This window comes from Piliocolobus tephrosceles, chromosome 9, assembly GCF_002776525.5.
Source record: "Piliocolobus tephrosceles isolate RC106 chromosome 9, ASM277652v3, whole genome shotgun sequence".
In the NCBI taxonomy this organism is placed as follows: Eukaryota; Metazoa; Chordata; class Mammalia; order Primates; family Cercopithecidae; genus Piliocolobus; species Piliocolobus tephrosceles.
The window spans coordinates 331,662-402,769 of record NC_045442.1 but is presented as its reverse complement, the minus strand read 5'-3'; the positions used below and the strand labels follow the sequence as shown (position 1 = coordinate 402,769).

Here is a 71,108-nt window from a genome sequence, read left to right as displayed (position 1 = left end):
TGAGGCAGAAAATTAACAAAGATATTCAGGACTTGAACTCAGCTCTGGATCAAGTGGACCTGACAGATATCTGTGGAACTCTCCACCTCCAAACAACAGAATATACATTCTTCTCAGCACCACGTGGCACTTATTCTAAAACTGATCACACAATTGGAAGTAAAACACTCTTCAGCAAATGCGAAAGAGCTGAAATCATAACAAACAGTCTCTCAGACCACAGCATAAACTAGAAGTCAAGATTAAGAAACTCACTCAAACCCAAACAACTACATGGAAATTGAACAACCTGCCTCGCAATGACTCCTGGGTAAATAATGAAATTAAGGGAGAAATCAAGAAGTTCTTTGAAACTAATGAGCACAAAGAGACAATGTACCAGAATCTCTGGGATGCAGCTAAAGCAGTGTTAAGAGGATAATTTATAGCACTAAATGACCACACTGAAAAGCCAGAAAGATCTCAAATTGACATCCTAACATCACAACTGAAAGAACTGGAGAACCAACAGAAAATGGATGAATTCCTGGACACATACACCCTTCCAATACTGAAACAGGAAGAAGCTGAATCCCTGAATATATCAGTAATGAGCTCTGAAATTAAGGCAGTAATAGCATACCAACCTAAAAAAAAAAAAAAAAAAAAAAAAAAGGCCAGGACCACATGAATTTACAGCTGAATTCTAACAGAGGTACAAAGAGGAACTGATACCATTTCTTCTGAAGCTATTCCAAACAATTGAAAAGGAGGGGCTCCTCCCTAATTCACTCTATGAGGCCAGCATCATCCTGATACCAAAACCTGGCAGAGATACAACAAAAAAGAATACTTCAGGCCAATATTCCTGATGAACATCAATGCAAAACTCCTCAATAGAATAATGGCAAACTGAACCCAGCAGCGTGTCAAAAAGCTTATCCACCACAATCCAGTCGGCTTCATCCCAGAGATGCAGGGCTGGTTCAATATATGCAAATCAATAAACACAATTCATCACAAAACAGAACTAAAGACAATAACCACATGATTATCTCAATAGATGCAGAAAAGTCCTTCCATAACATTCAACATCCCTTCATGTTAAAAACTCTCAAAAACCTAGGTATTTAAGGGACATACCTCAAAATAATAAGAGCCATTTATAACAAACCCACAGCCAATATCATACTGAATGGGCAAAAGCTGGAAGCATTCCCCTTAAAAACCAGCATAAGACAAGGACGCACTCTCTCACCACTCCTATTCAATATAGTATTGGAGTTTATGGCCAGGGCAATCAGGTAAGAGAAAAAAATAAAGTGTATTTAAATAGCAAGAGAGAAAGTAAAATTGTCTCTGTTTTCAGATGACACAGTCCTGTATCTGAAAAACCCCATGGTCTCAGCCCAAAAGCTTCTTAAGCTGATAAGCAACTTCAGTAAAGTCTCAGGATACAAAAATCAATGTGCAAAAATCACAAGCATTCCTGTATACCAACAATATACAAGCAGAGAGCCAAAGCATGAATGAACTCCCATTCACAACTGCTACAAAGAGAATGAAATACCTAGGAATATAGCTAACAAGGGAAGTGAAGGACCTCTTCAAGGAGAACTACAAACCAGCTCAAGGAAATCAGAGAGGACACAAACAAATGGAAAAACATTCCATGCTCATGGATAGGAAGAATCAATATCACAAAAATGGCCATACTGCCCAAAGTAATTTATAGATGTGATGCTATTCCCATCAAACTACCATTGACATTCTTCACAGAATTAGAAAAAACTACTTTAATTTTCATATGGAACCAAAAAAGAGCCTATATAGCCAAGACGATCCTAAGCAAAAAGAACAAAGCTGGCGGCATCAAGCTACCAGACTTCAAACTATACTACAAGGCTACAGTAACCTAAACAGCATGCTACTGGTACAAAGACAGACACACAGATCAGTGGAACAGAATAGACAACTCAGCAACAAGGCCACACACCTACAACCATCTGATCTTCAAGAAACCTGGTAAAAAAAAAAAAAGTAAAGGGGAAAGGACTCCCTATTTAACAAATGGTGCTGGTGGCTGGGCATGGTGGCTCACACCTGTAATCCCAGCACTTTGGGAGGCCAAGGCAGATGTATCACGAGGTCAGGAGATCGAGACCTTCCTGGCCAACATGGTGAAACCCCGTCTCTACTAAAATACAAAAAATTAGCCAGGTGTAGTGGCGCACACCTGCAGTCCCAGCTACTCAGGAGGCTGAGGCAGGGGAATCACTTGAAATTGGGAGGTGGAGGTTGCAGTGAGCTGTGATCGCACCACTGCACTCCAGCCTGGTGACAGAGCAAGATTCCGTCTTAAATAAATAAATAAATAAAATTGTGCTCAGACAACTGGCTAGCCATATGCAGAAAGCTGAAAGTGGAACCCTTCCTTACACCTTATACAAAATTTAACTCAAGATGGATTAAAGACTTGGAAGTAAAACTGAAAACTATAAAAGCCCTAGAAGAAATCCTAGGCAATACCATTCAGGACATAGGCACAGGCAAAGATTTCATCACGAAAATGTCAATAACAATGACAACAAAAGCAAAAATAGACAAATGGGCTCTAATTAAAGAGTTTCTGCACAGCAAAAGAAACTATCATCAGCACAGACAACCTACAGAATGGGAGAAAATTTTTAACAAATTTACAAGAAAAAACAATCCCATTAAAAAGTGGGCAAAGGACATGAACAGACACTTTTTCAAAAAAGACATTTATGCGGCCAACTAACATATGAAAAAAAGATTAACACCAGTGATCATTAGAGAAATGCACATCAAAACCACAATGAGATACCATGTCATGCCAGTCAGAATGGCAATTATTAAAAAGTCAAGAAACAGTAGATGCTGATGAGGCTGCAGAGAGACAGGAAGACTTTTATACTGTTGGTGGGAATGTAAATTAGTTCAACCATTGTGGAAATTCCTCAAAGACCCAGAACCAGAAACATCATTTGACCCAGCAATCCCATTACTGGGTATATACCCAAAGGAATATAAATCATTCTATTATGAAGATACGTGCATGTGTGTGTTCATTGCAACACTATTCACAATACCAAAAACATGGAATCAACCCAGGTGACCATCAAGGACAGTCTGGATAACACCACACAGCCATAAAAAGAAATGAGATCATGTCCTTTGCAGGGACATGGATGGAGCTGGAAGCCGTTATCCTCAGCAAACTAATGCAGGAACAGAAAACTGTATATTCTCACTCATAAATGGGAGCTGAATGATGAGAATACATAGATACATGGAAAGGAGCAACACACTGTGGGGCCTATGGTGGGATATGGTGGGAGGGAGAGCATCAGGAAAAATAGCTAATGCATGCTGGTCTTAATACTTAGGTGATGCATTGATAGGTACAGCAAACCACCATGGCACATGTTTACCTATGTAACAAACCTGCATATCCTGCACATGTTCCCTGGAACTTACCAGAAAAAAAAAAAAAAGGAATATCCTTGATATTTGATCTTAATTGAAAATGCCACATTTCTTTAGTATAAAAAAAATTTTTAAAGAGAAATATTCAGGAAGGACTTAGGGACAGTGAAAGTTAAGCTTACATGGGTCCTATTGCAGATGGGCAGCTACCTGGTCCATGGGACATTGTACGGTTAATGGATCTGGCCTCTAGCCCTTATGGAGTGGGGACAGGAAGAAAATGTCATAAAGCTAGGAGACATTATTAAAGGTCCTCATTTATAAGCAGTCTTTGTATACATAGAGATGAAACATATACCACTTTAAAGATAGGAAAGTGTGATGGGAAGGTTTTTCCAAGTTGGTATAAGGTGTGAGTCCACAAAAAACCCTTCAATTAAGAGAGTAAGGTTTGGGGCAAGACAGATACCTATTTAGAGATCCATTGCTGAACTGGTATTTGAAAAGGGGTTGTTTTAGGAGACCACTATGCTTCTTTGTTAAATCAGCTATCTTGGGCCTAGCAGGGAAATTAAAGTTTTATTCAATGCCTCTTTCAAGAGTCCAGCATTGTGTATCTTGACAAGTGAAATGGTTACTATAGTGCCTTGGTTATTATCAGTAGTGACTCCAACTCCAGAAGGAATAATGAATGATAAGGATATATCTGTATATACATTTGCTTGCAGACAATGCTTCTGCCATTACTACTACTGGTGGACTTACAGAATGCCATTTCCACAACCATGATACTACAACACAGCATTGCTGCTGATCAAGGAACTCTTCACAGCAAAGGAAGCACTTCAATGGGTCCACGCTCATGGAATTAACTTGTCTTACCATGTTCCCCACCACCCTGAAGCAGCTGGTTTGGCAGACTAACGGAGTGGCCTTTTGAAGACCCAAAGTACTAGCTAGGTGGCAATACCTTGCAGGGATGGAACAAGATTCTCTAGAAGACTGTATGTGCTCTGAATCAGTGTCCAATATTGAGTCCTGTTTCTTTTGTAGCCATAATTCACAGGTCCAAAAATCACAGGGTAGAAATGAGAGTGGTATCCCCATTATTACCCCTAGTGACCCATGAGCAAAGGTTTTGTATCCTGTCTCCATGACTGTGCTCTTAGGTCTTAGCTCTGAAGGAAGAAATCCTTCCACTCAGAGACACCCTAGTGATTCCACTGAACTGCAAGGCTGCCACTGGCCACTTCGGGCTACTTATGCCTCTGAATCACCAGCAAAGAGGGAGTTACTGGCTGGGGTGACTGATCCCGACTACTGAGTGGAATCTGGACTACTCTTTCATAAGGAAGAGTATGTCTGGAATACAGGAGATTTCTGCAAAATTTTATTGAAATTACAATGGACTTATATGTCCTTAGGCAGGAAGGACATCTTTACAGTAATGAGTTTCCACTAATGAACATGACCTTTCTCTCCATTTATTCAGATCTTTTAAATTTTCTCTAAAGTTGTTTTGGGGAAATAACATACATCTGTTGCTACATTAATTCCTTGGTACATGGTATTTTTATAATACTGCATTTATTTTTAAGTGTATTTTTGCTTTTTGTAGCTAGCTATTAGTTCTACCAGGTATGCAATGGGCTGAGCTCTGTTGCTGGAATGAGATGTACCTGCATGGCAGTGACCCCTGAGGTGTCAAATATACAAATTAATAGGTGAATCCAAGTTGAGTTTGGGTGTGGTTGGTACCATCTCATCACCACTGCCATTGGTAGTAGTAAAACTGATTATTAAATAGGTTTCCACCTGGTCTTGGTGAAAACACAGGAGGAGATCTTCTGTTGGGAGCTGGTTTACAGTGAGAGTATGTCTATATGATCAGCAGGGTATACAAGAATCCCAGTTTACATTATATTCCTACACTACGGCTCCAAATAGTGTAGAGAACCAGAACAGTTCTCCCATTCTGAGGTATTCTACACATAGAGCTGGTTTCTTACCTGAGGAAGCATATTCTGGCAGAACCCTGCAGAGAGGAAAAAAGTAAGAGCTCGTGCCAGCCTCTCCTGACCCTTCACTGAGGCAGCCTTTGGCTGAGATGCTTATCCTTAGCTGATGCATATCATTATTTTGTTACTGGTTTATTGTATCCTTTTCTATCAACTAACTGTAGATTCCTAAGTGATGTATTTTGTGGGTCTTGTGTCCTAGCATTGAGACACAAAAGTGATTTTAAAATATTGACCTGTATTTAGCAAACTTTTATACTCATTTAGACGTTCTGAAATTTATCTGTAGATTGAGATGCATAAAGCATATAATCATAAATCCATGTCTTAACTATTTCACCATATAGAACTTCTAGTATGACAAACAGTATTTGAATATTGCAGACATCCTTGAGTTATTCCCAACATGAAATTGTTTAGACATCTCACCAATAAATCTAAGGGAAGCTGACTGTTTTTTTAGTAGTCTTTTTTTTTTCACATGAATAAGTGTTGAACTGTGTCAAAGACCTTTTATTCATTAACTGAACAATCATTGGTTGATTTTTTAAAAAATTCTGGTGAACCAATAAAAGCTAAAGTTCTTTCTAATCATGGGCTTAACTGAATTAGTTTTAAAATGTGGTGTCTTCATTGCCATTCAGTTCAATATATTTTCTAACTTCTACTTGATTTAAAATTCATGTTTGATAGTGTATCGCCAGTTTGTTTGAAACAGGTATGATTAACTGCATCTTAGAGAACTCGTCTGTCCTGGACTGACTGAAGAATTTCCGCACTTTGCTATGTTCCATTTTTCCATGAAACAGTGCTCTTCAGTGAGCCTCTCTTTTCAACTCCACCATGTCACTGGTCTACCTGGTCTGGGAGCCTGTCAAGAAAAGGGATCTCTTTGTCATGAATTCAATGTATTCTGACTCAGAAGATGCAGACTTTGACTCCCACCATTGGCCTTGATTGGGTCAATGCATTTCAGTGAATTTGAAGCACGCATCAGATGCACATGACTTACATCCTAGTTGACTGACTCCCCGCACACTGAGGATTTCTATCCTGTTCCTGTCCAAAAGTGCCTGAGTTATAAATTTTGTGTTCTTGAGAGCACAAACTACACAGCTAATACGTGGAGACTACCACATGGAACTGACTGATTTTGAATCCCAGCTCACTGATCCTCATTTTCTATTTTTATTTTTTTAATTTCTGGGAGTCTGTATAGTCCAGATCTGTAATGAAGGAATTGAAGAATAAATCACAAGGTGTGTGTACGTGTGTATGGAGGTGGGTTCCAGACCTCCTGGGCCCACTGTGAGAGTGTCTCAGGCCTGCATCCCTCCGCCTGGGGACCCAGAAGAGCCTGGCAGGTCCCAGAGATGAGCAATCCAGAGACCAGGAGGTTAAGGAAGCATTTATTGAAAACCTGTGATGTATCTCTGGCCCAGACCCAGAGGCAGAGTCAAGCCAAGGCTTCAGTCACAGGAGCCTGGGGGTCTTGGGCCCGACCCCTACTCCTCACCAGTAGACTCAGCTGAGATGGGTTGTATCAAAGTAACTCCTTTGTTTCCTGAAAGCCCCTTGGGCTAAGGTCAGGGGTGGAGTGTGTCCTCCTGGCCTATGAGGACATCAGGCCCTGCTCGGTGTGCAGCTCCAGGTCTTTCTCCTCAGGGGCTTTTAAGGGCTTGGGACTGGCCTGCAGGAGGTTAGTGCCCAGGGTGGGAATCTATATCCGTCCCCATGGCCACACGGTCCCCTCCTGCCCCATCAGTACCTTGGGTGGACCCACTATGGGAAAGCCCCTCGCCACAGACCATCCTCTGAGGAGTCCCAGGGCCCCCTCCCTTGTCCTCCTGTACCTCCCGCCATCCCTTCAGTAGCTGTCTCTGTTCCCTGACACCCAGTTCTGGGGCTTACCACATCTCCTGGGCCAGCCTCTTCCTCTTGTGTGCTCTGGGCTTGGGCAGGGACTTGCATTCCACGCTTTTCCAGCTCTTCCTTTAGCCTGGACAGGAAGAGGTAGGACGGGGGAAGGGAGAAGAGGGAAGGGTGGAGGAGGGACAAGAGGTTTTCAAGAGTCAGAGAGACAGAAGGTGGAGCGAGGAGATACAACATCGGTCACCTTCCTGGTGGGGGTTGCGGGGACAGGGCCTCCACACACACCTCTGCCGCTTCTGCTGCAATTGTTGGCACTTCTGCTGCAGCTGCTGGTGGCTCTGGGCAGCAGCTGCTAGGAGCTCCTCAGCCTTCCTGTGCTCTTCCTGAAACAGCTGCCTGGGGGGTCCAGGAGGGGTGGTGAGCACCAGCCACTCCCCCCTCCCACCCTCTCCACCTCCACATCTTACACTGTGGCTGCAGCCTCCTGGCTGCGGAGAAAGAGTCCCTCATCGAGGGTGGAGGGGCCCGCAGCCCCACACAGGGAGCACAGCTGATGATTCATGTCTTCCAGCGTTGCCTTGACCAGTTTCTCTGCAGCACGAAGGGGCAGGTGAGCACATGAGGGCATGTGAGGTCAGATATGGGCCATCCACCTTCCCTGGCCTCACCTTCCTTGAGCAGCTGCTCCTTGTTGCTGTCCAGAGCACAAATCTCCCTTGCCAGCCGCTCTGGCCTCTGAGGGGGAAGAAAAGAGGCCTGTCCACACCTCTTGGCTTTCCCCCATGCCTCAAAGAAGGCTATCTGAATCTTGTTTCATACTTGCTCACTATGCCTCACTTCGAACAACTCTGTCCCTCTGTGCACACCAGCCACAGTACAGCCTTAGGGCCATGGCACTGGCCATTTCCTCCCTGTGCACTTCTGTCATCCCACATCTCTGCAGTGGGGAGGCTCATGGATTGTTACAACAGATAAACCTGCAAACACTATGAGTCTTGGCTGTTTTCTGGAGGATCAAGCACCAGTTTAGCTCTGCAGCTCCCCCCACTCCCCTCTGTCCTGGCGTGACCTCCTCACTGAGCCCTTCCTTCCTAACACTCACTGTCTATTTTCTTGTTCAGTGCCTGGGGTCCTCCTGAGGGGCAAACACTGATTGCTTATCCTCGTTGTCTCCCTTGTGCCCATGATGGTTCCAGACACATCCACTGACACTGATGGAAAACTTGACCTTGGCTCATCAGAGATGCCCCTGACCACTGAGCAGCAGGGCCACAAGGAGGTGACAAGGGGCTGGATTTGGGCAATGTTGATCTTAGCACCACCAGGGCTTGCTCGAGGACTGGGTGTGGCAGGTGAGAAGAAGTGACCGTTTGGGCCTGGTGCTGCCAGGGTAGATGTGGAAAGGGGAGAAGTGGTTTTGAGGGACTCACATGGAAGTCCCAGAGGTCCTTGTGCTGGTCCATCAGATCCTCCAGCTGTTCCTCGAACGCCAACCTGGGGGCCAACCACAGGCATGAGGGGATATGGGATGACATCACCACCTTCACAGACTGTCCAAGTCTGTGGGTCTTCAGGCACAGACCTTGGGGTGCTTTGCTCATGGTCTCTGCTCCACTGGGAGCATCTTCTCCACCTTGAACCTCTAAGGCTCAGCGTAGCCAGCTTTTCTAATCCCCATCTTTGACATTATGCCCCAACTACCAGCCATCCAAACCCCCTGCCTCAGGTGCTAAGGTTTACCTCAGCTGTCTCTGTTTGTTCTTCTCTTCTTCAATCTGCAAGCTTAGAGCAGAAATTCTCTCCTTGCACTCCTGCAGCACGGTGTGCTTCCTGGGAGAGGTGAGGCAGCCCTCAGCCATGTTTTCTTAAGCCCCAGGAGGGCACTGGGTTGGGGCTTCTGCCTCCCTCTATTGAGGCTATTTTTTCCCCCTCTACATTAAGGTCCTTCTCTGTAACAGGTGATGGGTAGGGGGTGACGTGAGCATTTGCCCCCTGGAAGTAATGTTGTCAGGTTAGGAGAGATTAGTGTGGACATGGTCAAGTAAGCAAATGCACACATATCTTAATATCATCTGGTTTTCCCAAAGAACTGAAATCTCAGTGTGCTAGGGCCTGGGGCCTCTGGTAACAAAATGAGCTAAATCAGGAAGTGGAGAAATGCATGGACAAATCGATGGGTGGATGAAAAGATAATGGATGGAGAGAGAATGGACAAGTGGTTGGCTCAATGCCAACAGACAAGTGAACAGACAGATGAGTGAACAGATATCCAAGGAGTATGACAAAGAGTAAAAGGCAAAGAATAAAAACCAGTTGAAGAAATTTAATTGATAATTTAGCAAATGAACATCTATGCCATTGAGAGAGTTACCCTTAACACTACTGCCTGCTGTTGGAGCCAAAGCGGAAAGACACTCTTTGGACTCTCCATTGTTTAGAGGGAGAGAATGAGAGCTGTGGGTCTCAGACTCACCTTCCTGCTTCTTTCTGCTCTACCAGAATAAAGAGGTAGGACAGAGTTAGGCTCAGCTGGAAGCTCTTACCTCTGTGCCTCACTTTCCTTTTCCTGGCAATGCAGCCGGAGGATCCTCAGGGTCTCTGTAGGAAGAGCAACAGGGCCCTATGAGAACCTGTCAAGGTATGGGGTTTTGGCAAGGGGAACACGGCCAGATCATGTCAGGTCTGTGGACACTTGATTGAGCTTTAACATTTACTACATGTCTGGTGGAAGCCACAGGAGAGAGGCAAGCTGGGACAGGTTTCAAAAGGTTTCAGCTGTCATAGGGGGAGAGTGGGCCTCTGTGGGCTGGCAAAAGGAACAAGCCTGGAGACAGGGGAGTGGCAGATACCTTGTTTTTTGCTCAAGATCTCCTTCAGGTGTACTTTCTCTCCATGTACTGGAAAACAGTGACACATTTTGGCATCAGGGACTATGCAACGCACCCTCAGGGATGGGGATTGCTCACGGTCACATGGGAAGTTGGGCACAGCCTTGCTCCCAACCCAAATGTGAACCCCTCGAGGTGAGCCCCTCCCTACCCTCTGGTGCCCACATTCCCTGGAAGCACCAAAGGGCCTTCACGTTTATAGAGGGTGGCTGTGAGGGCCCTGGAGGATGCCCATGCTTTTACATGGGGAGGAGAGAAAAAATACAAACACCCATGAAGTCGGACAAGGGCTGTGAAGAAACACATCAAATAGGAAGGGGCATGTGACCAGATGGTGACAGGGTGCCACCTTTAGAAGGGATGACTGGGGAATGCCAGTCATCCTGTCTGGGGACATTCTAACTTAGAACTGATGATGTGAGGAAAGAGGAACCTGTATTATCTGAGGAAGCACAGGCAGCACCTGGCAAAAGCTCTGAGGTGGGAATGAGGTTGGAGGGTGTTTCTTGAACACTTTCACAAGCAGAGAGGAGAGGAGGAGACTGGCAGGACATGAGGCTGGAGAGGGTACAGGACCCTCGGCCATGGCAAGGATGCTTATCATCTGGAATGCAGGGTTAGGGGAGGCTTGAGACACTGTGGGGACCTCTGGGTGACCCCAGGCTCTCTTACGCAAGTCCAGTTCCTTCTGCAGGGCCTCACAGATGGTCCGGGCCTCTCCGAGGTCTTCATTGGCTTTCTTTTTGGCTTCACCAGAGAGCAGAAAAATATTGTGTGAGTGCAGCCTCTATTCTCTTGCCAACAGTGACATTTCTCATTTGCCTTCAGGAAAATCTATAGTGGCCTAGATTTTATACAGTAGGAAACAAGGCTTCCAAAGTCCAGGCTCTCCTTGCCAGGCTCTGCTGATAGCAGGGCTAGGATCGTGGGTATATTAACTATGGCAGTTGCATGCTGAAATGCCCTGTACTTAATTTAAGGCTCTGCTGCTGCTGTTGTGAATAACCAGTAACTTTGGAACAAGGGACCCTGCATTCTCATTTGGCACTGAGCCCCGCAAACCATGTAGCTGGTCCTAGCTGGCAGCCAAGGCCCCTGAACTCACCTTGCTGGGCCTCATTAATCCGGTTAATCAGGACCTCAACTCGGGGCTCTAGGCTTCCCACTGCAGGGAGGAAAGGAGGTTGAGTTGACAGGGCAGGCAGAGGTGGGGTGGTTGCCAGCCTGTGTCTCTGCTGCTTTCATGCAACACAGATCTATTGAGTACCTACTGAAAGCAGACGCTGTGTGGGGCCCTCACGGGGCTCATGTTCTGGGTGGGCAAGACTGGGAACAGACACAATAAGATACCAAGTGGGGCTTTGGTAACTGTGTTCAAGAGAAATAAAGTAGGGCAAGGGGGGTTAAAGCACAAAGGAGTGGAAAGCGCTCCTCAGATATGGGAAGGTATCATGAGAGCCCCAAATCAGGTGGCAGGGGGGCAGGCCCTGCAGCTCTTTGGGTTGGGGTGGGAGGTAGTCAGTGCAAAGACCCCCCCTGAGGTGGGAACATGGCTGGCAGGAGCCTAGTGAGCAAAGAGGGAGTAGCGGGTGAGGGGAAAGGAAGGGAAGTGAAGGTGGCAACTTCTGGATTTAATGGACTGCAGTGGAGCCAAATGGGTGACCAGCAAGAGGTTTGGGACAGGGTTTTGGGAAAACACTTTGCCTTCCTTACCCTTTTTCCTTCTTTAATTTTGAATCATGGGGCCCTATTTTTAGTTTAAGTAATTAAGTTTTAAAAGAAAGAGAAGGTGAAGAGGATTATTTCCCAAGTTTGTACATTGTGGGGCCGGAAATTGAACCCATATCTGCTTGGCCCCAAATCTCAGGCTGAGCCTCACACAAAGGAGACACATGACCTTTCTGCAGCTTTTTCACCATTTCCATCAAGTCTTCAATTTTCTGTGAGGATGTGTCCTGCCCTGTGGAGACAAAACCAAACATTTCAGAATCAAGCAGGGCGAGAGGCCAGAGGAAGGATCTGACAGCCCCTGGCCTGAGACTGAGCTGGACTGAGGACAGGTCTCCAGCCAGAGTGGTGGCCCTGCTTCTTGTCCTGAGGTGAACAGTACACTAGATGAATCAGGCTCCTCCATGGTCAGCTTTTCCCTGCAGGGTAAAATTATACCAGATAGCCCTTTGTAAAACTCTGGGTGAGGACAGGGGTGTACTCTCACTGCTGAGGCTGTTCAAAGTAAGGTCAAAGCTCCTGATATAATAATTCAAGAAAAAAAATGAGGGTATAAAAACCTGGAGCAAGGAGTCAAAAATCACTGTAACTAGCAGATGACATAATCTAGGAAGTTCTTAGAGAGTTTTCTATAAAACCATAAGGATTAGTAGCAAAATGCCTTAACATGTTAGTTTAAAAACATATATAAATACAAATAGCTTTTCTATATACAACCAATACTAAACCTGAAATCTCCCCACAAAATATTTCATATTAATTTTTTATAATTATTGGAACCTATTTTTAACACTAAAATTAGTAGATCTAAGAAATTACTATTTATGGCATTAACATTGTGAAAGGAAAATAAATCTTTTTATAAATAAATATTTGAAAATAAATCAATTCAAAGTTACCCTCTGCTCACTGAGATAAATGCATATCTGATTTTGTAAAATAAATATCTGAAAATAAATGAATTCAAAGTCATCCCTCTGCTCACTCAGATAAATGCATATCTGATTGCCTCCTTTGGAAAGGCTAACCACAAACTCAAAATAATGCAACCATTTGTTTTTTATCTACTTATGACCTTGAAGTCAACCTCCCTGCTTCAAGTGGTCTCATCAATGCTTTGAGGTGACCCACCTTTCCAGATCGAACCAATGTTCATCTTACATATGTTGATTCATGTCTCATGTCTCCCTAAAAAGCATATAAACCAACCTGTGCTCTGACTACCCTGCCACCCTGGGCACATGTCATCAGGACCTCCTGAGGCTGTGTCGCAGACATGCATCCCTAACTTTGGTAAAATAAACTTCCTAAATTGACTGAGACCTGTCTCAGATTTTGGGGTTTCACATTTTGGCAACCACAAAGGGATTCTGAGTAGAGGTGCTCCTGACCTTTGACAAATATTCTACCAGTGCCTGCTAGCAGCTTGAGCTATCTTTGTGGCTCAAACTGATTTGACAAGTTGCTGAGGTCTGCAAGTCCCCTATCCAGGGAATCCCTCATTTCCCAAAATTTGTTCGAAGGCCAAAGTTTATTTTCTGAACAACTCTTCTCTTTTTCTGGAGTTTTACTTGCTTCCGACAAGGAAGGCAAGTTTTCCTGCTACCATGAAAACTCATTTCTGGAGTTTGAACTCCCTCCCAACAGGGAAGACAAGTTTGAGGGTTTTTTTCCTGCTTCTAAGATGATAGAGACAAGTCTTCAGCCTGACCCGTCCCTAGGTAAGTAACTGAATTGGGGTTTGTCTTGGCTAAAGATAAGATTAACAACCAGCTGCCCTTAATTTTTCCTTACCATTACAGTGTTCAGTAATCATACAAGTTGTGTGATCATTTGTTTGTTATGCTTAACTGGTATTTTTTTTTGTTGTTTCTTTCTGTTTTTGCTGTTTTGGTCCTTTTCCCATTGGGTTTGGCCAATTCTATCTGACTTGATCAAATCCAAAGGAAAGTTCCAAATTATGTGGAACAAGGCCTCTGAAGTGGCTAAATTCCCATCAGAAAAGGGGTGGTGGGGGAAGAAAAAATAGCCAGTAAAAGTAAAAAGTGGGGGAAGATTTTTGATTTTGACTACTTAAGGGGTTTCATTTACATAACAAGGCCATCTTTTTGCTAGCCCAGCCAAACTGAAAGAGAAATGATTGTCACCCACACTGCAGTTCCAAAGCTGAGGTTCTGTCTTCTTTTTTTCCGTAACAGCCTGGGTTTGGTTCCTAAATCAAGACCTTTCTGGTTTGATACTTGGTACTTCTGAAATAGCAGCTATTTGTCCTAGTTGAAATATGTTGATGAGATTTAGAAAAAAAATTTAAAAGAAATTCAAAAGGTTAAATGTCAGTTTAATTAAAAGCTAACATCCAAGATATGTGTGTGTGTGTGTGTGTGTGTATGTGTGTGTGTTTAAAAGGCTTTCATGATTTTTCTTTTTTCTCTCTCCTAGGTCCTTGTGTTTTTTGAGCAAAAGTTTTTTTTTCTTCTCAGTTCACTGAAGGCTGTTTTCTTCATTTAGTTCTGCTGTCTCTCCTTTCTCTTGCACCTTCTGCTGCATGAGGGACCTAAAATAGTGTATAATAGCATGAGGTTCCTTAAAGAAAATGGAGAAGGCATCTGACTCCCATTTGCGGAGAAAACTGCTTTTCCTTATGCATTCCCAGGAGTGTAAACAGACAAATTCATCTCAGCTCTTAAACTGCTTGCTTTTGTACTGTGTTACCTGATATATATATATATACACATACACATATATATATATATATTTTTACTAATTATTGCAACAGAAGCTACTCTTGGGTTTTTAAGGAAGAGTATATTTTAGACACTTAGAAATTTGTTTTAAAAAAATGTTTCTTAAGTGCACTGTTAAAGCATCCATGTGGTCTAGCCTCATAATAATTCTCCCTTTTTGGACACCCATGATTCAATGTGGCCTCTTCCCAGAGCTCAGAGATCCAGTTAAAAGATAGGTGGTCACTATCTAAATAAAATTGGTCTCCTGTGATCCAGCCACCTCCCACCAGGCCCCACCTCCAACACTGGGGATTACAATTCAACATGAGATTTGGGTGAGGACACAGATTCAAACCATATCACAGGCCAAGGCCGAGGCATGGTTGAGAAGGCTCAGAGGCACCTGACCAAAGTTTGTCACAGTTTTGATCGACATTACCAAATTACCCTCCACTGATGTATACAAGATGCCCAGTTTTTCATTTTTACCAACCACCTATGTTTCCAAATATGTTCATCTTTGTCAACCAGATATGCAAAATTAAGGTGTCTCCTTACAAACTCTCTGATAGTAAATATAAAAAGTTTGGGTGCATCTTCTTTTCTAAGACTATGTCCTAAGTAATTCTGATATGGATAATGGGCAAGGTGTTCATCACTATATTGTTTATAATAGTAAGAAACTGGAAGCCTAAATATGTCTTAGGGGATTTGTTAAATAAATTATAGCACATACACAGGATAAATCATTTACAGCCATTAAAAATCACGGATACATGCATAAGGCCAGGCTCAGTAGTTCACATCCATAATCCCAGCACTTTTGGGAGGCTGAGGCAGGAGGACTGCTTGAGCATAGGAGTTCAAGAGCAGCCTGAGCAATGCAGCAAAACCCCATCTCTACAAATAACAAATTTAAAAATATTATCTGGGCGTGGTGACATGCACCTGTGATTGGAGCTACTTAAGAGGCTGAGGTGGGAGAATTGCTTGAGGCCAGGAGGTCAAGGCTGCAGTGAGCAGTGACTGTAACAATGCACTCCCGCCTGAGCAACAGAGCACAATCTTGTCTCAAAAAGAAAAAAAAAAAAAAAAAAAAAAAAAAAATCAAGCATAGAGTTTTGTGAAATGCTTATTTTTGAGTTTATGGAGTCCCCTCATTTTGGTCCCACCTGAAATCTTACACAAATTACTGTTCATAAATTTATGAATTAAGTTTTACATTATTCAAGTAATTGGCATGTGTGAAAAAGCATGAAGAAAAAATTGAAACACAAACATTCCGTTTCCCCAATCATTCCCCTTTCTAGTAATAACTGCAGCCAGTTAGGTGGAGACTAATAGACCTTTTACTAAAATGTATCTAGTGTCACTGACCCTAGATAACTTCCCTGCTTCCTTTTTTAAAACAGATAGACTAAAACTGGAATCTTGTCCTTTAACTTTCTTCTGTAGCTGGTCACTATAGACTGAATGTTTGTGCCCCCATCCATAATTCGTATGTTGAAATCCTAATCCCTTAGTGTGACTGCATTAGGAGGTGGGGCCTTTGGGAGGTGATTAGGTCATGAGAGTAGGGCCCTCAGCAGTGGGATTAGTGCCCTTATAAAACTATAGAGGTGGGCAGCAACTTCCCCCATATGAGGACAAAATGAGAAGACAGAAGTCTATAACCAGGAAGCAGGCCCCCACCAGAGGCTGCACTGCACCTTGATCTTGAACTTCTAGCCTCGAAAACTGTGAGAAATAATGGCATTTCTGTTATAGCAGTTTGAACGAAGGCACACGCAATGTTGGTTAAATCTTATCTAAATATACTAGGTTATGTGAGGAACATGGAGCTGTGATACTGAAAGGCTACCACAGTGGCGGGCCAGTAGGTGCTTAATGAAAGGGATACGTTTGCGTCTGTCCTGTTTACTTGCTTTGTCCTTCACTGGGGCTTTCATTGTGCCACATCTCACTGTAGGGATGCTTTCTGTGCCAAGCTTGTTTCAGTATTCAAACCTTCATTTTGTAAGAACACGACAGAGCACCTGCCATGATATTCACGCAGGTAGGGCTGGAGGCAGCCACAGTGGCATTTGTTAATTGCAGCGTTTTAACTCAGGAGGGACACATGAGCTCAGGACAGAGTGACAAGTTGAGTGACAGTAGGAGGGACGTCATCATACAATTCTCTCCATTTTTGTGTAAGTTTGAAAATCCTCCCAAAACAGCCAGAGGCACACAGCGTCCTGAAGTGGAAACGGCCAGGACAGTGTCCTTCCTCTTTGTTGGGCTGCAATTTCGGGACTTCTGTACAACTCTGACCAGCTGCCTTGTCCCTCCCTTCCAAGGGTGAGGTAGGAGCCACTACGGCAGGTCGGGGTCGGGGAGAAACAAACGGGAGATCTGCGCGGAGTCGGCCTCCCCCGGCTCCCTGGGGCGTCGGGATGCTGGGTGGGGGAACCCACTCTCAAGAACCAGGTTAGTGCGACCGGGAAATCTGGACACTTGCTGGTTCTAGGAAGAGGAGTGTGGAATTAGGAATTCCCTTGGGATTGGGAGCGTCAGGAAAACGTCCTTTTTGTTTTAAGAGGTGTGTATGGAAAGTCTGTGGAACGACAGGCTGTCTTTTGACTAATTACCTAAACCAAAATTGGAGCAACCACGATAAAGGTTCAATGCTTTAAGACGAAGTGAGGGGTGTGCGGGCAAGCACTCCCTCATCTTGGCCGAAAGTTTTCTGAAGAAACCCGCTAAGTCTCAGTCAGCACCATCAGGACTGACAGGAAGAAGTAGCCGCCACCCGCGCCCCAACCCTGCCCCGCCTCAGCGAGGTCAGACCCTCACGCACAGTTCCCGGCCTCCCTCCACTACCTTCGGTCTTCTCAGCCCCGTCCACGGCTCCGGCGGTGGGCTCCGCCTTCGATGCCAGGGACCTCCCCGCCATTTCCTCTCAGCTCGCCGGCGCGGGTGGCTTTGGAGCGAACCTCCAGTGGTGATTGGAGCAACCCCTGCAGGGGGCGGGACTCCAGGCAGCACGCCTGCGCAATGCACTCCCGCGCGCGCTCTGGCTATGAGAGGTAATGTTCGGCCGGCCTGCCTGGCAGCTAGTGCGCATGCGTAAAGGCTCAAGGGTTACAAACTCGGCGTGAAGCCCGCGAGGGCCACGTGCGGCCTTCCAGGCTCGCGATTGGCCCGGTTCTGGGTGCCCCCGCGCACGTGTGCTGGCTTCCGAGGGGGCTAGCCCGGGTTCTGGAGGCCCTCCCCACTAGCGAGCAGAGCGCAAGTGCCACGCAGCAGCTGCCTGTGAAATGTGCGTGTCTCTCGGACGACTCCCCGAGGCGGCGTGGCCTCGGCAATCTCACGGGGTCGCGGCTCTGCGGGGCCACGCCACCGCGTGAGTGCACGGACCCCAGCAAGTGACGCGTCTGTGGCAGCCCCCGCGGGGCCCAATGTTCCCGCGGGCGCAGAGGAGCGCAGCCTGCCCCTAGGCCACGTTCCCGTGAGCTCCATGCCCACAGCGGCCCATGCCGGCCACAAGCCCACGGTCCCTTCTGCACTGGCCCTGCCACGCTGGGGCCACTGGGGAGGCCTGGAGGGCACTGGGAGGAGGGAGGAGGAGCCGAGGCTTTTGGGAGAACCCAGCCCTTTACCGACCAGGGGAGGCCGCGATACACCGTGACTTGTTGTGAAGAACCAACAGAAGAACTTTCCCGTGCAGGTGAGTGGGAGACACCAGAACACCCGCCCGTCCTAAATACAAAGCCTTGAATCCCAGCCTATAAAAGGTTACCTTAGGGTTTTGGGTTAGGGCTACAGATTAGAGTTAGGGATAAAGGTTAGAGTTGGGGTAGAGTTAGGGTTTGGGTTAGGGTTTAGGGTTTAGAAGTTAGTTTTAGGATTGGGGTGGGGTTAGGGTTTGGGGTTAGTGTTAGGGGTAGGGAAAGGATTAGGGGTAGGGTTAGGGTTGCTCCAGGGTTGGGGTAGGGGTAGCGTTTAGGGTCAGGGTTTAATGGTTAGGGTCAGGGTTTTAGGGTTGGGGTTAGGATGTTAGGGTTAGGGTTTGGGGTTAGGGTTTCGGGGATAGAAGAATTGGGTCAGGGTTCGGGGTTAGGGTTTGGGTGTTAGGCTAAGGATTGTTAGGGTTAGAGGTTAGTGTTTTAGGGTTGGTGTTAGGGTTAGGTGTGGGGTTTGGGGTTAGGGTTAGGGGTTACGGTTTAGGGTACAGGGTTAGGTTTAAGGGTTAGGGCTAGTGATAGGAGTTACAGTTGGGTTAGGGGTTTAGTGCTTTTCCTTGGGGTTGGAGTAGCAGTTAGGGTTGGGTTTTAGGTTAGGGGTTAGTGTTAGGATTAAGGGTTCGTGTTTGGCATTAGGTGTTAGGGTGAGGGGTTAGGATTAAGGGTCAACATTCGGGTCAGGGGTTAGTGGTAGGCGTTGCGCTTAGGGTTTTGGTTAGGGTTCCTGGACAGACGGTTTTCTTACTTGCGAATGCTGTGAGATCTACTCTTTTCTTCTGGGCAGGTGTTTAGCACCTAATGTTTTCCCTTCACTTCCCCCTACATTCTTAACTCCTTTGGTCTGTTTCATTGCTTCTTTTGGGGAGGGTCAGATTCCTCAGGGCCTCAGGGGCAGAACCAGCCTGAGGTGGCCTCCCTGCCCATGGGTCACCACAGCCCCTGAGCAGGTGAGGGGAGCCAGGGTGGCATGTGTTCCTGGTCTTGGCACCTCCCTTTGGGCAGCTCTGGAGCATGGCTGGGCCGTTGGTACAGGAGTCACAGGCCGCTGCCTTTTTGACTGGGGGTACCCTAACATCCTGGAAGGGGTGAGGCAGGGCCCATGGTCCCCTCTAGGTGGGAGGTGGGAGGCTGAGGCGGCGTGGGCAGGACGGTGGATGGCGGATCCACAGGGACAGCCTGCAGTTCCTGCACAAACTGGGGCTCCAAGACTATGGGCAAGGGAGGAAGGGGGAGCCCAGGTCAGAGGAGCCTGGGGATCGGTGTGGGCTGGGGGCCAGATGTCGCCCCTGATGCCAGCCAGGCCTAGGGCCGTTGCAGCCCCAGGGTGCTGAGGGCACCGCCCAGTACGAGACCGAGGCCGGGCCGCGCGTGGGTCCAGCGCCCAAAGGCCACGCCCGGTAGGTGTAGTTGCCGGGGCCGGTCTTTTTGCCTTCGGGAACCCAGTCCTCATCGTCCTCCAGGTTGCCTTCCCCGGATCCCGCGGCCCTTCTTCAGCCTGAACTTGCTGCCAGGACCGCTGCCGCCCTCACGGCGGTCCCGGCCGCAGCCACGCGCAGGGAGGAGCCCGAGGCACCATAGCGCGGTGCCGGCCTTACACACACCCTCGAGGCCCCTATCGAGCCCCCGCCGAGCGGTCCGCGGCTGCCCTTGGCTGCACCGCTGTCTCAGGAAAGCGGCCACCGGTAGCAGAGCCCAGCACGTCACGGGTGCCCAGCTCATCTTCATGGAGCCAAGCCTGCAGGAAGAGAGGGAAAGGGCCCTCGGTTTCCATGGAGATTGGGTGCCCAGGGGCGGAGGCCTCAGGGTTGGAGAGCAGAGGAACCCTCGGCTTTTGTGGGATCAGGGTGCCCTCAGCATCTTGGAGGCCCACGCAGGCCTAGGGGGGTGCGATTTAACCTCTAGCATCAAGGATTTAGGCCTGGGGGAGGCGCTGGGAAGTGGCAGGTGAGGCAGGAGGGTTCTGCAGCTGAAGGCTGTGCACCTGGATTGGGGGCGTAGAAGCGGGGATGGAGCCCCGCGGTGGGAGTGTCCAGGCCTCGGGGGGTGTCCAGGCCCTGGGTGTGGGGAGGTAGGCCTGGGGGAGGACCGCCATGCTCCTGGGCTCTGCACGCGTTGCTGGGATGTGGGGGGGCAGCATGAGGGGAGTGGTGTTGTGTTTGGAGTACACGTTAGCGGGGACCAAGTGCTGGCTCACATCAGGGTCTGCAGCGCAGGCCAGCAGTGCCTGGGCCTGGCGCCCACCTTTGGGGCCAGAGCCTGGGTGCGGGCCTTGCGGGTGCTGTGGAGGACAAGCGGCTGCTGACACCATGCGGACCCCGCCCCAGCAGGCCAGTACCCCAGGGACCGTCCCTCCCGCGCAAGCCCCGTGCTCCATGCAGTCCCTGGCCGCCTGGTTCAGCAGCTGGGGAGGGGGATAGGACAGGGTCGAGTCGCAGGGCCGCCTCCGGACGCGGCCACCTTGGCGACGGCTGCATCCCCTCCCTCGCTTCCGGCTCTGTACCCGCCTCAGCCTCCTGGCCTTTCCCGCCGCGGGCCTCAGATAGAACCGGGCGCCGGAGTATCCTCCCCAGGGGCCGCGGCTGAGCGGGAAGGAGCGGGCGGGCGGCGGCGCAGACCCTCAGCCAGAGCGCGGAAGCCAGGCGCCTGGGTTTTGCGCGAGGCCTCCTCCTGGATTGGGGCTGGCAGTCACGGAGGCGCATCCTGGTGAGCCGTGGGAGGGGAAAGGACGTCTCCATTCCCCATCCTCGCGGCCTCCAGTCCTCCATCACCAGCCCCCTCCGTCTCCTGCATCACAAGGTCCGCGCTCCGCCGTCCCCCACGAACCCCGCATCCGGCCCTGCTCCACTCGCCCCGCTTCCTCCTCCTCCACACCCTGGTCCCCACCCGGGCCCATCCGACTGTGAGTCCCGGTGCCCGGGGATGAGAGCCGAGGTCTTGAGAGGAGAGGGTCCCCGTGCTGGCCCCACGGAGGCCCGAGCCCACTCCGCGGTCCCTACCCCGGCAGGTGCGGCTTCTCCCCTTGTTGTCAGCTGCGGGGCCGGGCAGGGACCTCCTCAACCTCCGGCCTTGTTTCAGGGAGGATGGAGTCGACTCTCACGATCCCCAAAGGCCCGCCACGGCCTCTCCTGGGCCAGCTGCCTCCCTCCTGTGGATTCTGATGCCACCTGGGCCCACGGCGTCTTCCCAGCCCAGGGCGGCCGCGCCTCCGGTGAGTTTCAACTGAGGGCACGTCGCCAGCTCTGAGCCTGGTTCCGGGTGCACCGCCCACGTGGGACCTCTGCTGTCCCGTGTAGGGTTGCCCTGCAAATATGTGATGAATAAGTGAATAAATACTTTCTGTCTTCTAACTTGCCGGATATTAGAAGGAAACCAAGCTATGCTTCTCATTTATAGCCACCGTTAAGGACTGAACAGAAGCTTAGCTTTCTGGGTGAGATGGACAACAGTGTTTTTAGAACCTCTGGGAAGACCATGTATTTGAAAGTGACTGACAGGTCTTCTGCGGCCATGGGATGTGGAGGTGGAAGTGGGGGTCATCATAGGTCTGCACACTCTGGTCGAGTCCCCCTTTCCCGTCACACACAGAACAGCCAGCAGTGAGCTGCTTACCCCAAGGAGTCAAGGGGGTTCTTGGGCAACCCCTGGTGCTGGAGCCGGCAGTGGACAGTGCCACAGCCAGACCTCGCTTATTTTTGGCTCATGAGGAATGTCTGTGACTGCTCCCTCCCCTGGCCCTGGGAGCGGATGTGTAACTTCCACTCAAGACAGTGATGCGGCTGGAGGGTGGGGTCGTCCCCAGCACACAGCAGGGCTGCTCTGCACTACTGGGTGTCTCACCTCTCGCCCCTGTTTTAAGTAGTGCTCCCTAGACTTGCAGCTAGATGTGTACCTTAGACTTAAAGGATGGTAGAATTTCTCTACCAGAACAAAAAATAGCTTTAGGAAATATAAAAGAAAAAGTCATTCATAGCCTGGCATGATGGCTTATGCCTGTAATCCTAGCCCTTTGGGAGGCCAAGTCGGGCAGATCACCTAAGGCCAGGAGTTTGAGACCAGACTGGCCAAAATGGTGCAACCCCGTCTCTACCAAAATTACAAAAATTAGCCAGTTGTGGTGGCACGTGCCTGTGCACAGGAGGCTGAGGCATGAGAATCACTCAAACCCTGGAGGTGGAGGTTGCAGTGAGCTGAGATTGCACCACTGCACTCCAGCCTAGGTGGCAGAGCAAGATTCCGTCTGCAAAAAAAAAAAGGCCATTCACCACAATCCACAATGTAAAAGACCTCTATGGAGAACATCAAAAAGTTATTAAAGAATATAAAAGAAAATCTGCATAAATGGAGCATGAATAGGATATTGCAAAGGTGAGAATTCACCACAAATTGAGCCATAAATTTAATGAAATTACAATCAAAATCTTGGCATAATTTTTAAAAAGCTCTGTTATGAGCTGAACTATGTTTCCCTCAAATTCATACATTGAAGTCCCAACCCCTAGTACCTGCAGGGGTGAGTGCATTTGGAAATAGGACCTTAAAGAGGTGTCTAAAGTTAGGTGAGGTGAGCTTGATGTCCTTAACAAGAGGAGCTTAGGACCCAGAAACCCATTGAGGGACAGCCCTGTGAAGACATAGGGAGAAGACAGTGTCTACAAGCCAAGAAGAGAGGCCACAGAAGAAACTAACCCAGCCAAACTGTGAGAAAACAAATTTCTGTTTTCTAAGCCACCCTGTCTCTGGCACTTTGTTATGGTAGTAACAAAATAGTGCAGAACCCAAAAGTTTCTAAAGTCTATATGGAAAAATAAAGGCCTAAAATAACTATTAATAAAATAATTTTGAAAAAGAAGATCAAACAAGAGCAACTCACCATGTCATATTAAGACATTGTAGAAAGCCATAGTGATAAAACAACCCAGTCTTGGCAAGGATTAGACAGCGACCAACACGAGAACAAGGATACCATTAAGAAAGTCATGGAGGAACCTGTCCATGTCTACAGGAATAAAACAAGATTGAGAATTTTGGTAGAGAATGGGAAACTAAAAGGACTAAAAGGAAAGTCTGGAATCAAAAAATACATTTTAAAACACAGAAGATTAGGCATGGCCAGAGAGAGAATTAGTAACTTGGAAGATCAGAAAATAATCCAGAAAAAAAAAAGAGTGTGGAGAATAGGATGTTAGGAAGCAGAGGGTACACTATAAAAAGGCCTGGCATGCCGTGTAATATTAGAACCAATGGAAAGAAAAGGAAGAATGAGGTAGATGTAATATTCAAAGAAGTAATCACCAGTAATTTCCAAAAACTGATGAAAGGAATTAAATCATTAATTTTAGAAGCATTACAAACTCCAAGTGCAATAAATACAAAAACAAGCATACCTAGGTAAGACAGCTGTAAACCAAACAACTTCCAGAAGCAGGGGAAACTCAAATTACCTACAAAAGAGTAAAAGTAAGACTGGCAGCTGACTTCTCAACAGAAAGCAGAAATGCAGTTTGTCAAGTCCCTTTTCCAGCATCACAGAGATGCAGGCAAAGTGGCTGGCCTCCATAGCAGCTGTTCATCTGAGAGGGTCAGGAGAGCGGCCATGAGAGGGGGCTTCCTGTGAACTCCAGGCCCAGCTTCTCCTGGGGGAGGCTCCCAGCTGCCGTGGCGAGGAGCTGTCCCAGCAGTGCTGAGGTCCAGGTCTGGTGTCTCTGCCCCTCCCCTGCTCATGGAGATGCCTGCCTATGGCCACTCTGTGCTCTTAGCAACTCTGACTCTGGGTGATATGGGCGAGGGTGGGGCTTGCTGACTGCCCTGGTGGGAGAGGGCTGTGGCTGCCTTGGGGGGTTACCAGTGTCTGTGAGCACAGGGAAGGGACGAGGGATTGGGCAGCCCTCCCTTCTGCAGCTGGTGCTCTAAAGGTGCAGGGCCTGGAGGAGTTTGGCCAGGGCCTCCCTGATGTTGCAGTTCCCCAGGCAGTAAATGATGGGTTTGAGCAGAGGGATCCTAACCAAGTAGACCCCGGACACCAGCTTGATGAGGTCAGAGGAGCCGCTATTCCAGGTGGGAGACATGGGTGGGGAAGGCCTTTGGCTGCCGGACCTTCCTGGAATCCTTAGCAACCTGGCCAGGATGAGGGTGTAGGAGACTGTGGTTGCCTGCAGGAAAGCCACAAGGATCACCTGGGCTGCCTGAGTCCAGCATTTCTATGGCAGTGGTGCAGGAGCAAGAGAGCCACAGTAGTGGGGGTGAGATATCACGGAAGTGGTTGAGGACTTGGGGGCTGCGGAGCCTCAGGCTGGAGTTGAGCGCCATGGACACAAAGGAGGCCGGGAAGCCGCTGAGCCAGGTGCTGAGGGCTAGGTGCATGCAGAGCCCGGAGTCCATAATGGACTGGGTAGTGCAGCAGGTGGCAGATGCCCGGGGGCCGGTTACAGTCCATGGTGGTCAAGAGGAAGCCCTCAGATGAGCTAAGTGAGAGGAAGAGGAGCAGCCAGGTGCGTTGCCCCAAGAAGGAGTTAGATGGTCCTCGCTTGTGCCAGGAGGCCGGCCAGCAGTGTCAGGATGGTGACCAAGGTGTACAGAGTCTCCAGCACTGAGAGGTTGGCCAGGAAAAGGTACGTGGATGTGTGCAGGTGGTGGCTGGCTCCGACGGTCCCCACATAGATGACGAGGAGTGACCAAATAGCAGCCCTTGAAGATGGTGCCGCTCTGGGAAGCCCAGAGAGACCACCTCTGTCACCAGAGTATTGCTGGAATTGTACATGGCCCTCCTGGTGAGGGAGGCTGAGCACACCGGAACAGTGGAGAGACTTGGGTGTGGTGTGTGATGGGCTCAGAGCCCTGCTCCACTGGTGAGAGCTAGGTAACAGCACTGTAACCCCTCCTGGGATCTTAGGGCAGGGGCTCGGGCTCACAGGCAGGGAGGGTGATCGTCCCACCATGCACCTTTGGAACTTGCCGCAATACTTATCTGTCATCCCCACCTCTCAGTGCAACATGCACACTTACCCAGAGCTAACACGTGGCCAAGGGGCCTTGGGACCTGTGCACACTCATATGATCAGGTATACCCCCCTTACACCTATACGCCCTGAGATGCATAATCTTCCCTGCCCCAACACACAGGTACATGGCCAGGTGCACACAATACACACCCAGTGCATGTCCCTCCCCAGATGCACACACACCCTGGTGCACACACACCCTGGTGCACACACATGCACCCAGGTGCACACCCCCGCACCCGGGTGCACACCCCCAGATGTACACACGCAGCGCAAGGGAAGACCCATTCTTCCTGGTGTGCTTTCTCAGGGGCCGTGTGGGCCCTTCCTGGAGCTCAACCCTGCTGGCTCCCAGGGACCAAGGGCACCCTATAGGGTGAACAAAGCTTCCAGGGCTTTTGCAGAGGTGGGGGAGGCTTCTCCCCACGTTTTAGGCCCTGACATCTTTATCTTGTACTTTCTGAGCCAGCAAAGGGGTGGACGAAGGAAGGGTGGGAGCCATCCCCTCAGAGCCTCCAATGGGTCTGTGTGGCATGGGGTTTTGTTTCCTGGACCTGCCTGCAGTTGGGTGTCTGAGGGCAGGTGGGGAGTTGGAGGGTGAGCTGGGACAGTGATGAGAGAAGGAGCTCCGCAGGCCGGCGCAGCAGCTCCTCTGGGAGGTCCCTCCCCTCTCGGGGGAGGTGAGCCCCAGACCCCTACCTCGCAGTGTGCCTCTGGGTTTGTTTGCACCTGGACAGTGGCAGGGTCCCTATGGATAAGTGAAATTCCCCAGTGACCCTTGACTCAGCCTTCTACCATCCCCTCCTCACCAGCGGTCAGGGGATGGAGCTGGCGGTGCTCCAGGCTCACCTGGTGATGCGGCTTCAGAGACCCTCACCCAAGGTGGCGGTGAGGATGGAACGCTATGGGGCAGCCTCGAGAGACACATGGGCTGTGCCTCAGGGGCTGCATGGGCGGCTGCCTGGAGGGGCCGGGCGGAGGAAGGCTCAGCTCTGAGGACCGTCCCCAGCCCGTCAGCGCCCCGGGCGACATGGAACCGCCAGCGAGGCAGCTCGAGGCTCAGTGCGGCGGCCCTGGGTGCAGTCCTCGCAGCCTTCCCCAGGCCTTTGTGTGGAGACCCAAGGTCACGGCGGGACCCACCTCCCTCGCAGGTGCGTCCCCCACAGCCCCGTCTCTACCCGCCCCCGCTGGTGTTTCTTATTCGGCTCCTTTGTGACCTTGCCCTCTTCACCCCGTATCTGCTCCCCATGCTGGAAGTCTCTCATTGCAAATTTTCGCTCTGGTGGGACTCCCAGAGCGATTTGTAAGGTGCTCTGCAGGTCCATGGAGGGACCCGCCGAGCTGGGAGGCCTCCCCACGCTCTGCTCAGCGGCAAATAGGGCTTTCCATGCAACCTTCCGTCCCGGTGACCTGACCCTGGGGACGCCAACCCGGGACAGGTCGCAGACTCAAGGCCCTTCCCTTAAGGTTGGGGGCTGCTGAATGCTACCCAGCAGGCTGCCTTCGGAACACCCATTTTATTTCTTTTTCGATGCATGGCATTTGTCCATCTATTTATAAAATAATACAAAGAGCACAGAAACCTCCCTCAGCACTGGACATAGACAATTACTAACCGATGAGCTTAGCTCCTCCGCTCTCCCACTCTCAGAGGTACCATTCCTTGGGATTCTCTGGCGGCGAAAGCACATTGATGACCTGAAACACAGGCGGAGCTTTGCTGGGATTCAAGCTTCATAACCCAGAGCGCTGGGCTGTGCACTATCCCTAGGTCTTGCTCTTTGATGTCAAGGCTCTCCCTCTTCTCAGCAGCTGCACTCTGCTCACTTGGACACCCATGTAATATTCCATGGTGTGACTACACCCCAAGTCATAACACGTTCTTTGTTCACCGACACCTGGAACGATCCCCAGTCCTCTGTCATTGCGAATGGCACTGGGTGACATTCCTGTGCCAGGTTCCTGGTTGTTGTGTGTGAATATTTCTCTTGTAATCCACCTGTAAGAATGGGAATGCTGAGGTCAAACTTTACTCAAAACTTCCTAAGAAAATACCAACTTCTTTTCCCAGTGTGGCTGCACAGCTCCTGTGGATCTTCTACCCTCTCCAGCAGGTGGTGTCGTAGAATTCTCAGTCTTGGCCACTTTAGTGGGTAAGAAGCAGCGTCTCATTGTGTTGGTGGCTCGTCTGTTCCTGCTTATCCCACAGGTTTGGTATCAATGAGTGTTTCTGCTTCTGTGTGTCTTTTCCACATTGCTCCCAATGGTGTCATCTTTTAGTAATTGATTTGTAGGGATTCTTTAGCCCTTTCTAAATTTCTTTGTGGAGGCAAAGTTTATACAGTAATGTGCTTAGTGTTGAGGTGATGGGTTTTGATAAACGTGTGTGTGCCTGGAAACCAGGATATTTGCCTGGAAGAGTGGCTCAGCCTCTCCAGGGGCTCCTTGTGCTATGGTCTGGGGGCCGGTTAGGGAGGGATACAGGGAGGGGCCTAAGGGTGGGGCATCCCTGTGGGGACCCCCAGTGCCTGGGATGGGGTCCATGAGTGCCTGGGTCAGGGCCCATCGGGGTCTAGGTCAGGGCCCATCGGGGTCTAGGTCAGGGTCCTTTGGGGTCTTGGTTGGCATCCATCAGGGTCTGGGTCAGCGTCCATCGAGGTCTGGGTCGGGGTCTATAGGTATCTGAGTCAGCGTCTGTCGGGGTCTGGGTCAGGGTACGTTGGGGCTGTGAGCTCAGGTTCTAGCCTCCCTTACCCACTGGCTCCCAACAGAGCTGGGGGCCAGCCGTCCATGGAGACTGGGTCATGGGTGGGCAGTGGGTGACCCAGCAGCTTGGTTTTTGTTTGGTAACGTTCTTGGCCACCCGAGTCCTATGTCCCGTTTTCCTGTTTCTCCTCTCTCCCCACCCCGTTTTAAAGTAAATCTATTTGTGTGTAGTGTGGTTGGGCTTTTCCTGCTTATCTGCACCGTAAGTGCCTCTGGTAAGCTCTCTATGTATCCTCCACTTAACCTCAAGGTGAAGCTCAGCCAGTTTGATAAACAAGCTGCGTAATTTTGTGAATGCATCCGGGCCAGGAATGGCTGACGACGAAGCACCGCAGAGCTGAGCTTGGGGCATGGCAGATGGTGTGTGTGGAGGGCTCCTCCAGCCCTGGGCCATGGCAGCCTCTGAGGCTGGCCAGCTAATAGATGCTATGGGGGGAGGCAGCTCTGCCCACCCTGCCACTCCCCAAGGAGGTCCCTGGACCAAGAACCCTGCAGGATGGACTTGAGAGGGCAGCCCCCAGCCTCGGCCCCCACCCTCACCCTGCACTGCTCGTCCACTGCGTCTCCTGCCTCTGCGCCTGGGCTGCCCAGACCCTCTGTGCCTTTCCCTCCCCAGCCTGCTCAGTGCCTGTGTGAGGCCAGCAGAAATGTGCAGTTCTGTCCTGAAAAGACCGTGGGAGGCAGCAGAGCTCTTCAGAGTGTGGGCTCTGGAACAGGGCCTGGAATTCAAATTCCAGACCCACCCTTGCTTTGTGACCTTGGACCTGTGGATTGGGAGGGGTCAGGAGTCTCTGTGGTGCAGCCCCTGTGCTGGTCCCCCATGGACGAGCTCACTCTGGAGCTTCGGGTGTCCGTCGGGGGTGGCGTGAAGCTGTGCACCAGGAGGTTTTGGGTCAGATCTTAGCGAGGTCAGACCCAGTGTGGCCAAAGCCCTCACCTTTGCACAGTCCCCATCCTTGATGCTACCATCTCCCTGGTGATCTGGGCCTCTCACTGCCCACGGCTCCTGTGACTTGTGACCACCAGCTTCCTCTCAAAGCTGCCACTCAGCAGCCGTGGGGCTTGAGGTGCACATCTGTCTCTTCCGGTCTCAGGTTCCCTCTCGAAAGATGCAGCCAGCATTGCCTTATCTGATAGAATCTGAGGCGGAATCTGCAGCGGAGACCTTGAGTTCTCGTCATTTAGGTACGTGGCGCACCCTGTGCTCTGCTCTGTGGGGCCGTGGGGTGTGAGGGACCCCAGCTGCTGCCGAATGTGGAGCCGGAGAGCTTCATGCCCTATACACAGAGGTGCCCACGGACAGCTTGGCATGCAGGCCCTGCAGAGATGCTCTCACACAGCCCATATGCCCCCCACACCTACCGTAAATGCAGAATCACATCCCCGACCCCACACTTGGCTTCACTCAGAGGGCACCCAGGTACCTGCATCAGAACTAAACCCATCCCCACCCGGACACATGTGTCCCCAGCACAGGCCCCCACGCAGACAGAGGCTCCCAGCAGGCAGACAAAAACACGCACACAGCAGATCCAGGCCCAGCACACAGACATCCATGCAGACATGCTGCCCCTGCCCAGGAGACAGGCAGGCATCACTCCCCCCGGCCTCTGGGGCACCGTGCTTCCCACAGAAACAAGTGGATAAACAAGGCCCTGAAACAGGGACAAATGTGAAACCACAGACATGCTGCCCCTCCTCATGGCCGCCTGCTCCAGGGAAGCTTGTTGACCAGCCCACCCCAGACAACTCGCTGCCCGATGTAGTTATAGGCACAGGCATGTGCAGATGTGCTGTGGTGCAACTGCCAGGGCCGAGCAGGCCTCCTCCCTGTTCTTCAGAGGGTAGGAGTCAGGGTGTGGGGAAAGCCTACCTGCCTGGGCAGGTCCACGCAGGTCCTGTACCCTTGATGCAGGGAGTGTGGCCATGTACTGGGCAGCCTGGGAGCTGAGGCCCGTCTGGACAAGGCCAGAGTCAACCGTCCTCCACCCTCACTGACACACATCTCAGAAGACAGAAGCTGTTCAGATGGGGCTTCTCTCAGAGGGCTGGGGATGGGCGAGGGAGCAGAGGCTCTTCCCACCTGTCCTGGGGGTGGCACACACAGGTCCCTCTCACCTGCCCAAGGGACCTGCCTCCCCTGTGACCAGGCCCATCAGCCAGAGTGGCTGGAATCGGAATTGAAGGCCGAAGGGAAACGTGCCCACCGGCCCCACCCCAGCTGCCTCTGTGGGACAGGGCAGGTGTGATCTGGCCTGAGCAGGATGTGGGGCACTGACGAACATACCTGCACACCCCAGCAGCAGCCGGAGGAACAGAGGGGGACCAGGAAGAACCCACCTGGGGATCCTTCTATGCCTGCCAACCCCTACATCCCAGAGCAGAGGGCGCCGGTCCCCCAGGGTCTCCCACAGGTGGACTCCGCCTGCCTGCTCAGAGCAGTCGGGGCTAAGACTGGAGTTTGACTCATTGTCTGTCCCTCACCTCCTGATCTCTGGCCGGGCCACTGTGAGGGGCACAGGGTTGATTGAGGAAACCTTTTCATTGGCTATTAAGGCAAAGGCACCTGAACCCTCTGCCCTCGTTACCTAGACCCATGAGGACCATGGCCCTGGGACAGAGCCCTCTCCCTGGACACCAAGGTCCTCTGACTGCTCCCCGCCTGGTTGGCTGAGCCTGGCTGATGCTCCACAGAGGGGCGGTCCAGGCTGGACAGCTCAAGCTGGCAGAGGGCAGTGGGAGGTGAGGAGAAGGTGCCCAGGACCCACTGAGGGGTCTTTCTTTGGCGCCCGCCTTCTGTGTGTGCTTAGAGAAGGGACTTCATTGGCCTCGGGGACAGCAGATCAGTCCATACTGCCTGGCTTAGGGTCCTGATCCACGCAGGGCACAGACCTCCAGGGCTGCTGGAGGCAGATGTATGGCTCTATGTTCCCATGTCCCAAAGCCACATTCATAAATGTCACATCTATTCACATTCAGCCAGGTCAGCGGGTCCTTCCTGGGTCTCTGCACTGGCTCCCGACCCAGCAGTGGACAGATGAGTCTTTGCCTGGGGGATCAGGTGTTGGAGGGGGACAGACAACAGCTAATGGCGGTCAACTCTGCCGCACATGGGGGTGGAGCGTGGCACGGAGAGGCAGGCACGAAAAGGAGTGGGATCAGGGCCACTGCTTGGACAGAAGACCCAAGGCCAGGTTCCACCCTGGAGGGGTCAGAGAAGAGAGTGCTGGGAAAGGGGACGGTTCCTGCAGAGGCAAAGGTGGGCATGGGCCCTGCGTGGTGGGGGACCCAGCAGTGGGCAGGAAGGGCTGAGCTCAGCGGTGGGGGGCGGCACACAGGCCTGTGGTGTGTCCTTGACTGTCAGCGACTGAGCGGCTGCGGGGTGGTGAGCAGAGTGGGGACTGATATGACTTTGCTTTCATGGATCCCCCTGGACCTGTGGACGCTGGTGGAGCATGCGTGGGGCAGGGCCCAGTTGGGGGCAGCCCTTGCAGCTGAAATCATGCAGACCCTGCTGGGGTGCAGTCCGATGGATTTGCTGATGGATCGGATGTGGGTGTGGAACAGAGAAAAGCGGAAGGCTCTGGGGTCAGCGTGGTTTTGGGGGCTGGGGGAAGTCGGAAGTAAGGTTTTGGGGTGCAAGTTCAGAGATGGAGGAACAGTTGGGCAGAGGCGTGGACACAGGCGTGTGGAGCAGGGGCCAGGGCTGGAGGTGGGCATTGGGGTGCGTCAGGACCGAGCCCGGGGCTCCAAAGGCCGGGGCTGTGGGTTGGGGGAGAGCGGAGGCTGGGTGTCCATCGGTGAAGGTGCCATTCTCATCTTCTCCAGTTTTGTGCTGGGGGTAGCCCGGGAGCTTTACTGGGCCTGTGTCCGTGGCGCAGCCCCGCTCCGCCCTGCAGTGCCCACCAGGAGGCTTTGCCAGGGCGGCCAGGACCCCTGAGGGCACGAACACCGCAGACTGGCGGCTCTGGCCCCGCCCAGCCCTGCCCTGGCGCGGCCCCTTCTCCCGGGGCAGCTTCCGGGTCGACCACCCACCCCCAGGCAGAGCCCCCCGCCTGGAGGCCCCGGGCCGAGGCTCTTCCTGGACGTAGCGCACAGCGTGGCGGTGCCGCCCACCCAGCCCTACAGCCCCACCGCGCCCCCTGCCTCGGGCGCGTGCAGACTCCAGGTCGTGCCCGTTTCTCGGGGTCTCTCCCAGGGCTCCGGGTCCGCCTCACTGAGAGCCCAAGACGGGGGCCGCCACCGCCTCAGCGACCCCCACCCCCTCCCCGCCCCGGGGACCCCGCCCCACGCAGCGCCCGCGTCCACACGTCCTGGGCCCGGCGCCCCCGGGCAGCCTCCTGGCTGTGTCCGTGCGCCTTTGGGGTCCCATCCACGCGGTCCCCTCCCCCCCACGCCGGGCTGGCAGGGAGGAGCCCACGCCCAACGCGGCCCCCGGACGCCCCCACCCCTCAGCACCGCCCGGGGAGCACCCGCGGCCGCCTGGTTGTGAAACCCACCGCCTTCTCCGCCCTGCGCTGTGGGCTGGGTTTCCAGGTAAATGTTAAGTCAGTTCGTCAAGTCCTGTCTCCCTCCCAGAGTTTACTTTGGGGGAAATTTCACATCTTTGCAACAGGAAAGCTTCCAACCCAGAAACGTGGTGCGTTTCCGCATTTACTTAGATTTTCCTGTAAGGCCTCTCAGCTTTCTGCATTAACGCCTTCCACGTCTTTCGCTAGATTAATTCCTAGATCGTTGGCAGTTTTGTTGCCTTTATAAGCGGTAGCTATTTTTAAAAAGTCATTTTCTGTTCATTGCTTATATGTAGAAAAACAAGTGACTTTTGTCTATGTTCAGTAAACTCGCTAAACTTTCCCGTGTGGCTAAGTGATCTGCGGTTCCCGTGGGTCTTGGCATTCCCAGCGGCGTGTCTGTGAGTCCTGCTGGTCTTCACTTTCATTCTCCAAGTATCGTGCCTTTTCCTTTTCATCTTTCTGCACTGGGTTTGGCCCCCAGGGCAAAGTGTGCCGCGGGTGGGGTGGTGAGAGCTGGGACTGGGACGCTGCTGTGAGCTGCTTTTCTATGCTCTTGTTATCAGATTAAGGAAGTTCCCTCCTATTTCTCGTTTGCAAACACTTTATTATCAGAAATGGATCCTGAATTGTATAGTAAAATTTTTACATCTCTTAAGATGACAGTATGATTGTTCTCCCTTAGCATTTCAGTGTGGCAAATTACAGTGACTGATTTTCTAGTGTTAACTTTTTTCTAAATGGAACTTTGCAGTCCTGGAAAAAACCAGCTTTGGCGTCAGTGGTGTGCTTTGCACGCATTGCTGATTCTGTGGGTCCTGTGTCTGGCGTTTTCTCTGTGGGAACTTTTTCTTTCTTTAGAAACAGCTTTATCGAAAGAAAATAAAAATAATAAAAAGCTTTACTGAGGTATGATCAACGTACAATAAACTGGTTATTTATTTATTATTTATTTATTTTTTTATTATACTTTAAGTTCTAGGGTACATGTGCATAACGTGCAGGTTTGTTACATATGTATACCTGTGCCATGTTAAACTGGTGTATTTAAAGTGGACCATCTGATGAGTTCTGACAGGCACACACCAGTGAAGCCATCACCACAATCCAGGCAGTGAATGTCTCATCATCACAACTTCCACTTCCTGCCCTACTTTTACCCTCCTTCCTGCCCCTCTCCACACCCCGTCTACCGCAACCGCTGATGTGCCTCTGTCACCACAGGTCAGTCTGCGCTGTCTGGAATTTATAGTCCCAGAATCATCGCCTGCACCCTCTTTCTTCTGGCTTTTACGACACAGTATTTTGAGACTCATCCATGTTCCTGTTGTATTGCTTGCTTGTTCCTTGCCGTTCCTGAGGTGCGTTCCATCATATGGATGCCCCACAGTGTGTATAATCCATTTGCCTGCTGGTGGACTTGTGGGTTGTTTCTTTTGGGGGCTATTGTCAGTGATGCCGTTGTGAACCTTCATGTACAAGTCTTTTTACACGCAGGTGTCTTAATTTCCTTGGGTGAATACCTAGGAGTACAATGGCTAGATCATATGGTAGGTGCATGTTTAGCTACTTAGGAAACCTCCAAACCATTTTCCGAAGTGGATTTATGATTTTGAGTTCAAGATTCTCCACATCCTCTCCAACAACTGGTGTGGTCCATGTTTTAATTTTAGCCACTGTACTAGAAGTGCAGTGGTTTTAATTTGCATTTCCCTAAAGCCTAATGATCCTTGCCTAGTTGCCATTCATGTGTCGTCTTTGGTGAAGCTCAGATATTTTGCCTGTTATTTTATTGGGTTATTTGTTTCCTTATTCTTGAGCATGAGCGTTCGTTTTATTTTCTGAATATAAGTCCTTTATTAAATACATAATGTGCATTTTTTCCCAGTCTATGGCTTATCTTTTTTTTTTCTTAATGTATTTTAGGAGGAGGTTTTCATTTTGATGAAGTACAATCCATCTATTGATTCTTTTATAGTTTGTATTTTATATTCAAGTTATATTCAAAAAATCTTTGCATAATCCAAGACTTTTTCCCATATTTTCTTCTAGAAGTTATATAATTTTAAGAGTTTTTATTTAGGTCCATGATGTATTTTGAGTTCATTTTTGCTTATGGTATGAGGTACGGCTCAAAGTTCTTTTTTCTCTACTGAATTGTCTTTGTCCCTTTCACAAAAATCAGTTGTCCGTATTTTTCTGAGTCAATTTCTGGTCTCTCTATTTAGTTCCATTATTCTATTTGTTTATCTTGACATCAGTGCCACATTTTCTTTATAACTGTGGCTTTATAAGTCTTTAAATCTTGTGGTATCAGTCCTCCAAATTTGCTATTCTTTTTCAAAGTTGCTTTGGCTATTTTAGATCTTTTGAATTTCCACATGAATTTTAAAATAAATTTGTCAACTTCCACAAAAAAACTTGTGGGGTTTTGCATGTCACTGAATTTAATCTGTAGATCAGTCTTACGAGAACTGACCCATTAACAATACCAGTTCTTCTGGTCCATGAACATAGTGCATCTTAGTCTCAGCAGGTAGCTTTTGGTGTATAGATAGATCTTTCGTATGTTTTGTTCATGTATCTCTAAGTATGTCGTATTTTTGGTGGTATTGATGCAGGACAGCCAAGCCCCAAAACTGGGGCTTAGCCCAGGAGGGTTCTTGGCTTTGCCCAGGAAAGAATTCAAGATCATCACAATCGATGCAGGAAATCCATGTGACAGAATTCAATACTTATTCATGTTGAATCCAAGATTTACATGGACATACAAAGAACCTAGAATGGCCACAGAAAATTCTTGAAAAAGAACAAAATGTCAAGACTTAGAATATTTAATTTTAACATTTATCATGCAGCTACACAAGCAATGACAATGTGTATGTGTAAAGATGGACAAGTAGACGAATGGAGCAAACAGAGGTCCGTCGATAAACACGTGCAGGACACCCAGATGATCTTCAGCCAGAGAGCAAAGGCATCTTAGCAGGGGAAAGGAAAGACCCAGCTGAACTTCAGCTAGAGAGCAGGAGAAAGGAAAGACTCAGGCACACTGTGTTAGATATCCACTTGCGAAAAGCAAAAACCCTGGCATCCACCTCACACCATGCACAAAAGTGATTTGAGATGGATCCTAGACCTTAATGGACAGGCTGAAACGAGAGAGTATCTAGCAGAAAATGTGGGAGAATACCTTCACGACCTCAGGAAGGCAAAGTTTTCTTAAAGAAAAGATGAAAAGGAAAGCAATTGACAAATTGTATACTTATTGTGCATTGGGTTTAAGATACATTATACCTCAATTTAAGAAACGCTTTGTGAGGTATTTATGTTTCTGTATTTCCAGGCACATGGGAGTTTTCTTGTTATCTGTTGTTGATTTCTCACTTAATTGCATTGTAGTCAGAGGCTATATTCTATATGATTTCAAAGCCTGACAGTTTGAGACTCTGGCATGATGACACATTGCTGTGGTGCTTTTATTAACGTCTGCATGAATTTGAAATGCATGTGTATCTGCAGGTGCTGGATCCAGTGTCCACAAACATTCCTTGTTCATAATTGCTTTGTTCAAATCTTTTGAATAGCTATTGATTTTTCTGTGCTTGCTGTGTAACTTGCTGATAGATGTGTTAAAATCTCCCACTATGAACACCCCGTGTTTCTGTCAGTTTTTAACACACACACAAACACACACACATACACATGAACACACAAACACACCCAAACATAAACACACCCACAAACACACAAACATACACAAGCACACAAACACATTTTTAGGTCATTCTCTTATGTGCTTGTAACAATATAATTATCTCTTGGAGAATTGAACCGTTTTATTTCTTATAAAATAATTCTTTTATCCCTAGTAATGCTTTTAAATTACTTTGCATATTAGTATTGGTACAAATTACCAGCTATCCAAGCTGTATCTAATTGGAGCATCTAGCTAGTGTGATGTTAACGAAGTTGCTGCTGTGCTGGGTGAGGGTCCGTCTTCATCGCCTTCTCCATGTTTCACCTGCCCTGGCCGCCTGTCTGCTCTCCTGGGACACATTCGCTCCATTACTCGGCCCTGACTTACATTCCACTGTTACCACAGTTAAAAATTTTAAATGTGTTTATATTTATTGATATATCACAGTTGTATACACTTGGAGGCCACATGTGATATTTTGGTCCGTGTATCCAGTGTGCCGTTATCAAATCAGGGCAGTGGGGTATCCATCCCCTCAACTGTTCATCTTTTCTTTGTGTTGGGAACATTACAGTTCTTCTTTTCTAACTATTTTATCACATATTTTTAAATCACACATTTTCATGCTCTAGATATTTGAAACATGGACTTGTTCTGCACATAGCCTTTTGAGACTGGCTCCTTTATTGTATAATGGAAAAATTGCCATTAAATGCATGCCCTTTGTTTACTGACTCACCAGTGAAGGACATTTGGAGTGTTTTGTTTCAGTTTTTGGTGATTATGGATAAAGCTGTTATAAACATTTGCATACAAGTTTCTGTGTGAATGTAAGTTTTCATTTCTCTTGAGGTATGGGATTCCTGGGACATATGGTGGTGGACTTTCAATGTTCTGAGACACTGCCAAGCTGTTTTCCACAGTGGCTGGACAAGTTTTTCATTCCCACTGTTAATATATGAGTGGTCCAGTGGTTCTGTGTGCATGTTACCACTTGGTGTCGTCAGGTTTTTTTGTTTTGCATTTGAATAGATGTGTAGTTGTTTTAATTGGCATTTCCCCAAAGGCTAACAATGTTGGACATCTTTTCATGTGTTTATTTGCTGTCTGTGTGTCTTCTTCAGTCAAGTGTCTGTTTAAATTTTTTGCCCATTTTTCTTTTGGGTTTGTTTTCTCATTGAGTGTTGAGGGTTCTTTTAGGCAGTATTTTGTCAGATGTGTAATTTCCAGATGTTTTCTCTCTGTGGTTTGCCTTTTTCTTTTTTGAGATGGAGTCTCGCTCTGTTGCCCAGGCTAGAGTGCAGTGGAGTGACCTCGGCTCACTGCAACCTCTGCCTCCAGAGTTCAGGCGATTCTCCTGTCTCAGCCTCCTGAGTAGCTGGGATTACAGGCGTGTGCCACTGCACCCGGCTAATTTTTTTGTATTTTTAGTAGAGATGGGGTTTCACTATGTTGATCAGGCTAGTCTTGAACCCTTGACTTCGTTATCTGCCCGCCTTGGCCTCCCAAAGTGCTGGGATTACAGGCGTGAGCCACTGCGCCCGGCCAGTTTGTCTTTTTATTCATATTGAGAGCTTCCTTTGTAGAACAAAAGTTTTAGATTTTGATACAGTTAATTTGGATTTGGATTCATTTTCTTTTCTTTCCTTTTTTTTTTTTTTTTTTGAGACAGAGTCTCACTTGGTCACCCAGGCTGGAGTGCAGTGTTATGATCTCCACTTACTGCAACCTCTGCCTCCCTGGTTCAAATGATTCTCCTGCCTTGGCCTTCCGAGTAGCTGGGATTACAGGCATATGCCACCACACCCAGCTAATTTCGTATTTTTAGTGGAGATGGGATTTTGCCATGTTGACCAAGCTGGTCTCGAACTCCTGGCCTCAGGTGATCTGCCCGCCCCAGCCTCCCAAAGTGCTGGGATTAGAAGTGTGAGCCACTGCGCCTGGCTGATGTTTTTGATTCATTTTTAATTGTTGTACAGCCTTTTATTCTTGGGATAAATCCCAGTTGGTCATAATGTATTATTTATTTATTTATTTTAAAATAGATTTATTGCAGTATAATTACATACCATAATTTGTCAGTTTTTTCTTATGGATTATGCTTTGGTGTCTTACCTAACAAGTGTTTGCCTAATCCATGGTCACAGATATTTCTTTAGTATTTTCTTCTAAAAGTTCAATCATTTTTTGTGTTAATTTTTGTATAAAATGTGATTTATGAATCAAGTTTTATTTGCATACAGACATACAGTTTTTCCAACACCATTTGTTGAAAAGACTATCATTTTTCCAGTGAACCAGTTTTGCATCTTAAAAAAAAATCAATATACTATAGTTGTGTGGGTCTGTTTCTGGACTCTGCATGTTTCATTCACTTGCATGTTCATTCATTTGCCAGTAGACAGGCCTCAGTGCTGCAGCTTTATGGTAAGTCTGGAAATCAGGCAGTGCAAGCTCTTTAACTTTGCTATTCTTATTCAAATTTATTTAGGATATCCTAGTTCCTTTGCCATTCCATAGAAATGTTAGAATCAGTCATTGGTATCTGTGAAAAATCCTACTGGAATTTTGGTTGGGATTGTATTATGTCTGCAGATAAGTTTGGGGACAATAAGCATCTGAACTATCTGTGTCTTCCATAGTTGTCCAATCAATGAACCTGGTGTATCTTATTTATTTGGATTTTTAAAATTTATTTTATCAGGGCTTTATAGATTTCCACATACAGATCTTGCACATATGTTGTTAGAGTTATCCCTCAGTAGTTTGTTTTTAAGTGCTATTGTACATGGCACTTAAAGCAATTGTTCATTGCTGGTATATAGAAATAAAATGGCTTTTTTTTGTTTTGATCTTGTATTCTGTGAGCTTACTAAACTCACTTATTAATTCGGGGAGTTTTTCTGTAGATTCCTTGAGATTTCCTACTTAATTATTTGGTCTGGGAATAAAATGTTTTATTCCTTCCTTTCCAATCTGTAAGTTTTAATTGTTTTCTCCCTCTTTGGTACTGTTTAGGACTTCCATTAAAATTTTGAAAATGAGAGATGAGAGTGGCTCTCCTTGCCTTGTTCTTTATTTTAGGTAGGAAACATTTAATCTTCCACCATCAGGTGGGATGTTGGCTGTAGATTTTTGTAGTTGCTCTTTGTCAGATTAAGTTAGTTCCCTTCTGTTCCTAGGTTGCTGACGGTTTTTTATCATAAGTCAATTGGTGAACTTTGTCAAATGCTTTCCCCACATCTCTTGAGATGGTCACATGGCTTTTCTTTTTTACTGTGCTAGTGTGGTGAATTATATTTATTCATTTTCAGTTGTTGCATGGCCTTTCATTCCTGGGATAAGTCCCACTTGGTAGTATTGTATCATCTTGTTTATTTATTTGAAAGCAGACTTATTGCAGTATAAGTTACATGCAATAAAACTCATCCATTTTAAGTGTCCAATTCAATGATTTTTAAAGTAAATGTATTGAGTTATGTGTTTATTACCTCAATCCAGTTTTAGAACATTGCCATCATTCCTGTGTTATTTCTTAAGATACTACTGGACTTGATTTGTTAAATTTTTGTCAAAGATTCTTACATCTTTGTTCATCAGGGATAATATTTGTAATTTTTTTCTTGTAATATTTTTGTCTGGTTTTAGTATTAGAGTAATGATGGCTCATAAAATGAGGTAAGAATTATTGTATCTTTTCATATTTCCTGGAAGAGATTGTGTGAAATTGGTGTTTCTTTCTTAAGTATGTGATTAGAATTAACCAGTGGAACAATGTGGGCTGGGAGTTTTTATTTTTGGAAGGATTTTAGCTAAGAATTCAAATTTTGTAATAGCTATAGGACTATTCAGGAAATACGGTTTTTCTTTGTGACTTTTGGTAGTTTGTGTCTTTTAAGAAATTGGTCTGTTTCTTCCAAGTTGTCAAATTTATGGGCATAGAGTTGTTCCTAGTATTTCCTTATTATATTTAAGTGTCTATAGACTTTGAAATGATTTCATCTCCTTAATTCCTGATGTTGGTAACTTGTGTCTTCTCTCTCTCTCTTTTTTTTTTCTCTGTTCAACATTTTTGCTAAAGGTATATCCACTTTGTTGATCTTCCTTAAGAACTGATTATCAGTTTCATCAATTTTCTCTATTTTACTGTTTTCAGTTTTGCAAATCTCTGCTCTTATGTTGATTATCTAATTCCTTCTACTTTCTCGTTTCTCTAGTTGTTTAAAGAAAGAACTTAAATTATTGATTTGAGAATTTTCTTGTTTTTGAATGTAATTCTTTTATGCTATGAATTTTCTAATCCTGCTTTATCTGTATCACACACATTTTGATATTCTGTATTTCCATTTTTACTTAGTTCAAAAGGTTTTCTGATTTTCCCTGACATTTCACTTTTGACCCATGGATTATTTAGAGGTGAATGGTTTAATTTTCAAGTATTTGGGAGATTCATCAGACATCTTTCTGTTATTGAGTTTAATTCTGATAGGACTGGAGAATATACTTTATACAATTTGTATTTCTATTTGTTTTTTAACTTTTGTTAAGATTTGTTTTGTGACCTAGAGTATGTTCTATACTGGTGAATGTTTCATGTACACTTGTAAGAAAGCATAGTCTGATGTTGTTAATTAAAGATTTGACCAACTAAGTCCAATTGAGTGATTGTGTTGGTCAGGTCTTCCATATTCTAGCTGTTTCTCTATACACTTGTTCTATTGGTTAGTGAGGCAGGACTGTTAAATTCCCCGAATATAATTGTGGGTTTGAATATTTCTCCTTTGAGTTATCAGTTTTGTTTTGTTTTGTTTTTTTGAGACAGAGTCTCTCTCTGTGGCACAGGCTGGAGTGCAGTGGCCCCATCTCGGCTCACTGCAACCTCCACCTCCTGGGTTCAAGCGATTCTCCTGCCTCAGCCTCCTGAGTAGCTGGGATTACAGGCGTGCACCACCACGCCAGGCTAATTTTTATATTGTTAGTAGAGACAGGGTTTGACCATGTTGGCCAGGCTGATCTTGAACTTCTGACCTCAAATGATCCACCCACCTTGGCCTCCCAAAGTTCTGGGATTACAGGCATGAGCCATGGCGCCCAGCCATTTTTTTTTTTTCCATGTATTTTGAAACTCTATTAATGACAGGTGCCTACACATTTAAGGGTTGTGATATCTTATTGGTAAATTGGCTCATTTATTATATGTAATGCCCTCTTTTATCTCGTAGTATTTTTTATCTCTTGTAATATTTTCTAAGTTCTGCTTTATTTGACTTAATACAACTGGCCCACATTTTTTGTTAGTATCTCATGGTTTATGTTTCTTTATTCTTACATTTTGATGTATGTCATTGTACTTACAGTGGATGTCTTTAGACAGCATATAGTTGGGTCCTTTTTTTTTTTTTTTTAAATATGTTTTGGAAGATTGTAGAGTCATTGGAAGTTGCAATGAAATATACAGGGAATTCCCAGGTATATTTTACCTATTCTTCTCCAGGCCTAGCATCTTGTATAACTATATGCAATGGAAAACCAGGAAATCAACATTGATACCACTTATGGAGCTTTTTCAGGTTTCTCTATTTATGCATGCATTCTGTATGTGGTTATAACTTGTGATTTTAACATGTATAGCTTCATATAATCAGCATGAGAATCAAGTTATTTAACTATATCATCATCATCAGACCTCTCCTCATGCTACCTCTTTACATTCACACCTAATCCAAGGAAACCACCAATATGGTCTCCATCTCTGTAATTGTGTTATTTAAAAATGTTATATAAATGGATTCATGAAGTATGCGTCCTTTTAAAATTGGCTTTCCCGCCTATTCAACATAGTTTCCTTAGGTTCATTCAAATTGTTACATGTATGAACAGTTTATTCCCTTTTATTGCTGAGTAGTGTTCCATGGTGAGGATGTACCACAGTTTATTTACTCCTGTGCCCACTGAAGAACATTTAAGTAGTTTCCAGTTTCTGGGCACTGTGCATAAAGCTGCTAGGCAGAGTTTTTGCATGAAAACAAGTTTTCATTTCATTGGAATAAAAGCCCAATTGTGCAATACCTGAGTCATAGGGTAAGTCTAGTTTTAGCTTTAAAAAGAATAGCCAAACTGTTTTCCAGAGTGAATATGGCTGTACCATTTTGCGTTCCCACCAGCAATGAATGAATGACTTAGCGATTCTCAACCTCCTTGCCAGCATTTGATCTTATCGCTATTTTTAAAAAGTCTTTCTAACAGTTCTGCTGTGATGGTTAATTTCATGTATCAATTTCACTAGCCCATGGGGTACCAGATACTTGGTCAAACACTATTCTGAGTGTTTCTATGAAGGTGTTTTTGGATGAGCTTAACATCTAAATTGATAGACTGAGTGAGGCAGATTGCCCTCCCCACTGAAGGTGGGTCTCATCCAATCAGACAAGGGTCTAAATAGAACAAAAACGTACCATTTCCCAAATCGGAGGGAATTCCTCCCACCTGCCTTTGAGCTGGGACATTGTTTTATTCCTGCCTTGAGACTTGAACAGAAATATCAGCTCCTCCTGGGTCTTGGACCTGCTGACCTTCACGTAGAAACCACACCATTAGCTCACCTGGTTTTCAGGCTTGTGGATCAAACCACACCATCATCTCTCTTGGGTCTTCAGCTTGTCAGTCTCCATAAGTGCATGAGCCAATTCCTTATAATGTTTACACACACACACACACACACACACACACACACCCCTTTTGGTTCTGTTTCTCTGGAGAACCCTGACTAATGCCTGACTAATGCAGATTTTGTTAGTGACACTGGAGTTCTGCTGTGAAACATACCTGATGGTAAGGACCAGCTTTGGAACTGGGCAGTGAGCAGAGGCTGGATGAATTTTGAGATACATGGTGGAAAAAGCCTAGATTTCCATGAAGGGACTTTTGGTAGGTACGTGGACATTAAAGGCAATTCTGGTGAGGACGCATGAATGAAAGACAAGAGCTGTGGAGAAAGCCTCTGCCATCTCAGAGAATACCCATATCATCGTGAAGAGAATGTTGGAAGCAACATGGACACACTGTTAAAGACTACTGGGCGAGATCTCTGGTGGCAAACCCTAACCCTCTCTCTCAGACTGCTTTCTTTTTTCTTTTTTTGAGACAGAATTTCACTCTTGTTGCTCAGGCTGGAGTGCAATGGCACGATCTTGGCTCACTGCAATCTCTGCCTCCTGAGAGCAGAGAACAAATTACTTGAAATTCAAAAGATTTCTCTTTTCTCCCCATTTATTTATATTTATTCGTTCATTCAATCATTTACTTACATTATGTGGCTCACAAATATTTCATATTTTTGTTTATAATCCAGTACTATTTTTTTATTTTGTTGTTCAAATTAATTCAGTTTTTTGCCACTTGCAAATCTTTCAGTTACCTTTGACATATCCCCATCACTTTTTTTATTTTTTTGAGATGGAGTTTTGGTCTTGTGGCTCAGGCTGGAGTGCAATGGCACGATCTTGGCTGACTGCAATCTCTGCCTCCCAGGTACAAGCGAGTCTGAAATATGGCCTCGTGGGAAGGGAAAGACCTTACTGTCCCTCAGCCTGACACCCGAAAATGGTCTGTGCTGAGGAGGATTAGTAAAAGAGGAAGGCCTTTTTGTGGTTGAGATAGGAGGAAGGCCTCTGTTTCCTGCATGGCCCTGGGAATGGAATGTCTCCGTGTAAAGCCGACCTTTCATTTTATCTGAGATAGGAGAAAACCGCCCTGTGGCTGGAGGTGAGATATGCTGGTGGCAATGCCGCTCTGTTACTCTTTGCTACACTGAGATGTTCGGGTGGAGGGAAGCATAAAGCTGGCCTAGTTGCACATCTGGGCACAGTACCCTTGAAAGAACACATTCCTCCATATAATAGCCTTGAGCCCGACACATCACATCCCCCCACAGGCTTCCACTTCCTGGGCCCGACACAAACACATTCCTCCATATATCATAGCCTTGAGATCTCCGATAAGGTTACAACCGATTGTAAAAGCGCAGGAACCAATAAGAAAACTGCTAAAAGTGTAACTTAAAATGTAAACCAATTGTAATGCTGTAACCACAAGAATTCCCTTGTTTCTCTGTAACTTTACATATCCTGTTTACATCGGGCTATAAGAAGCGAGCACATGCCTCGTTCGAGTCCCTCTTGTATGTTGTGGAATGGAGGGACCAAGTTCGAACTTGCAGTAAAGATCCTCGCCGCTTGGCTTTGACTCTGGACTCTGGTGGTCTTCTTCGGGGAATAAACGGTCTGGGCATAACACCTTTCCTTGAACTTATTTGTGACACAGATTCCTTTGCTCACGTTTTCCTGCCAACCTTCTCCTCATCATCACCTTGTTCTCCTGCCAAGATAGTGAAAATTGTAATCAGTAAATACTGAGGGAACTCTGACCAGCGCCAGTGCAGGTCCTCACATGCTGAGTGTGCCAGTCCCCTGGGTCCACTGTTCTTTCTCTATACTTTGTCTCTGTGTCTTATTTCTTTTCTCAGTCTCTCATTTCCACCTGACGAGAAATACCCACAGATGTGGAGGGGCAGGCCCCCTTCATCTGGTGCCCCACGTGGGTTCCTTTCTCTAAGGTGAAGATACGCTAGAGTGTGGTCATCGAGGACAAGTCAGTGAGAGATTCCTGAGTATGTCCATGGTCAGCCTTGTGGTAAGCTTGTGCATTCGGAGGAACCCGGGGTAACAGTGGGTCAAACTGAAAGCAAATATGCTTCTTATCTTAGCTTTATTAAAATTATTTTAAGAAGAGGGGGAGTTAGAGCCTCTACAGAAAATCTAATTATGCTATTTCAAACAATAGAACATTCTACCTGTGGTTTCCAGAACAGGGAACTTTAGATCTAAAAGATTGGCTAAAAAAAAAAAAAAAAAAAAAAAAAAAAAAAATTGGCAAATAAAACAAGCAAATAGGGAAGGTAAAATCCCACTTACAGTATGGAATGATTGGGCCATTATTAAAGCAACTTTAGAACCATTTCAAACAGGAGAATATAGTGTTTCAGTTTCTGATGCCCTTGAAAGCTGTGTAATAGGTTGTGAAGAAGAGTCAGGGACAGAATTCAAGATAGGAATGGAAAGTTCACATTGTAAAAGTGTAGCAGAGTCTGTAATGGCCCGGTCAATGCAAAATGTTGACTACAATCAATTACAGGAGGTAATATATCCTGAATCATCAAAATGGGGAGGGGGGGGACGGTCCAAAATAATTGGGGCTGTCAGAGTCTAAAGCAAGATGGTCAGCTCCTCCCCCCACAGTGCCGATACCTGTTTCATCTAGACAGATAGATGCTCCAGTACTTCCACCCCCATCACAGAATAGGCAATTGTTAACACAGGCTTAATGGGCATATCAGAGAGAAAAAGAAAGGGAAACAGCTACTACACCAGTGTGCCACAAATACAGCGTCCACAATATCACCCTATTTTGATGGAAAATAAAATTCAACTATCTGTTGCTTATCAACATCAGCTGCTTCCAGAGGTTCAATAGAGACCTCAAGCTGTGTGTCGTGCGCCAAATAGCAACCTGCGGTGGTGGCGTATTACACACCACCACCACCTAGTGGACAAGGTAGTACATTGCATGTGGTCATTGATGAAGCCGGAAGACGGGGAGATCTTGAGGCGTGGCAGTTCCCGGTAATTTTACAACTGGTAAAGGCCGAGAAATGGACCCAAGCAGGAACGCTTGCCTGAGCTGAGGCTAGATATGAACCTTTCACCATGAAAAATTTAAAAGACATGGAGGAAGGAGTTAAACAATATTTACCCAACTCCCCTTATATGAGAACATTGTTAGATTCCATTGCTCGTGGAAATAGACTTGTTCCTTATGATTGGGAAATTTTGGCCAAATCTTCCCTTTCACCCTCTCAGTTTCTACAGTTTAAAACCTGGTAGATTGATGGAGTACAAGAACAGGCATGAAAAAAATCGCACTGGTAATCCCACTGTTAATATAGATGCAGACCAATTGTAAGGAACAGGTCCAAACTGGAGCACCATTAACCAACAATCAGTAATGCAGAATGAGGCTATTGAACAAGTAAGGGCTATTTGCCTCCGGGCCTGGGAAAAAATTCAGGACCCAGGAACTGCCTGCCTTTCTTTCAATTCAATTAGACAAGGCTCTAAAGAGCCATATCCTGACTTTGTGGCAAGATTGCAAGATGCCACTCAAAAATCTATTACAGATGATAACACCCGAAAAGTTATGGCACAATTAATGGCTATTGAAAATGCAAATCCAGAATGTCAATCAGCCATAAAGCCATTAAAAGGAAAAGTTCCAGCAGGAGTTGATGTAATTACAAAATATGTGAAGGCTAGTGATGGGATCGGACAATGCTAGTGGCTCAAGCAATGATGGGTCAATTTAGGAGGACAAATTAGAACACTTTGGGGAAAATGTTATAATTGTGCTCAAATCGGTCATCTAAAAAATAATTGCCCTGTCTCAAATAAACAGAATATGACAAATCAAGCTATTATGGCGAAAAATAAAGAACCACCTGGCCTGTGTCCAAGATGTGAAAAAGGAAAACATTGGACAAATCAATGTCATTCTAAATTCGATAAAAATGGGCAGTGATTGTTGGGAAATGGGAAAAGGGGCCAGCCTCAGGCCCCACAACAAACTGGGGCATTCCCAATTCAGTCGTTTGTTCCTCAGGGTTTTCAGGGATGACAACCCCTGCAGCAAATACCATCGCTTCAGGGAGACAGCAATAAAACAACTGCCCCCTGTCACAGCAGGCTGTGCAGCAGTAGATTTATGTTCCACTCAAATGGTCTCTTTACTCCCCGGAGAGCCCCCACAAAAGATTCCTACAGGGGTATGTGGCCTGCTGCCAGAAGGGATGGTAGGCCTTATTTTAGGGAGATCAAGTCTAAATTTGAAGGGAGTCCAAATTCATCCTGGGGTAATTGATTCAGATTGTAAAGGGGAAATTCAGTTAGTGATCAGTTCCACTGTTCCCTGCAGTGCCAATCCAGGTGATAGAATTGCTCAATTACTGCTTTTGCCTTATATTAGAATTGGGGAAAGCAAAACAGAACAGGAGGGTTTGGAAGTATCAACCCTGCTGGAAAAGCCACTTACTTATTGGGCTAGTCAGGTCTCAGAGGATCGACCCGTGTGTGCAGTCACTATTCAGGGAAAACAGTTTGAAGGACTGGTGGACACTGGGGCTGATGTTTCTATCATTACCTTAAATCAATGGCCAAAATATTGGCCTAAACAGAAGCCTGTTACAGGACTTGTCGGCGTAGGCACTGCCTCAGAAGTGTATCAGAGTGCTGTGATTTTACATTGTCTAGGACGTGATAAGAAAGTACAGTTCAACCTATAATCACTTCTATTCCAGTCAATTTATGGGGCCGAGCCTTGTTACAACAATAGCGTGCGGAGAGAACTATCCCAGCCTCCCCATACAGCCCCATGAGTCAAAAAATCACGACTAAAATGGGATATCTCCCTGGAAAGGGACTACGAAAGAGTGAAGACAGCATGAAAGTCCCAACTGAGGCTGAGGGAAATCAAGAAAGAAAAGGAATAGGGTATCCTTTTTAGGGGCGGCCACTGTAGAGCCTCCAAAACCCATTCCATTAACTTGGAAAACAGAAAAACCTGTATGGGTGAATAAGTGGCTGCTACCAAAACAAAAACCAGAGGCTTTACACTTATTAGCAAAGGAAAAATTAGAAAAGGGACATATTGAGCCTTCATTTTTGCCTTGAAATTCTCCTGTGTTTGTAGTGCAGAAGAAATCCAGCAGATGGTGTATGCTAACTGACTTAAGAGCCGTTAATGCCATAATTCAACCCATGGGGGCTCTCCAGCCCAGGTTGCCCATGATCCTCAAGGATTGGCCTTTAATTATAATTGATCTGAAGGATTGCTTTTTTACCATTCCTCTGGCAAAACAGGATTTGCTTTTACTATACCAGCCGTAAATAATAACCAGCCACCAGGTTTCAGTGGAAAGTGTTGCCTCAGGGAATGCTTAATAGTCCAACTGTTTGTCAGACTTTTGTAGGTCAAGCTCTTCAGTTAGAGACAAGTTTTCAGACTATTATTCATTATGTTGATGATATTTTGTGTGCTGCAGAAATGAGAGACAAACTAATTAACTGTCACACATTTCTGCAAATGAGGTTGCCAACGCAGGACTGACAGTAGCATCAGATAAGATTCAAACCTCTACTCCTTTTCATTACTTGGGAATGCAGGTAGAGGAAAGGAAAATTAAACCACAAAAAATAGAAATAAGAAGAGACACATTACAAACATTAAATGACGTTCAAAGGTTGCTAGGAGATTTTAATTGGATTCAACCAACTCTAGGCATTCCTACTTATGCCATGTCAAATTTTTTCTCTAAAGAGGGTATGTGGACTTAAATAGTAAAAGAACATTAACTCCAGAGGCAACCAAAGAAATTGAATTAGTTGAAGAAAAAATTTGGTCAGCACAAGTAAATATAATAGATCCCTTGGCCCCACTCCAACTTTTGATTTTTGATTTTTGCTACTGCACATTCTCCAACAGGCATCATTGTTCAAAATACAGATCTTGTGGAGTGGTCATTCCTTCCTCACAGTACAAGACTTTTACATTGTACATGGACCAAATGGCTACATTAATTGGTCAGGCAAGATTACGAATAATAAAATTGTGTGGGAGTGACACAAAATCATTGTTCCTTTAAACAAGGAACAGTTTAGACAAGCCTTTATCAATTCTGGCACATGGCAGATTGGTCTTGCTGATTTTGTGGAAACTATTGACAATCATTACCTAAAAACCAAAATCTTCCAGTTTTTAAAATTGACTACTTGGATTTGACCTAAAATTAACAAACATGAAGCTTTAGAAAATGCTGATGGTGTTTACTGATGGTTCCAGCAATGGAAAAGTGTCTTACACCAGGCCAAAAGGCTGAGTTATCGAAACTCAGTATCACTCAGCTCAAAGAGCAGAGTTGGTTGCCATCATTACAGTGTTACATGATTTTAATTAGCCTATTAACATTGTATCAGATTCTGCATATGTGGTACAGGCTACAAAGGATGTTGAGATAGCCCTAATCAAATACAGTATGGATGATCAGTTAAACCAGCTGTTCAACTTATTATAACAAACTATAAGAAAAAGAAGTTTCCCATTTTATATTACTCATATTTGAGCACATACTAATTTACCAGGGCCTTTAAAGCACATGAACAGGCTGACTTGCTGGTATCCTCTGCATTCGTAAAAGCACGAGAACTTCATGCCTTGACTCATGTAAATGTAACAGGATTAAAAAATAAATTTGATATTACGTGGAAATAGGCAAAACATATTGTACAGCATTGCACACAGTGTCAAGTTCTACACCTGCCCACTCAAGAGGCAGGAGTTAATCCCAGAGGTCTATGTCCTAATGCATTACGGCAAATGGATGTCATGCATGTACCTTCATTTTCAAAATTGTCATTTGTCCATGTGACAGTTGATACTTATTCACATTTCATATGGGCAACCTGCCAGACAGGAGAAAGTACTTCCCATGTTAAAAGACGTTTATTATCTTGTTTTGCTGTCATGGGAATTCCAGAAAAAATTAAAATGGACAATGGGCCAGGGTACTGTAGTAAAGCATTCCAAAAATTCTTAAATCAGTGGAAAATTACATATACAACAGGAATTGCCTATAATTCCCAAGGACAGGCCATAGTTGAAAGAACTAATAGAACATGCAAAACTCAATTGGTTAAACAAAGAAAAGGGGGAGACAGTAAGGAGTATAACACTCCCCAGATGCAACTTAATCTAGCATTCAATACTTTAAATTTTTTTAAACATTCATAGAAATCAGACTACTACCTCTGCAGAACAACATCTTACTGGTAAAAAGAACAGCCCACATGAAGGAAAACTGATTTGGTGGAATGACAACAAAAATAAAACTTGGGAAATAGGGAAGGTGATAATGTGGGCGAGAGGTTTTGCTTGTGCATATTCTTAGGATATTTGTTGTTGTTTTTTGTTCTTGTCTTCCTCCCATCAGATTTGACCAACTCTACCTGACTTGGTCAAATCTGAGTGAGAATTCCAAATTATGGGTAACAAGGCCTCTCTAATTTGGCCAAAATTCCTCACAGCTGCAAGAGAAAAAAGGAGAAAACAAAACAACAAAAAAACATGCTGAGCACAGTTTACAGGAAGTGGTCTTGGCTGCTTTTTTTTTCCTTTTGTCTCCTAGGGGGTTGTTGTTTAAGGATTCTAATTCTAGTTTGGAGAGACATTCTAAAGGGTCTTCTCTTGCTTTTTCTCCCAAATTTAATCTTAATTCTGTTAGTCTGTGTGCATTTGTGTGAGGAACTGAACTGTTGTTTTCATACGTTAATGAGACACTGAGCTTTCTCAGCTCTGAAGAGAAAGGACATCTTGCTCCTCCCAGCTGAAAGATGTCCCTGGGTGACTGGGGGGCATCATGGGAATGTCTAGGGGCTTGACTCCCCATGACATGCAGCAGCCTTGCAGGGAAATTCCCAGCAAAAATTAATTTTAAAAATGGCTCATCCAGGAAATGCATATAAGGGCTGATCACCCAGCATTTTCAGCCCTCTCTGAGGTCATAGACCTCTGGAGAGAGAAAACGAGACACATAAGAGGGTGGAAACAACTCAGTGATGACATACTGTGTGGAATTCTGCCCACAAGCAGCACACATCGACCCGCCACACAAAAACCCTAGGCCACAGCTCAGTTCCTCAAGAAAAACAAACAAACAAAAAACAAAAAAGAGGGAAACAAATAATCTAACAATGAGGAGAAAACAAGGAGAATGAACCCCTTTTGAGCACTTCATAGGTTTTTGGCACCTCCACTTGCCAAAGTTTAAAATGGAAATAATATGGTCTTTGTGCACATTTACCATAAGGAAAAAGAGAGCCCTAAGATTGACCTGCAAACTAAAGATTCCTAAGTCCTCATTTTCTCTAGTTTTCCTTTTCTGCCTGCTATAAATCTGCTGTTGTTTTCCTATTAAGATAAAACCACTGTTTAGATCCAGCAAGTTCTTTTTGTAAGCCAGTGAATTTGTATTTATTTCATGGCTAATAGTTTTGAAGTAAAAGCTACAGGGTCTTTGTATATGTGTGTGTGTGTGAGTGTGTTTTTTTTAAAAGTCCTTTCTATAATGTTATGTTTAATTGGCAATTAAATCCATTTTAATGTCCCTCTAGCACACCAAACTTTGTTCTCCACACCTTATAATGTAAATTTCACTATTTTAATTTCACCTGAGTTGTTTCCTTTAACATGTAAATTTAAGGCTATTTAGCTTTTCAGGGTTGTGAAACAGGCTATCAAGTATCTGAAAGTCTAAGGGAAAAACATGTTTTTATGAATCTATAAGATGTCCTTCTATTGGCATACTTAATATATCGATGTATTTATGTGTTGTGTACACAATGTTTCACTACTAAAAGTATATTTAAAAAAAGCTCTAATTGGCATTAAAAAATAAAATAAGACTGGGCATGGTGTCTCACACCTATAATCCCAGCTGGAAACATGGGCCTCACCTGTGGCACCTCCTTTCCCCTTCCTGCCCTCACCATCGCCTTCGGCATGAGCTCTCAGGTTCCCCGCTCACTAGGCCTCCTTGCTCCATCTCAGTAGTGCACATTTACTTAGAACCCACTTAATGACATAAGTCACATCATTCCCTTCACCTGTTTAAAAGCCTTCAATGGGTTCCGAGGGTGCTGAGGGTAAAATTTGGAATCCCTAGAGAGACCTCCGTGACCCTGCCTGGGCTGGACCTTGCCTACCTGTCCTGTGTATCCTGTGGCCTCCTTGCACTCGGCGCCCAGCTCCACTCCTTAACGTGCCCTGTGGCTCAGGTCATCTCTGGCCTCTTCTCTTCCTGGCTGCTCACCTTCATCATTGTTCTTGGCTTCCACAACATTAAGTGGAAACCCATTCTTACAGGCACTCAGGCCAAAAGCCGAGAAATCATTCTTGATTCTTTCTGTCTCATACCAGATCCAAGCCATCAGCAAATCCTCTCAGCTTTACCTTTAAATACATCACAGCTGAATCACTCATCTCTGGTCCCTTGACCAATCCAGCACCACTTCTTGCCTCTGCTGCTGTGGCTGTAGCCTCAGACAGATGCCTGTCCCTCCACCCATGCCCAGGCCACACAGTGGCCAGCGGGACTCTGGAGAAGATGGGCCTCATCCTCCTCAGCACTTACAGGTCCCCAACCACTGCACAGGTGGCTGCAGGCTCCGTGGGACCTGTCTCCTGCCTCTCCTCCTCCCCTGCCTGAACACAGCCCCTGCCAGCAGCACCTCCCTGCCCTCTGCCCTTCAGAGTTCTCATGAGCATGCCCTGTACCTCGCTATCCTCTTTTTGGGTGGAGTGGTCTGTCTCCCACACTTGAATGTGGGTTCAAAGACGGCAAGGTTCTGGCTGTTCCCTGGTTTGTTCCCAGTCAGAAATACTGTGTGGCACCGAGTAGGTGCTCAGAAATCTTTGTTGAATGCTTAATAAGTGATTTGTTCAACTTCAGATAACAGAACCAAATTATGAGAAAACAAGATGGGAAAGACGACTCCAGCATAGAAAAAGAGCCCCATGTGCTGGGCCTTCTCCAGTCACCCACCTGCCCCTCTGTGGCCCCAGATATTTGCAGCCCTAGATTGTGGCTTAGTTCACTCAGCACAAAGCCCATGGTGGTGGGTAGGATGGAACAATCAGCCTCCAGGAGAGGCAAGAGGGAGTGGTTTACACCTCTGACGTCCACCCGTGAACCATGAAAAAGAGGGCTCTCGCTTCTCCCCCCAGCTGGCTGAGAAGCACGGGCCTGTGTCCTCACTGCATCTGGGCTCCAGTGTGTGGTCATGCTCCTTGGGTACCAACCCTTGAAGGATGCCCTCTGTGGCCAGGCCATCGACTTTGGAGGCAGAGGGAGATTCCCAATCTTAGCTGACATCCTCAAAGGATACAGTTTGTCTCCAGCCTCAGCACTCCTCAGCTGGGCCTCAGATTTTTCAGTTTTCTGTTGCAAACAGCCCTTCCTGTGTGGCTGGAGCATGTGGTGCTAGGCACCAACTCCAGACTCTGAGTCATCACTACCCTGGCATAGCCCAGCCAACCGGCACTGTGCCTCTGTTCACTCAGATCCACTAGCTTTCTCTCTTGTGCCCTTCCATTCGTTTTTGCTGAACATGCCAATTTGCCTGGCTTTTTGAGGGCCAAAGAGGCCAGCTGCAAGGGTGCAGTGTATAGTTGTGATGTAGGTAGAAGAATGTGAGGGGGTGTCACTCCGACAGGCTCCATCTTACCCTTGCTTATTTACACTTGTGGTTTGTGCAAGTTACTTGCACTTTCTGAAGTCTCATCTTCATCTTTAAAGAAAGATGAACGTGTCCACTCTCCACAGAGTTGTGCTAAGTGAATGGTAGATACTCTATTGGTTTGGTTGTGGATGAAATCTGTTGGATTGATTTGACAACTTCAGGTAGCCTCGTTAGCCCCTGCACTGGACAAGGAAAGAAAGGAGTGGACACTCAGATATGCTCTCTCAGTGCCCGCCCCCCCCCCCCCCCCCATACTGCCTTGCAGATTTTTACTTGAAGCGCAATCTTAGTGATACTATTGGGGAAAGCATGGATATGTTCTGAGTGCTCTCATGCATCTTCCCTCACGCCCAGCTGCTAGGTGGGTGAGCACAGGATTCAAAACCAACTTCACTGCTGCTAAATTTTGCAGTGTCCGAAGGGCTGGTGGGCAATATGTGCCCATGTTGCTGTCTTATAGGGAACCATGGTTTTTATTCCCCGAGGATGCTCTTAGAACATTCTCTTAGGTGTTCTGACATTTCATCAGTATGTGTCCAAGGTGTGATTGACATTTGGCATTTGCTTTAAATCTGACAACTCCTGTCTCTTTAACTTGAAGAAATTTTCTCCTATTATACTGTGACTTTTTTCCCAAATTGTCTCTATTCTCTGCTTTTAGAATTACTATAGGGAGGATATTCAAGCCATGCTCTTTGTTTTCTGCCTTTAACTCTCAGTCATGCATAAACACCTTCGTGTGCTCCCTCTCTCTCCCACTCTTTTACTCTCTCAGTTTCTCCCATGTCACCCCCTCTTTACTTCTCTATTAGGGGAGATGTCCTTCACTTTGTCTTTCAGATCACCAGCTTAGTGTTAAGCCTTGTTGCCTCTGTTCCATTTTACTCACCAGTCAGCTTTCATAAACCTTTTCTGAAGTATAAAAGGTAGTCAGAAAAGTGCAGAAGCCATAAGTGTACAACTCAATGGATGATCACTAAGTGAACACACGCGTGTAACCACTACTTAAATCAAGGAACAGAAGTCTCCTCTCACCCTCTTCATAGGTGCCAAATATTCTGACATCTAACACCACAGTTTAATTTTCCCTGGGTTAGAACTGTACTTAAAGAGAATTAAACAGCGGGCACTCCTTAGGATCTGGCCTCAGTGCAAAAGTGTGTCTGTGAGATTCATCCATGTTGTACATTGATGTGATACATTCGTTTTCATTACTGTATAATATTCTACTCAATGGACGTTATTTCTCTGTTTGACTGTTGATTGGTATTTGGATTGTTTTCAGTTTAGTTATGACCAGTAATGCTGCTGGGAATGCATTTAAACACATGTCCTCCTGTTGGGCCGTGTCTGCTAAGGCAGAAGACACAAATATCCTTGGGCCAGTAATGTTATCCCCAGGTCTATCTCTGACACAAATGAATAAATAAGCTCCCATGAAATACTGGAATCATTTTCCTTCTACCTAAAATATATCCTTTAAGAGCATATATTTTGTGCTCTTTTTCTGGTGACAAATTTAATGATATTCTTGCCTCCAAAAGCCGTAAGTTCACTGTAATTTCTAAATAAATTTTTCAGTAATATAGAATCCTAGATTAGTGATTATTTTCTATCAGGCATGTGAAGATATTTCCTTTTTCTGAGTTCTGGTTTCTATTGTTTCTGTCGCAAAATCATAGTAAATCCTATTGCTGTCCTCTTGAAGGTGATTTGTATATTTCCTTCCCTGGATGCTTTTATCTCTTTATTTTTTTATTCTCATTAGTTTTCACATGAGTTGCCTAAATTTGGTTTTATTTGTATTTATCTAGTTGCTTCATTAAAGAAAATAAGTGTTGATTTGCAAAAGTTCAGTCATTATCCTGTCCAGTATTGTTTCTGCCATATTTCCTCTCTCCTCTCCTTCTGGAACTTCAACTACACATGTCCGGTCTTTTCACTCTATCCCAAATGTTTCTTATGTTCTTTTGGAGTTTTGACTTTTATTGTTTGGCCTGGGTATTTTTGTCTTATCTTTCAATTCACTAATTCTGTCTTCAGCTCTGTACAATTCATGGAATTTTAAATTTCATTATTCTGTGTTTTAGTTTGAGATGTTTTGAACATAGTAATCATTGTTATTTTAAAGTCCGTGTCTGATGTCACCACTGCATCGATTCTCAATGAGTCTGTTTTTGTAATCCATGTGTTCTTGGTTAGGGCCATGTAATACTATCTCTTTGAAGGTCTGCTAGTTTTTTTGTTAGGTTCTGGATACCTTATCTGAAAAAAATTACAGATATAATTTGAGGCTGTAATAATGTTACCTTCTTACAGAGAGGATTTGCTTTTCCCTAAGGCAGGCTTAGGCATCAGCACCCCAGGACCACTCAAGCTCTTCAGATCTTCCTCCTTGAACACCTCTGATTCCTGGTTTTGTTCCCCCAGACCTCTGAAATTGCTGATAGCTCTGCTGAGATTTTCTGTCTCATCTGTGCTTTTGTTGTTGTTGTTGTTTTTTTTTGTTTGTTTGTTTTACAAGTATAATAGTTTATTACATAACTTACAGGTACAAAGTGCAAATGACTTGACGCCTCTCTTTCCCCAATCCCTTGAAGTCTCTGGATCTCAAATTTTCTTTAGGAAAGCAAATGGTTAAAAGCAGACAGTAACTGAATTACAAATAACGACAAGATTTCAAACATGCATATTATCTTGATAACAAAATGTACAGTAAAACCAAAATTTCATTACTCCACAGTTTACCTTTCCACTTAAAACTTGTATAACACTTGAGACTGAGAGATTTGGTTTCAGGCATCAACCAGATTTAATTGCTTTTGGCAGGTAAGTAGAGGCTCCGGCAGAGTTACCAACTATTCTGGTCAACAAAAGTAAAGACAAGTGGATAATTCTTTTTAGTGGAGCTTTAAAAACCTGTGAGAAGCTCACATTGACTTTTTGGCCTCCAGTCCACAAAATAATACTTCATTTGATAAGCTAAAGTAGGGAGCAATTTTATGGATTAACTCTATCAAAGTGAAGCACATGAAAAATGGGCCAGAATATATTAATCAGGATATAAAAAGTTTTCACAGAGGTTTTCAGGGATGTTCGTTTGTTGACAATGACCGATATGTAATAATGTTATTTGTTAATAAATTCACACAACACTTTTTGAATCACCAAATGCTTCATGGAAAGTGTCCTTACAACTCCTCATTCCCTTGGTATCCTTTCAATGCTTTCACACAGGTTCTTACAGCCATTGCATGCAGCGTTTCCACCTTATCTTAGCAGAAGAGTTACTCTGAATCACCTAGTCCATCATTGCCAGAAATAGAAATAAGGTCGTGCCCTAAAGAGGTACTGGGAATGGGAAGTTTCTGAATGAGGGTAACATCGGGAAGAATTTGTCTATTGAAGAAAAACATTATGTGCAGTTGCTTAAAGTTTTGTGGAAACAATCTGATGCTCAGGTTAGTTCTCACACATGAACGAAGATGCTGCAGAGGTTATTACACATAACCCATGGTTTCCACAGACAGGCACTCTCGATGTGGAAAATTGGGACACAGCAGGAGAAGGATTAAAACGGCTCAAAAGATCTCAAAATTGATCCTTTTGTTTTCTCCACTTGAAGTTTAGTTTATACTGTCCTTCTTCCATTATCTCCTCCTTATTCTGCTGGACAGCAGGAGTCATGTTCTGAGTCTAAAAATCTGAGAGAATCTGTTGTCCCACCCACAGCAGCAATTGAAAATAAAAAAACAGGAAAGGGAGGATAAAAATTGGCCTATACCACCCCCTCCAGTTGCAGAAATATCTGTTCTGCCTCCTTTGTTAGCAGAAATAGAGACCCCAATACAGAGAATGTTACACTTTGCTGCCATAGCTGGAGAGCCCTTAGGACCCTGCGCTTTTCCTATCTCTGTAAGGCCTGATCCAAACAATCCACAGCAGTTTATTTATGAACACACCACATTAGAGTTTAAGCTGTTGAAGGAATTAAAAGCTAGTGTAGTTAATGATGGAATACAGAGCCCATTCACTTTAGGATTGCTAGAATCTATATTTGGTGCTATGTGCCTTCTACCCTTTGATGTAAAACATTTGGCTCACACTTGTTTGTCTGCTAGTGCATATCTGACATGGAATTTAAATTGGCAAGAACTGTGTGCAGACCAGGCTAGACAGAATCATGCTGCTGGACACAGAAACATTACAGAGGATATGCCGTTAGGTAATGGCCCTTATTCAGACCTGGAACATCAAAAGACACTCCCAGATGCTGCTTATCAACAGTGTGCACAGGTCGCTAAATGTACCTGGGCCACAATTCCTGAAGAGGGAGTCCCAGTACAAGCCTTTTTACATATCATGCAAGGGTCACAGGAGCCCTAAGTGTAATTTCTTGCAAGATTACAAGAGGCAGTGAAGCATCAGATCCCTCATACTGCAGCTGCAGAAATGCTAACCTTTATGAGAACCTTTATGAGAAATGCAGAAATGCTAACCTTTATGAGAATGCAAACATAGATTGTAAACATGCACTGGCACCTGTGAGATGTACAAAAAACTTGGGAAATTTTATCAAAGCTTGTCAGGATGTGGGAACTGAGCTTCATCACTCTACAATGTTGGCTCAAGAAAAGGAATAATAGATAATTTTTATCCATCAAAGTTTTGAAATTTGATAAAGTTCACTCTTTTATCCTTCTTGGATTACTCATCACAAGCCTATTCCAGGTGCCAGACTTATTTCACTGATGGCTCTTCCAAAGGCCGAGCAGCTGTTTATGGACCTAAGCATACTCAAACAATAAAAACCCCTGAAGTTTTAGCTCAATGCTCAGAATTAATGGCACTTACTCAGATTTTACAGCTCACCACTTCAACTCCTGTTAATATTATCTGTGATTCAGCCTATGTTGTAAATGTAGCCAGTCACACTGAGAGAGCCACTATTAAAAGCACCCTAAAACCAGAGTCGTTTAGTTTGCTTCTAAGACTTCAGCAAGCTGTTTGCTCTCATGCTGCTCCTTTTCATATTTTTCATTTTCACTCTCACACACAACTTCCTGGACCACTATCTCTAAGTAATGATGGAGCAGATGAACTGATTGGTTCTGTATTTCAACAAGCTCAAGCTTCTCATGCATCACTGCATCAAAACACTACTGCCCTTACTCGTCTGTTTCATCTCTCTTGCAGCCAGGCTCGAGCTATTGTGCAAGACTGTCCCACTTGTCAGCATGTCCCTGGTGTTATACCTGTAGAAGGATGTAACCCATGAGGCTTAGCTCTGAATGAAATCGGGCAAATGGATGTTACACACATAGCAGCCTTTGTAAGCTTAGCCATGTTCATGTGACTATAGACACTTAATCTCATAAGCTACATGCCACGTGTCAAACAGGGGAAACAGCTGCCCATGTCCAGTGACATTGTCTGCCGTCATTCACCCATGTGGGGGTCCCCAAACAAATAAAAACTGACAGTGGACCTGCTTATGTTAGTCATGATTTTCAAAATTTTTTACAGTTATGGCCAATCACTCACAAAATAGGAATTCCTTACACTCCCTGAGGACAAGGCCTCATAGAGTGGGCACATCACACATTACAACATACGTTGAAAAAACAAAGGGGGAGTAGGAGACCAGCTACCACCTCAAACAAAATTGTGTTTAGCCTTATTTACTTTAAAATTTTTGACTCCTGGTATAGATAATAAGACTCTGGCAGAATGACATTGGCAAATGTTACAGGAAAAGAGGAAAGTTTACCCAAAGATATTATGGAAATCTCCAAAAGAAGGACAATGGAAAGGCCCAGTGGATTTACTGATGTGGGGACAAGAGTGTGCTTGTGTTTTGCAGATTAAGAAACCCACACAGGAAGCTGAGAAACTGCTGGAGTGTCAGAGTCAGGTAAAAACCCCATGTTTATGGCCATGCTAGCGGTAATATCCTGTGCAGTATGTTTTCCCTGTGTAGAGGCAAAAACATATTGGGCATATGTCCCTAATCCCCCGGTAGTATGACCGAGACTGTGGACCAACACTCCTCCTAAGATATATCATGATCAAGGAGCATGGGCACCAGGACCCCTAACCCCCGACACAGAGCAATTAGACTCTCCGAAAAATGGTATCAATTATACTGCTCCATTGGAGGGACTTCCTTTATGTGTCACCCAGGATACATCGCTCAACTGCAGTTGCCTTGCAATTCAATCCCAGGCATGGTTGAGTTACCAGGGAAAATATATGTACCTATTGGGCCTTAGCTCTATTAATATTAGTGGTGTAGTTACTAATCACTCCCGGCCACATCGCCCAAATTGTGTTAATCGTACAGAGTGGCCTCCCTTTGATAATCCTAACCCCCTTCCTTGGACCAATGTCTTGGCTCCATAACTAGACAACAGTCCGTGTTAACGGGAGACATTATTGACTGGGGTCCCTGTGGTCTTTTGGTTGGGAGAGGTGAGCATCAGACCTCATGGCATGAACTTTGCTGGCACTGGTGGCAAAACTTTAATATGTCTTTGCTATATCACACTGGGATTCATTCCCAATCTGCCATGCAAATTGCTTGGCACGGCACTGGCTTTAGCCCACCTTTGCCTCAATGGCATTATCAAGGAAAGAGAGATCCAATTCAGGAGTTGATATGGAAAGCAGCACTCCCATTTGTTAATGGCAGCATTTGAGTCAGAACACTATTCAATAATAGTAACAGTGCTAAACGCAGTTTTAAAGTTACTCTGGTAAACAAATATTACCACTCAATTTACAATTTGTGCTTTTAATCCTTACATTTCTCTAGCAGCAAAAGAGGACCAACTCCAGATCGACGATGCCCAATTGACTTGTGCTTCCTGTCAACTGTATCGTTGCGTTATATATAGCACAATACAAACATACAGCATATCCATCCTAATAATTCTGGGTTGCATTCCTGGATTATGGATTTCTGTAAATTTGTCCGAGCCTTGGGTGGGCACCCCTGCTTTACATCTTACAAAACTCCTTTTTGACTCAACTTACTCATCATGCTCATAGAGCCTTAGGCATGATAATTTTTGCTATACTCTCCCTTAGTTACATTAATAACCCTACTCTGGTGTCCTCAATAACAATGCACAGCTCCATTCAAACAGCTCAATATGCAAAAAATTGGACACACACAGCTGGCCAGGTATGCATGCTTCAAAATAAAATGAACACCGAGATACAAATGGAGGTTGCAGTGTTAAAGACTGCTTTTCTGTGGCTGTGGAATCTGTTGTCAAAAGTCCTCTGCTGAGTTCTGCACTCAAAGCGCAACTTCACACAGGGAGGGAGAAACCTATGTTGGAGTGCCAGACGTAGGGTCCAGCCCTACAGGGCTTGGCGGATGTTCTCCCCATATGCGGAGATTAGAGATCGTAAGAAATAATGACGCAAGACAAAGAGATAAGGAGAAAACAGCTGGGCCCGAGGGACCACTACCACCAAGACGCAGAGACCGGTAGTGGCCCTGAATGGCTGGGCGCGCTGATACTTAGTGCATACAAGACAAGGGGGCAGGGTAAGGAGGATGAGTCATCCAAGTGACAAGGTCAGGCAAGTAACGTGATCACAGGACAGGGGGCCCTTCCCTCTTAGGTAGCCTAAGCAGAGAGGGAAGGCAGCATATGTCAGCGTTTTCTTCTATACACTAATAAGAAAGATCAAAGACTTTAAGACTTTCACTATTTCTTCTACCTCTGTCTTCTAAGAACTTCCAAGAGGAACCAGGAGTACGGGAGGAACATGAAAGTGGACAAGGAGCGTGACCGTTGAAGCACAGCACCACAGGGAGGGGTTTAGGACTCCGGATAACTGTGGGCCTGGATAATATCCAGCCTCCCACAAGCAGCTGGTGGAGCAGACTGTTCCCTGACTCTTCCAAGGAAAGGAGACTACCTTTCGCGGTCTGCTAAGTAACAGGTGCCTTCCCAGACACTGGTGTTACCGCTTAACCAAGGAGCCCTCAAGCGGCCCTTATGCAGGCATGACAGAAGGCTCACCTCTTGCCTTCTAGGTCACTTCTCACAATATCTCTTCAGCACCTGACCCTATACCCGCCGGTTATTCCTTGGTTATGTTAGTAATACAACAAAGAATAATATTCAAAGCTAATGATTAATAATGTTTATAGTAGTGATTGATAATGTCCATGATCATCTCTATATCTAATTTGTATTATAACTATTCTTATTCTCACTGTTTCCTTTATTGTACTGAAACAGTTTATGCCTTCAGTCTCTTGCCTCAGCATCTGGATAATCCTCCACCCACAGCTGAGAGAACAAGTACAAAGCTTGCAGTTGCAGCAGCAATTGCACTGTCATTTGAACCATATTCATATTTGTGTAACTAATTTGGAATACAACCAAAGTGAATATCCATGGAGCCTTGTAAAGGCCCGTTTACAAGGAGTTGTCACAGCTAATGTTACTTTTGATATTAATGATTTACAAACTAAAATCCTTAAGCAGACTTAAGCATTTCAGCCCTCTTTAAAAGCTTGAGCAGAATACCAACAAAGTTTAGAGAGCTTTAAACCTTGGATCTACTTCAAACAGCACTTCAATGTCTTTCTTGTAATTATTGGACTAATGTTATTATGTTTTTGTTTTTTGTTCATAGTCTACAAAATCAACTGGACCAGCAAATGGCAATTGACAGCTGCACAACCTGCAATTACCTTTATCCAATTAATGCACAAACAAAAAGGAGGAGATGTTAGACGCCAAAAAGAATGAGGGTTGTGACCAACTCAGTATACCACTGGAGGCTATGTGAGCAAACAGAAAACTGTTCTCATGAAAGCAGGGTGTTGGAAAACTGACAAACTGCGTCTGCTGCCAGAAGGATTGCTGAGGGCAGTCGTGCCCCCAGCACAGTGTTCCTTGTGATTGTCTATAGGAACGTCTGAAGCCTGTTGTGCCAAGAAAGCAATTATGTGCATCTGTGATAAATCAAATAGCTGACCAACCGTTACCTCTCCCTCCCTGTTCTTTCTAGCTAATAAGTATGGAGGGTTATAGAAGCTCAAGGCTGCCCTTGCTCACTAGAAGCAAGGAGCCCCGGACCCCTTCTTCAAATATGCTATTTTCTCTTTGTCTTTATTCCTGCATTCATCCCCCTTTGTTCAGTCCAACAGGGTCTGCGCCAAAGAAAAGAAACACACAAATTTGTTCATTATTACCAAATTTTGAAGGGTCTGTTGGAAAGCCCTGTATAATCTGTTACATAGCAAGTGACACTAAATAACCTCAAATATTTTTATCGTGATGAAGGTGACATGAAGTGGTCCTAATGATTTTTTTTGCTGGAGACGGAGTCTCGCTCTGTCGCCCAAGCTGGAGTGCAGTGGCGCGATCTCCACTCACTGCAAGCTCCGCCTCCCGGGTTCACGCCATTCTCTTGCCTCAGCCTCCCATGTAGCTGGGACTACAGGCCCCCGCCACCGGGCCCGGCTAACTTTTTTGTATTTTTAGTAGAGACGGGGTTTCACAGTGTGAGCCAGGATGGTCTCGATTCTCTGACCTCACGATCCGCCCGTCTCAGCCTCCCAAAGTGCTGGGATTACAGGCGTGAGCCACCGCACCCAGCGGCCCTAATGATTTTTAAACAATGCCTAAGGTGCAAGAGGAAGAGAGTGCTTCTGAATCTCAGAACGTGGGGTGGGTGTTGCACACACTGGCTATGACTTGGAACCAGCCTGTGCACTCTTTCAGCTCAGCTTCCCTCTTGTTATCAGGATGCAGGGTGGGTGCACCACACACCAGCTGTGACTCTGGACCGGCACCAGCTGTGACTCAGGACCAGGCACCAGCTATAACCCGCCTGTGCACTCTCAAAGCCACACAAAGTGGAAACTGAGTGCTGTCTGTAGCACTTCTGTGGATGTCTGGAGCCTTTTGATGGAACTAAAGTAGTTGTTTTCTCTTCACAACTTTAAGAAAATCTACACTGCCCTGGCTTACTAAGTTTGGTTTACCAAAAAGCAGTGCGTAGTCATAGTAAAGCAGTCCTGGGTCTGAGTGCTGGCTCCACGATGTGATAGTCTCCACCAGGTTACTCAATGTCTCCAAATTGCAGCTTCATTCTCTTAAAAAAAAGAATATAAATACCTATCCTAGAGGGTTGTAGAGAGAATTTAATACTGTCATATGTACAAGTTCCTAGCAAACTGGCTGGTACAAGAGGCACTCAAGCATATTTTCCCTCACCTTCTCATACATGCTCAGAATAATGGTTAATGGTAACATATTGGATCATCTTCTGAAGTGAGAATTCTCCACATCCTCAGTTTGGAAGGAACTGTGTGGGAGTGAACAGTGGCAATACCTGCCCTCAGAGTTCTTATTAAACATCATGGAGAAGATTCTGGCATTAGAGTGAATGAGCAGTCTCAGCACTTTTAGTCATTCCATTCCCCTTCCTACAGCTTCAAAACACAGCACAACTGAGGGAAGAAAATGCTGCCATTTGTAGGACGAGGCAAGTTTCTACAACCTTTTAGCCCTGTTTAGGACAACATTTCAGGGACTCTGTATGACACATGAGTGACACCATTTTGTCATTGCAGGTAAAGTTCCTGAGGAAACGGACAGAGTGGTGGGCTGTGACCAGAGCCCCCAGATGAGCCACAGGCCCAGGTGCCCTACATGAATGCTGTGGTGCATGAGGTTCAGCGGAGACACATTAATAAGTTTCCTGTCATTCTGCCTCGTGCTGTGATCCGAGACACCAAGTTCAGACAATTGTATTCTTAAGGTCAGTCATATCCTCCTTTTATTATTTTTGTTACAACATTTAAATGTCGGCTTTGTATGTTTTAATGTAACAAAATTTCTATTGGCCCTATTGGCCATCTCTCTATAAATGCAAATTTCACAAAGACATAGTCTTCTGAGGAGGCAAGTTATGATCACCATTCTACAAATGTGTATGTGCTACGAAAGAGTCAGAGGGAAAATATGTTGTTACAGTTTTCATTGTAGTTTTTAAAAATAATTTCTATTATGCTTTTCTCTTTAACCAGTGGTTAAATAAATCTCTACTAGGAATACATTGAGGTGGAAGTAAAGGAAAAATAATAGGAATATTCGAAAAAAGAAAGTTGAAAGTAAAGTTTAATAAGGGAACGGTTGAATTCAAAATATTAGAAAAAATAAGAGTGCAAAGTCCAAGAAAAGCATAAGTGAGGTCATAATACAAAAAGCAGAGAGTAATGATAAAAAAAGTAAAGAATAGGCAGATGTTGGGGTAAAAAACTAATAAAGTAACAAATGTATGAGAAAGAATGGATCAAATATTTAAAAAGCAGAAATCTTACAGAAATCAGAATATATTTAAAGTTTAACAATAGTAAGATATATAAAAGAAGATTATACAGACAGCAAGAAGAGAATAGGAAAGAAAATTCCTTCCCCTTTTTTGATTTAGAAACAATATGATATTTAGTGATAAAAAGAAATTATGGACCTAAATTGATATGTTACAAAGAACATACAGATTTGAGGCTGGGCACAGTGGCTCATGCCTGTAATCCCAGCACTCTGGGAGGCCAAGGCTGGCGGATCACTTGAGGTCAGGAGTTCTAGACCAGCCTGGCCAATATGAGGAAACCCCATCTCTACTAAAAATACAAAAATTTGCTGGGCATGGTGGCAGGTGCCTGTAATCCCAGCTACTTGGGAGGCTGAGGCAGGGGAATGGCTCGAACCTGGGAGGTGGAGGTTGCAGTGAGCCAAATCATACCACTGCACTCCAGCTTGGGTGACAGAGCAAGACTCTGTCTAAAAATAAGTAAATAAGTAAACACAAATTTGATAACCAGCAACAGTTAAATAGAAAATGTAATTTAAAGGCCACCCACAAAAATAAAGGGAAAGCCCTAGGAATTAATCTAGCAAAAGCTGTGCAAAATTGATGGAGAAAATTAAACTATTGAAGAACATAAAAGATGGCCTAAATGGGTGGAGAGATTTAATATAATGTTATAAGGCAAGAATCAACACCAAGATGACAATTCTTCCAAAGTTAATTTATAAATACTTTGCAATTCAAATGAGACGTTCTTCTGTCTTATCAGTGTAACTTAGGGAGATTCTTAAATTTACATATAGGAGAAAAGGACCAATAAAAATGATGCTTCTGCCTGGGGCATCCCTGTTCCTCCTATTTCTAGGGATCTGTGAGTATGAACATATTTCCATGGGACAGTCACTTCCATGTCTGCAGGTCTTAACATCCCTGATTAAAACAAATTCTGAGTACATTTTAAAACATAAGACTTCCAATGGAATTTTTAAAACCTTTATATGGAGAATTTTAAACATATATGTAAATAAACAATGAATATAACAAACCCCTATATATCTATAACCCTTCAGAACAACCAGAAACACATGGGCGATTCTGTTCCGTCTATGTTCCCAAATAAAATTCATACATTGTGATTAGCTGATGTGTTTTTAAGTCTACATAATTTATACATTTCCCCTGTATCTCCTGTATATCATTTTCTTGTAATTTATTTGTTGAAGAAGCTGCGTTGATTTTCCTGATTCATCTTCGGTGTTTAAAATAGAATTTCACAAAAAGAAAAAAAAAAAAGCAGACGGAAAGAATAAAAATGTCAGAAAAGAAATCAGTGGGATTTAAATGGTACAGCTGCTTTGGAAAACAGTCTGGCAGTTCCTCAAAAAGTAAGACATAGAATTACTCTTTGATCCATCAATTCTATTCAAGTCTTCATACTGAAGAGAATTAAAAACATATGTCCACACAAAAACTTGTGCAGCAGCATTATCCATAATAGTCAAAAGTAGAAACAACCCAAACATCCACCAACTGATGAGCGGATAAATAACATGAAGTATTTCCACACAATGGAATATTACTCAGCCTCAAAACGGAATGATTGCCAGAGGTTAGAGGAGGGAAAAATGGAAAATGCAGTGTTTCTTTCTTGGGTGCTGAAAATATGTTAGAATTAAATAGTGGTGAAGTCTGTGCTACTTCCAGAAAGTGCTCTTGTTAACTACCTACTCCTGCAGGAATTAATCCATTCCTGTGAGAGCAAAACTCACTCATCCCCATGGAGGACATTAATCTATTGATGAGGGATCCATCCCCATGACCCAAACACCTTCCACTAGGCCGCACCGCCCCACACTACCACTTTGGGGGTCAAATTTCAACACGAGTTTTTGCAGGGACAAACCACATCCAAACCATAGTAATTTGTAGCATAGTTAAATTATTTTTCACATGATGTATTCTGTCCTGGGATACTCCACATCCTGAGTAATTTTATTTAATTTGAATAGAGTTTGATTTACCCATTTGGTTGTAAAATTCTGCATATTTTGACCAACACATTGTGGTAGGTATCCCACTATTAAAGTATCATATGGAATGCTTTAAACCCCCACTCCATGGAGCCAATGGTTTCCCATCTGTGTAGTTTGCCTTCTGCAGTGTCTCATTAAATGAGGTCACACTGTGTATTCTCCTCAGACTGTCTTCTTCCACTTAGCAATGTGCATACAAGATTCACTCATGTCTTTGTGTGAGTTGATAGCTTGTTCCTTTCTACGGCTAAATAGTATTCCATTGCATGAATGTACCACAGTTTGGTTATGCATTTTGTGGAGCAAAACCTTCCTCTTCTAACTTTGTTCCAGGGTTGGAGACCTTCAAATTAACTGACAATAGATACATTAGTAGGAGAGACAATACTTGGCTTCTTATTCCACAAGTATCATTGTGGGACAAAATTCATCAGATGGCAGTATCCAGTTTACAAAGAGGTAAAAATAGCCCAAAAACAAGAAACAAGACTAGAATCTGATAACCCACAATAGCTATAGCTTTCCTTAAAAAAAATTTTTTTTTGAGATAGGGTCTGGCTCTGTCGCCCAGGCTGGAGTGCAAAGGTGCAACAATCTCAGCTCACTGTAACTTCTACCTCCTTGGTGCAAGTGATCCTCTCTCCTCAGCCTCCTGATTAGCTAGGACTACAGGCACATATCATCGTGCCCATCTAATTTTTTATATTTTTGGTAGAGACGGGGTTTCAACATGTTGCCCAGGCTGATCTTGAACTTCTGTTTACAAAAGTATAATCTACTAAATTGTTGTAAGTTACAGTTAGATTAAGAGAAAGAGATTTCTTAAATCCAGAAACTAGAACATGAAAGAACCAGCAATGCTCTAAAAAGCTATAAAATTATAATCAATTTTCATCAGTTCATTCAGTTTCATGTGATCAATTCCAGTCTTGCTGGATCTTGGATTAGCAGTCTCATGACCCCATCAATTTCTCCACCAGGCTTCTGGAGATCTTCACTGAGTCAAGTGTATGGTCTTAAAGTTATTTAAGCAATATCATCAGAAGTCTTTAACCAGAGTACCTGTCATACTCTTTTCCATGAGTCTCAGAGGGAGTCCTGTATTGGAGATGAACATTCTGACCTGTAGCTGATTGCAGGAGCTTTCAGGAAAGCATCGGGGGAAATAATATCTAAATGACAAAGAGTATGATTATACCACAGTTGACAAGGATATTCGATTTTTTCTGTGGCATCCAACATTTATTTAGAAACAGTCTCGCTCTGTCACCCAGGCTTGAGTACAGTGGCATGATCTCGGCTCACTGCAAGCTACACCTCCCAGGTTCATGCCATTCTCCTCCGTCAGCCTCCCGAGTAGCTGTGACTACAGGTGCCCGCCACCACGCCCGGCTAATTTTTTGTATTTTTAGTAGAGATGGCGTTTCACCGTGTCAGCCAGGATGGTCTTGATCTCTTGACCTTGTGATCCACCCACCTCAGCCTCCTAAAGTGCTGGGATTACAGGCGTGAGCCACTGCGCCTGACACAACATTTAAAATAATAATTGGAATTATGACTCATAACTCTATACTGGCACATAGCATGGATAAGGAGGACATTGACAAATTTCCAGGAATTTTATATAATTTCTGAAAACATGACATTTTACCCACACAAATATAACACAGGGAAGGTTAGATATCTCTTTTTATTTGTATCTTTTGTGAGGGTTTCCCTTATAAAAAATACATCCTACTTTACTTGTGAAACATGCCCTACTTTTCTTGCATGCTTTGCATAGAGTTGTTTCTAGTTATTCTATTGCTTCTAGTAGTTTTATTTATACATATTGATTATAATTTTAATACTTAGTAATCTTTTATTTTCCAGAGAAAACTAACAAGTAAACAATTATAAACTGTCATATATTAGCATTCCATAGTAGGTTAGAAAATGTATGAGTATACCATCTCCCAACATCTACAGGGATGTGTTTCCTCATAGTACAATTTCTCATTGTGGTAGACAAAAACATGTTTATTAACGGTCCAAAATATCTTTAGTCTCTCTGTAAAAATAAGAAGCAAAAAGTATATAAACTTGAATTATTTATGTTCAGTAAGTAATGTTTTATTATTGTATCTTATTTATAAATGGTCTAGATATTTAATGCAAATCTTTTACTTAGCTTAACTTTAAGGTTAAAAACTACCAAAAGTATTTTGGAAACTACTATTAAGCAGATTTACAGTAAACAAATTATTTTTGAAATAATGTTTTTCGCTTTTCACAAGATGGCACCGAAAGTGAAGAAGGAAGTTCCTGCCCCTCCTAAAGCCAAAGCCAAAGCTTTAAAGGCCAAGAAGGCAGTGTTGAAAGGTGTCCACAGCAACACACAGAAAAGAAGATCCACATGTCACTCACCTTGAGGTGGCCCAAGACACTGCAACTCCCGAGGCAGGCCAAATATCCCCGGAAGATTACCCCCAGGAGAAACAAGCTTCACCACTATGCTATCATCAAGTTTCCGCTGACCACTGAGTCGGCCATGAAGAAGATAGAAGAAAACAACATGCTTGTGTTAATTGTGGATGTTAAAGCCAACAAGCACAAGATCAAACAGGCTGTGAAGAAGCTCTGGGACATGGATGTGGCCACAGTCAACATCCTGATTCGACCTGATAAAGAGAAGAAGGCATGTGTTCGACTGGCTCCTGATTATGATGCTTTGGATGGTGCAACAAAATTGGGATCATCTAAACCAAGTCCAGCTGGCTAACTGTAAATATATGTGTATCTTTTTGCCATAAAAAAGAAATAATGTTTTTCAAAAGAATGACAACTTAATTAGAATCAAATTTATAAGCTTTAAGATTTTACATTTCTAGTAAGTATAATATTAGCTTATTTGAGTAGAACTCAAGCAGAATAGGAATTTATGTTTGTTTTATATTCAATAGTGGTATCTTTGAAGACATACTTGTTTTATTACACCAAAAATATTATATTAACCTTATTTAACTAAGTTTTATCCAAATCGTGTTAACTTAAAAAACGTTTGATCAGTTCCTATATTTCTAGGAGTTTGGTGAATATTTATTTATAAATGCTTATTTTTTTTCCAACCAAGTTAGAATAGAGCACTTTTAAAGGATTTTATAAATGAATTTTGCAATGCTATCCTGAGTTAAGAAAATATCACATGTACATAACACACATTAATAGACATACAAACACAAATAGAGATTTCATAGCTTTCATCCTGAAATTTCAGCCATGAATCAGGCATAAATATTCTGATGGTTAATTTTAGATATCTACTTGATTGGATTAAGAGACACACATAGCTGGTATAACACAATTTCTGGGCATATGTGTGAGGGTGTTTCCGGAAGACACTGAGATAACCCTGACCCAATGTAGATGGGCACAGTTATGGTTTGGCTGTGTCCCCACTCAGATCTCATCTTGAATTGTAGTTCCTATAATTCCTACATGTCGTGGGAGGGACCCAGTGGGAGGTGATTGAATCATGGTGGTGGTTACCGCCATGCTATTCTCATGATAGTGAGTGAGTTCTCATGATCTGATGTTTTTATAAGGAGCTTTTCCCGTTTGGCTCAGCACTTCTCCTTGTTGCTGCCATGTGAAGAAGGATGTCTTTGCTTCCCCTTCCACCATGATTGTGAGGCCCCTCCAGCCATGTGGAACTGTCAGCCTATTAAACCTGTTTGTTCTTTATAAATTGCTCAGACTCTGGTATTTCTTCATAGCAGTGTATAAATGGATGAATACAGGCACCATCCAATTGGTTGAGAACCCAGATAGAACAAAAAGGAAGAGGAAAGGGGAATTATCTCCTTCTGAAATGGAAACATCCTTCTTCTCCTGCCCTTGACATCAGAACTTCAGGGTCTCAGGCCTTTGGCCTCAGAATGAGAATTTACACCATTGGCTTCCCTCATTCTGAGTCCTTTGGAC

General features: G+C 45.1%; 1 protein-coding gene, 1 long non-coding RNA gene and 2 pseudogenes across 7 annotated transcripts; 2 read left to right on the top strand and 2 right to left on the bottom strand.

The window, feature by feature from the left end:
• Positions 1-5,884: 5,884 nt before the first annotated feature.
• Positions 5,885-17,729, bottom strand: SYCE1 (synaptonemal complex central element protein 1). 3 transcript variants are annotated; one of them, XM_023185800.2, is made up of 13 exons: positions 17,524-17,701; positions 12,105-12,167; positions 11,313-11,372; positions 10,880-10,954; positions 10,169-10,216; positions 9,863-9,917; positions 9,060-9,149; positions 8,750-8,813; positions 7,988-8,054; positions 7,787-7,910; positions 7,605-7,715; positions 7,359-7,446; positions 5,885-6,318 (listed from the first exon to the last, which is right to left on the bottom strand). In XM_023185800.2, the coding sequence occupies exons 1-13, from the start codon at positions 17,594-17,596 to the stop codon at positions 6,280-6,282; spliced, it is 957 nt and encodes a 318-aa protein (XP_023041568.2). In that variant the 5' UTR covers positions 17,597-17,701; the 3' UTR covers positions 5,885-6,279. The 3 variants fall into 3 exon arrangements, with proteins under 3 accessions (XP_023041568.2, XP_023041569.2, XP_023041567.2); XM_023185801.2 differs by lacking the exons at positions 5,885-6,318; positions 17,524-17,701 and adding exons at positions 6,837-7,137; positions 14,087-14,096; XM_023185799.2 differs by lacking the exon at positions 5,885-6,318 and adding an exon at positions 6,989-7,137 and having other exon boundaries at positions 17,524-17,729.
• A 1,959-nt stretch (positions 17,730-19,688) lies between these two features.
• Positions 19,689-20,105, bottom strand: LOC111522055 (annotated as a pseudogene).
• A 13,797-nt stretch (positions 20,106-33,902) lies between these two features.
• On the top strand, positions 33,903-63,192 carry LOC111522044. 2 transcript variants are annotated; one of them, XR_002725138.2, is made up of 4 exons: positions 33,903-34,022; positions 59,627-59,677; positions 61,512-61,722; positions 62,425-63,192. It is a non-coding gene; the product is annotated as an uncharacterized LOC111522044 (long non-coding RNA). The 2 variants fall into 2 exon arrangements; XR_002725137.2 differs by lacking the exon at positions 61,512-61,722.
• Positions 63,193-64,376: 1,184 nt separating this feature from the next.
• On the top strand, positions 64,377-70,201 carry LOC111522064 (annotated as a pseudogene). Of its 2 annotated transcripts, none has more exons than XR_004229117.1 (2): positions 64,377-64,560; positions 69,422-70,201. The product of XR_004229117.1 is annotated as a 60S ribosomal protein L23a pseudogene, transcript variant X1 (transcript). The 2 variants fall into 2 exon arrangements; XR_004229118.1 differs by lacking the exon at positions 64,377-64,560 and adding an exon at positions 67,479-67,604.
• Positions 70,202-71,108: the final 907 nt, after the last annotated feature.

What these genes read in the sequence shown, in the direction of transcription:
- SYCE1 (XM_023185799.2), bottom strand. Translation starts at nt 17,596, where the DNA reads ATGGCGGGGAGGTCCCTGGCATCGAAGGCGGAGCCCACCGCCGGAGCC. An exon ending in GATCTTGAGCAAAAAACAAG is followed by an intron (nt 9,918 to 10,168) that starts GTATCTGCCACT and finishes CTCTTCCTACAG; the next exon opens with AGACCCTGAGGATCCTCCGG. An exon ending in AAGGAAAGTGAGGCACAGAG is followed by an intron (nt 9,150 to 9,862) that starts GTAAGAGCTTCC and finishes CACCTCTCCCAG; the next exon opens with GAAGCACACCGTGCTGCAGG.